The 72,089-nt window shown below is 42.5% G+C and overlaps 1 protein-coding gene across 1 annotated transcript; it reads left to right on the top strand.

Annotated features, from left to right (window-relative positions):
- Positions 1–27,440: 27,440 nt before the first annotated feature.
- On the top strand, positions 27,441–52,816 carry PXDC1 (PX domain containing 1). Its single transcript, XM_069853577.1, has 5 exons — positions 27,441–27,764; positions 40,555–40,646; positions 40,932–41,049; positions 44,434–44,545; positions 51,178–52,816. Exons 1-5 carry the CDS (start codon positions 27,509–27,511, stop codon positions 51,293–51,295), a joined length of 696 nt encoding a protein of 231 aa, XP_069709678.1. The 5' UTR covers positions 27,441–27,508; the 3' UTR covers positions 51,296–52,816.
- The last annotated feature ends 19,273 nt before the right edge of the window (positions 52,817–72,089 follow it).

The raw sequence follows: 72,089 nt of genomic DNA, 5'->3' as shown, positions 1-72,089 counted from the left end.
TTGAGAGTCTTTTACCACAAATCACATGCTTTGGCCATATTTTGATGCTTCTTGGAGTATTTTTCTTTTTGACCTATAACCATTTTCTAAGAAGAATCCTGCTTTCTTCTATGTTGCAGAGCTCTCCTGACCTTACCAAGGGCTTCATGTTCTGTTGGATAATCTGCTCACCTGAGTGGCTGCGTTATTTCTCACACGCCCCTTTTTTCCCTTGATTCAGACACATAAATGAATGCTTTTCCAATAGGGATATCTAAAGATATTTGATGGATACACAAAGATAAAGCACATTTCCTTTCCAAATAGTTGTAGCTCTGAAGTAAATACTTAGTATTATTACTAGTTGCCCCACTGTTTCAAAAGACCACTTTGCCTTTGTGTTTTGAAACAAATTGGATCTTGTAGATCCAGATTATTAGCAACAGTATATCTATCTGAAGTGCTGCCTGTACCCTCTAGCAGGTCTGTGGTTTGCTCCCTCTGCTACAGAAGAGTAAGGGATTAAATCCCTTAGAAAAGAAATAAAATGTAGATTGCTAAATTTAAGAGTGCTGGTACTGAATGGGGGCCTAGGGTCAAATTTTACAGGTTATTGGGTGTCCTTCCACATGGCCTGTGTGATGTGGATGGCTGAAGTTCACCTCAGGCTGTGACTGAACTGAAATCCCCTTGCACGTCATCGAGACTTCGGTCCACTGACCTAAGTTGCTTCCAAAAATTACATTTAGACCTTTTAGTGCCATGTAAATACCACCTATTTACCTCCAAAAATTGAAGCTATGATGCTTTCCTTTTCTTTTGTGCCCAGCTCTCCCTCCTGTAATTGGATCTATTAGAAGTTACTAAAGTTCTCCGTGTAAAGCTACCTCTAAGTTTGTATTAGGCTCACAAATAAGAGCAGGAGTACGTAATGCCTCACGATGAGTCTTCTTTTTTGCCAAAGGGAAAGATGTATTTACTACAGGCTGGGAAGGTAGCTGAACCCCTCCAGGAGGTAATGTCACTCAGCACTACTCACCAAGTTGGCTCTGCTGCCTCTCCTGAGCCATTCCTGTGGTTACCTGCGCAGGCTTCCTCACCGTGTGCTTGCTTTGATGCTGAGAGACAGTGATAATTGCAGCATTGTGAAATACTAGGAAGATTGACTTGGCTAAAGGAGATAAATCCAGGAGAGGAAATGCTGGGAAGATGAATGATTTTACAGATCAAAGGCTTCTCTTGCTCATGTGATAGCAATAAAACTTCTTAACTCTGAGCACTGCAATCTTAAGTAAAAGGGAACCCTGTCAGTCTTTAATGAATGATGCATTCGGACCTCATTTTTTTACCTTTGCTTTGCAGCCAGTTCACAGGATGGAGACTGGCAGTAACCTTCTTCCATGTGAGTCAAAGCAAGACCTTATGTGGTGGCTAAACCCATGAGATCATGGAAGGGTGCAGGAGCAGCTCTGTGTTATTATTCTGTCAAGCTGGCGGGTGCTAAGAAGATCACACGATACAATTACCTCAGCCTCCAGGTAAGAAGCAGACACTTTGACTCCCTGCTGTTGACTGCATAGCAGCAATAGTCACTGGAGGTGGTCTTTTCTATTTTCTTTTGGGTTTTTTTTCCTAAGAATTATGATGTGATTGCTGCATCCCGATGGACCTTGTAAACTAATTACTTGACACTGAGTTGCTGAAGTCAATTGAAAACAGTGGGCAGAGAAAAATATTTTAAGACCAAAAGACGTTTTTCTTAGTTTGACAGCTGTTTCCCAAAGCAGAGCAGCATGGTCAGTGTGTCTTCGATTCACTTGCAAGCCTCAAGTGAGGCCTGGGATTCTTTAAAACCTATACAAACTCCAGGTGAGAACAACAGCCAGTACTAAAACATCACAGAAGAGGTTTGAAGTGAATAGGTTAAAAACAGGTGACTGTGCATCATGTGGGTTTTTCAGCAGCTGTTAGCAGAGATTTAGTTGACTTCTGGGCAATATGTAGAGAAATTAAAACCAAGTACACCTCAAAATTCTTTCTGCAGTGTTTTTCAAAACCTTCATGAGCTGAAGAAGTTCAGCCTAGATAGTTCAGGGGTCTGTGCTGCCAGTTTTTATTATGGTTGTCCCTTGTGCCTCTTTCAATTACAGTATTGCTGCTGCTACTCTAGCATTATGTTTACCAACACTATAAGATGCTCCATAGACACTGCACTAAATGATATAATGAGAGCCAGCAAAGCCCTTTCCTCATAGGTCAGCGGTTTTGAACAAACAAATTAACTGAATAAGTAAAAAATCAGCACATTTACAGGTTCAACCAAGGTAACAGTCCCAAATATAGCATTTACACTCCCTTGCTATAGTGCAAACAAGCAATTCACAGGTCTTCTGAGAATATGCAGGGTACAGTTAATTGTGTTTTGTGAATAACAATTCATATTATGGTAGGAAAATCATAAAAGAAGAAACCTGCAGCAAAGGCTTGGCTGCACTGAAATCAGTGGCAAAACTCACATGATTGTGTGAGATGGTGCTTCACATCTGGTGTTTTTCTTCTTGGCAATTAACCTCTGTGACTTTTTCTGTCTCAAATCTTGCTGGTGGCTGCACTTCTATTGCCTCCAAACTGGAAAGTGCTGTTCGAGGACTGACACATTTATTGCAGCCAACTCCTCCCTTTTTTTATGGAGTGTCTTATTTTTCTTGCCTGCTGCTCTTCTCTTTTCCTTTGGAGAGAAATTCAAGTTTCACATTGTGCTTTTCCGTTGTTGCATATACGCATGTATTTTCCAGATGCCAGTCCCCAGGTGCAGATGGTGGTTCCAGGCAAGATGTGAAACTCTATGAAGGTAGTTCATCTCCTCTTGAAGTTGAAGTCTGACCTGAGAGGAGCCTTGACACAGCCCTGGAAGTCCTTGCGTCGTGGCTGTTGCCACCTTGGGAGAGTTTTCTGGAGGTTTTTGTCAAAACTGATCTAGAACCATATTCAGATTTAATCTTTGATTTCCAGCTCTACAGCTCTGTGGCCTTTATGAGATTAGATGGACTATGACGGCTTGCTCTAAAAGCCTGTTAATCTAAACATTCTCAAACAAGCGCATTATTTCGAAAAGGCTTGTCATTTTATATCCAATCACTGATGCTGGTACTTCCTTTGCGCACAACTGTCTCATCTTGTTATGCATGTATACGTACATCTAAGAGGTCACCTACTAAGAACTGGCATAACTTGATTTTTCATTTGAACTACAAGGTTATGTTGTTTGTTGCTCCTGTAGGCTGTAATTTGTGGCACTTTGGAGGATTTTTGCATTGTGATACTGCAACTACGAATGTTTTGTGTTTCTTACCATCCTCCCTTTCAGACTGTATGTCCCGCAGATTCCTGGCTGGGCTGTTAGTTCTGCTGTACAGCAGCCTCCTTGCTGCTCTCACTGCAGGGTTCTCACTGCTGCTTTCCTCCCTTCCTTGGTCCAACCTACCAGGGGTTTCTGATGTGTCCCATACTGCCCTGTGCCAACTGACCTTTCAGATTGTCACTGTTTAAAAGCATGGACAGACTGAGAGAGTTTGGGTTGTTCAGCCTGGAGAAGAAACGGCTCCAAGGAGACCTTGTAACTACCTTCCAGTACCTTAAGTGGGCCTACAAGAAAGCTGGGGAGGGACTTTATAGAAAGGCATGTAGTGATAGGATAAAGGGGAATGGCTATAAATCGGAGAGAGGAAATTCTTCACAATGAGGGTGGTGAGGCACTGGCACAAGTTGCCCAGGGAAGTTGTGGATGCCTCATCCCTGGAGGTGTTCAAGACCAGGTTGGACGGTGGCTTGAGCAGCCTGGTCTGGGGAAGTGTCCCTGCCCATGGCATTGTGGTTGGAATTAGATGATCTTTAAGGTCCCTCTCAACAAAAACTATTCTGTGATTCCATGATTCTATGCCAGGAGACAAGCAGTGTTAAGGTAAGGGAGAGAGCAGCAGCAGAATTGAGGATTAATGCCTGCTGTCATGTGATCTGCACAACTGCAGATGTGGCCCAGGCTGCTAACAAGGTAACAGCCATTCTTTATCTCACCCTTTTGTTGGGAGGGGACTTTAAACCCGTTCCAGCTCAGATCATTGGGTTTCTGCCCATAGATGTCTCCAGCTTTCCTTAGAACGTTAGGACTGATGATTCAGCAGTGATGGAAGTTATGCAGAGTGCCCAAGAACATGAGCTTGAACATGAGAATATTGTTTCTGTGTGTACTTCTGCATCAATAGCTCTTAGACAGTCTCCATCACTTAAGGTATACAGAGCCTTCATAGAGACCCTTTTAGTTTTAAAGCAGCAATAAGAACTTAATACACGTGAATAGTAGGTCTCAAAAGGATGTGCTGAATGTATTAGAATGCTGTTAGTAAAATTTTCAGAGAAGGCATTTCTATGGTCTTCCTCTTGTATCCTGCGACTAAACTGCCCCATTTCTGTTTGCAATGAAAGTATAAGTGAATGTTCAGGTACCAAAAATGCCGTTTCATTGGCTTGTGTTAATGTCCCATGTCTTCTGTTCTATGAGTGTTCTTTCCTACATTCCAAGCTCTAGGGTACTCTTGCACTACTATGTTCACCAAGACCAGATTTGGAGTTGATGGGGATTGCAGTTCTGCAGCTTGCAGAACTCTCCCAAAGCAGTAGGCAGTACAAAGAGATCTTTTCTATTTCTTTTCCTTATTTCACTTCCCAAACATATACACCAGCAAGCCCAGTGCACATATTGTCCAGTAGTTCCTATTTAAAAGTAGTTTAATCTTATAACTGCAAATGGCCTTTACATGACAGTATAGTGGAAATGTCCTCTACCATTAGACTTGGACTTTCAGAAAAGCTGACCTGAAAATAAGCTTTTTCTGGATCAAGTGTTCAGAGCTGAAAGCTAAGTCTGCCACTGCTGCAAGCTCCAGAGCACCAACTGTCTTTGGTGGCAGCAAGTTCAAGCTGAAATTGTAAAAGCTTGTTCTTAAAAACTCCAAACTTTCCACATTATTTTATTTTTATGCTGTTTTACATTGTATGGTATGTGATGGCTGGTTAGGAATTGTCTGAGTTGTGAGTATGAATTTGTCAAAAAGCATCAATTCATCTTTTGCCAGACAAGAAGGAAGTGACATAGCAGCTATCAAAAAAACCTCCCAAACCTGTCCTTGTGGAGTGTCCTTAGAAGAACCCGTTTCCAATGTTAGAAGTCTGTTTGTATACGTGTGAAGAATTTCCATTTCCTCTCCCCCTCACAGAGGCATTCATTATGTCTCCGCATGCCTAGGTTGGTTCTGTGCTGGATTCTTGGTGCACTCAAATACCTCTGTTGTCCCCAGTAACCAAGATTCAACTTGAGTATAGTTTTATTGATGTACAGGAACCAACTCCCATCATCCAACACGAGATGTTAGTGCAGTGCCAGGGATACATGTTGTTTCTCTGCTTTTGCATCAATGAAGTGAAGGCTGAGCCTGACTTTGAAAGTGTTCCAGGCTCCATCCTGATGTCGGTGACTATCACACTCATTGAGGCTGGAATTACCTCCTTGCTGCTGAAGGCAGAAGTTACCTACTAGTCTTGGCTGACCACATACCAACCCTTGAAATTTCAACACTTTGGTTAATTTTATTAATGCAAGAAGCAATGGGCAAAGCTGAATCTGTCTTTCATTATAGAGCAGCTAACAAAGCAGGGTTGTACTGTGCCTGGGAATACCCTATATGACTCCTGTAAACAAGAGCAACTTCTGATAAGGTCTTCTCCCAAACGAGCTCTTAAAATGCTTATGCTCATTTTCTGCAAACATGAATAAAATCATGAAGGGAAATCAATAGAGTAGTAAAATTCTCCTAAATGTCCTAGACTTCTGTCAGACAAGATGGAAGAGTCAGTGTATATATGTGTATAGAAATAACATAATTTCTTTTGCTTTTCTTTTTCTTTTAAAAAAAATAATCCTGGTGGAAAGAAGAGAAGCTGGTATTACTTTCTACTACTTTATTTCCTTTTCCTGGAAAACATTTTGGATATGAAATTAAGGAGGAAAAACTTTTGATGGATTTTAAAACAACCAACCTAATGTAGAAACTTGCTCTTCTGCTCCTTTCATAACAATTCTCAAAACGAAAATGTAGGCAAATCAAAGTGGGAAGAGTTTCAATGAAAACTCATTTTAAAGTATTTTTCATGAGGTCTACAAAGGGAGGGGAGAGCTGTTTCTATGTGAGGAAAATACTACTTTTATCCTTTCAGTTTTTGAAGTGGAAGGTCTTTGTAGCATTTACCACACAGGAGGGAGTTACTGCCCAGAACCGAGCACATCTCAGAAAATAATTTTGAGCTGATATATAGAAGTAGTGTCTAGACAGAGAGCATTTGAAGTGCTTAAGGGGAATCTCAGAGTAGGAACCAGTTATGACAAACAGAGCTTTTGAAGCGACAAATAGAAGCAAACATGTATAAACTTAAGATCTAATAAAGTAAATGTAAGATTTTCTGCTGTCTGAAAAGAAACTAGAATACTGAACTGGCTAAATTTGAGTGTTGTTTGTTTCTGCTGCTCCCCTTTTTCCAAACAGAAACCAGAGCAATTGCTTGTGGGGCCATGCTATGCAACCAGAAAGGTGAAGCTGCTGTTTTGTTGTTGTTGTTTTTACAAACGCAAGACTTTCTTCTTTTACCTAGTTCAGTCTGCAGTCTGGATTGATCTCACAAGGATTTTCACCAGGATGACCTAGAGGTTAATGAACTGCTGTGTTTTGGGCAAGAAAGGAACAAAACATATGAAACAGCTCTGCTTTGCCAGTATCTGAAAGAAGCTGTATGTGTGAGGTCCTGAAGATGGCATTTTCTGGGGCATTTTGCCTTAGCAAAGCTAAATGCATGCTTCATGGTGTTGTGGCCGTGAGACACCAAGAGAAATGTTGTCTGTATCTGGAGGAAACAAACTAACAAGTGATTGCTGACCTCCATGCTTCTGAAATGTTAGAAGTGGAAATCTGTTATTGGGACGAGAGTTTTAATTATGGAAGAGAATTAGCAAAGGCAAAGTCCTATAGCCCAACTGATCATTTGCACCCCCGCAAAACTTCTTGAAATTTAGAACACACATGAATTCTTGATGTCTGTCAAGGCATTCAGGCTTGGTCTCTGCTAAAGCACTGAAGAGCCTATGGCACCGACACGAGCTAAGCAAAGTTACTGGAACACTAGAGTTTTTTAGACAAGAGAAAATCACTTTACAGATAATGCTGATTAGAAGAGACTCGTTAAAAGTTTCAGGAGAAAATTCTGTTGCTGGGGAGAACTGAAGTTGGATCTCCTCGATCCTAGTTCAGTGTTTTATTCTGAAGTAAATTTTAGAGTGTCTGTCTGTGTTATGCTTGATCTACTTAGTGAGCAGGAACATTTGTCACTGCCAAAATATGTTATTACATATGCTTTCCGTAGATAGCCTATGATATTTCATCAGATGTGCTGTAATTCCTTGAATGATGGGTTTTACAAGTGTAAATCATGATTATAGTTGGTATGTGTAATTGTTAACCGTTATTTATCTATTTCAGTTTCCTTCTGTCTGAGTCAATAACATAATGATTCTTTTGTGAAATCACAATCAGTTACTGTGGAAGTGAGTCAGATGTCATCTTCCACTCCAGCATTTATGAGTAAGTTAAGAAGGACAAACACTTGGGGCAAAGAAAAGCTCCCCTATTGCTGTGATTTGAAGATGCAGTTCCCAGCCGTATTTGCAGGGGTCACACCACAGTGGAGGTCCAAGGAGACATCAAGAGGATTTTGGGGCTCCAGAGCACCTTCAGCTTTGCTACTCTCCTCTCATTTTCTCTTGTTTCTGTAATTGTAAAATTCTGATGATCCTGTCATGTTTTAGCCCTCAGTTTATTTCGGCCCCAATTAGGAAAGTCTTTTCTTTAGGCAGGATTTAAAAGCACGTCAGTAAAAATCCAATGATGTCAGAAAAACAAGGAAAGAGCATGCGTGAGAGGGGATTTTGTTTATCTTTAAATAGTCATACCAAATCATAACTTTATTTTCTTTCATCCTTTAGGCCCTGATGTGTTTATTATTAGTTTTTCCTAGAATGTCTAAACCTACAGTAAGAGAAATAATAAATCATCATGGTCTTAATGAAAAGTACAACATGGAGCATTTGATAGATACTGTTATTCCTTAACTTCTTTTGGACCACATTTTTCTGCTGCTATGTCCTGCTAAAGACTTTAATTTTGAACTACGGTAAAGTGTTGAAGTTCTTGAGTTCTGACACTTTGTCAGATACCAGCTTTAAGACTGTGTGGATGTATTCTACGTAGTGGAAGATCTTGCACCCAAGTTTTTTGGTGTCTTTTCTTCTGAGGTGACTATAGAGGCAAAGGGAGAGGTCAGCATTAGTCTGGAAGCATTATGTTATCCAGTGCAACATGCTGGAATAATATTATATTGTGCTTGTCTGAAATAGTTTGCTTTCTCTTTTGGGGGAATAATAGATGTGAAGGAAAGATCTTACTTCATTAATTAGTCCAAATGACCCTGAAAGAGTTAAAATAGTGCAAAACCACTTGAATGACTACTTTGTTGCCACCAGTGACCATAAGATGTATGTGTCATTTAAAGCACGCTAACAGTTTAACAGAACCTGTTTCCTTCTGTATTGTCCCACCTTGGCTTTCAGGGGAATGACTCCATCAGGTATCACAGGATGAGGAATGACCATAAACATGACAGAAGAGGAAAATATGATATTATAGGCTTTAGCATTTCTGGTACATTTAATTCTCTTTGGGTACAGCAAGGACATTTGAAGTTTAATCCTTGAAAGCAGATTAAAATGAAGGTAAATTATGGGACTTGAGAACTACCCAAGGAGAAAGCCTTTGAAAACAAATCTAAAATTGAAGCATTAGTAATATCCTGCTGAGGTTTACTCAAGGCACAATTGAACATAACACAATATTGCCTGTTGCAACAGAGTACATCAAATGTATGCTAAGCACAAGATAAAATACTAATGGGTGTCTTGGGCTGGAGCTGTAGGCCTATACCAGAACTGGTGAGAGATAAGGAATGGCCTGAGAGATTTCTAAAAATCTTTACCAAAACTGTATCACTTCTAGGCAGATCTTGATAACAATCTGTGGCAGATGATCAGATCCAGGCAGAATTACAGGGTTATGGGCATGACATAAAACATAATTTGCAAGCCAGGTATGAATGCAGTAGTGTTAAAATATGCTTCCTTTGGATCAAATGGTAAATACTTAGTATGTCTGACCTGTATCACTGATCTTTAGTGTATCACTGTGCATGGCTAAACATACACATGGTGCTGCATGGGATTATAGAATCATAGAATGATTCATAGACATGACAATATGTTGTAATGAAGCATATGTTCATGAAAGTTTTCACTTCAAGAACAGTGAGGGTGAAATTGCTCCTAAATACAATTGGGAACTATCATGATTCAGGACGGTTGGCAAGAGTTTGCCAGCAAATACACCATAGACATTCTTCTGCTTTCCACCATGACAGAAGAAAACATTGCCCTTTTTTTTTCCCCCACTTCCTTTGTCTTCTTTTGCGTGCAATACATTTTCTGCAGACAAACAAAACTGAGCAATGGGATTTCCCTTTTGAAATGTTATTCTTTATTTTACTTTCTGTCACGGATTGTTAGTAGGAACTCCAAAAATTCACACTGGAAATGTTACAAGAAAGGGAAGTATTAAATCATCTGAGTGTTTATAGTTCCTTCTTACATTTACTAGGATGTATATGCAATGTAAAAGTACTATTTTTAATCTTTGTTTTATACAATCATTCATGATCACTTGCATTCTTCCCCATTATAAACACTAGCCTGTCTATGGAACCTCTTTCCCTGTCTTGAGGGGTATGTTGGAGACAGACAGCATGCTCCTGAAAAGAATGAAAAAATGCAGTCCATACTCATGATAAAATTCTTCATTAGCCCCTTTTATAACTTTGATTAAAGTGAATGGCATCATACTTGGAAGGAAAAGGTTTAATTTGCAAGGAAAATGTGAACTTCATGTAATTACAGGCTGCAAAATATTATCTAGAATTGAAAATTGTTCTTCTTGAACATACAAGAATTTATTTTCTGTTTGTTGAAAATTCCTGTATTATTTACTTAAGTAAAGCCTCGAGTGTTTCTTTTTGTGTGGATGAGGCAGACAAAAAGACAAATTTTGCACTCAGGGTTTTTCCCTATGACGTGTGGGACTCGTGTGTCATTGCACACCAACATTAAAACAAGAACTACACCAGCACAAGGCTGGATTCAAGCCCATGGAGTGAGATCCTAAGTGTGAAAGCTTATGTCTACCATGCCTTTGTCAACTTCATCAAAGAATTTTATCCCAAGGCTTTACCAACTCCTTCATGGTCATGAGCATTACAGCTTTAAGACTCAAGAAAGCACGTGCTTTTTATTAACCTTTATTTTGAATGATGGAGTATAATTACAGACCCTATGCTCCAGATTCATATTTTCCTGTTTTGCAAAAGTGCTAAGACTTCAAAGCAAAGAAGATTCATGGGCAGGGCTTTCTACCACAGAACTTCCAAAGAAAATACACTTTTTGAAAAGACATTAGACGGTCTAAATATTTTATTCTGCATATTGTTATTAAAGCTCTAGCCCTCCTACAAATTCCCCAAGGCATTTTTCTTGTGGTGTGGAGGGGGTTCCTTCTGGAGTGTTTTTTAAAATATAGACAAAAGTGAAGGAGTATTTAAACTTGTCTTACCCAAGCAGGAATAGGAGTTAATTTGAAAAGACTGTAGCATTTCAAAGCAGGGAATGAAGTAAGTTTTCAGCACAGAACTTACTCTTCACCCTACAAGTTGCTGCAAAGACTGTCTTTCCAGATCAAAAACCTGTAATACACCCAGGTTCTACTTAAAAACTCTTCTTCATGTGGAACCTGATCATGCACATCTTTCTCATGTTGGTCATCACCAACTTGAGAAATTAATCTCTTACTTAATTATGAAGAATCAAGCCCAGCTTATGGTTTTCAATGTTAAAAGAGCTAATGCAGTAGTAAGCTATAAGCTGTTTCTGACTCCTTTTTTTTCTGTGAGAAGGCAGTACTCTGTCTGTCCCTTTGATAGGACATGCAGTAAAGACTCTGGACATTTCATTCATATCCCTGTACTGCTGAGAGGACTTCAGGAAGGACAGCCTTCCATGTCCAGGTCCCACAGACCCTTTTAGCCAACTTACATGGCACATAAATTCAGGAGTGGAAAGTGTAATGCAGCTTCCTACCTGTGCCAATAAAGAGTGATATGCACTAACTGCTTTCTTTTGATACCTTTTAATTATTCTTAAGTAACACCTAGTATGATTTTGTTTTTCTTCTACTGTCATTTGTACTGAGATTCAGCGAGTCACGCATTTCTCAGTCCCCATTGTATAGATCAAGAGGAATTTCTTTCTTGGGGAGTTGTTCAGACTTGGGCCAATGTAAACAAGATAAGAATCTCCCTGGATGACACTAGTGGATTTAGTCTGGTTTTATGTTTGTAAAGTAAGGGAGCAGGGATTTTCTTGGAAAAAACATGCAGAAGATCTATTTCAAAAGCTTCAACAGCAGTTAAGCTTTTATAAAACACTCCCTTCTTTGCTTTGCTGTGAATACCTGCCAGAAGAAAGGAAAGGATTTCTTTCTTCTGAATCCCAAATGTATTAATCTCTGAAGTGACTGGTCAGGACAAAGTTTAAGAGTAAGGTAATGATATCTGCAGTAGATTTTAGTATAATGGCTCAAAATTACATGTTGTTGAGGAAGAGAGGAGGGTGTTTGGTTTTGGTTTTACACATTGCATCTGAAAAATCCTGCTTCCTGAAACTTTGCAGTTCTGCTGTGACAAGGGTGTTTTGGTTTTTTTTTTATTTACCTCTTTGTATAGATATCTTTCAACTTTATTGCTTTGTAATTTTTTATAAAACCATTTATGTTACAAGGGACCTCAGGAGATCTGTAGTCCAGCCTCCCGCCCAAAACAGGATTAGCAATGATATTAGACCAGGTTGCTCAAGGCTTTATCCAGTCAAGTCCTGAAAACCTGCAAGGGCCAAGGTGACACAACCTCTCTCAGCAACCTGTGTCTCTGCCTGAGTATCCCAACAGGGAGTTTTGCCCTTTTTATCCCTGTTTCATTTTGTGGCCATTTGTGGTCTTGATCTTTCAGCATCTCCTCAGAGACCTGTGTGACAACCCCTGGCTCTTCTTCCCTGGACCTGTCCTATGTGACTGTCCTCGTTCTTCCCCTGGGGCCAGAACTGGATGCCATATTCTAGGTGCAGTCTCATGAATGCCAAGTAAAAGGAAATAACCACTGCCCTTGATCTGCTGCCTGTGATGCTACTGGTACAGCCTGGGATGCTGCTGGCCTCCCTGGCTGCTGGGCAGGTAGTGGCTGGTGCCCAGCTCGCTGCTCATTACCACCCCTGGGTCCTTCTCAGCAGTGCTGCTTCCTGGCCAGACAGGCTCCTGCCAGCACTGAAGCCAGAGGTTGTTCCTCAGTGTTACTCCCTGTCACAGAAGCAAGCCCTTGGGCTTTCTGAAGACCATTTCCTTAAGGAGTTAAGAGCTCAGTGATCCTTTCTGAGCAAGAGACCTGTAGCCTAATAACTGAGATGAATTCCTTCCAGCAGTCTTTGCTCTCCTTGGGAACAGAAAAGTGATGGTGGTGCTTCTGTTTAAACACGTGCAACCCAGTAATGATCTCTGTGGGACACTGAGATGCACAACAGAGCTTTCTATTGCACAGTGTGTTTCTTTAATCCTATTAGGAAAAGCAAAGCTAAGAGTTACTTCTAGTTCTAAAATGATTATTAGTTGTTAAAGGCCACCATTACTTTCCAGAAATACCATGGTGCTATTAATAAGGCAAAAAGTACTGCAGAAAAATGCATTTCTAATTGCTTACATAGAGATGAATTCTTAATTCTGTAACTGGCATCTACACTTTATTTTGAAGGAGCGGGGGGGCTTCCAGGAAATGAATGAAGAAGAATGAAAGCCTGAATTCTGACCTCAGTTATGCCAGCTAGTATGCATAGAAGTTTGGTTCCAAATGTGTTTCAGGAAGGACTTTTAAGATTTAGCTTGTTAAATCTGTACAAAATGAATTACTGCAACAATGGAAGAAAGCAAGCCTTGTAGTGATGGGACAATAAGGGGTTTATTCCTGTTTTTTTCACAGGATTTCCTTGGTGATCTTGACATTTTTAGGCTGTGAGATTTGGTCAGGCTTGAGCGCCTGTGGGTAGGCACCAGACATTCATATGCAGAGATGCTTCTACTAAATAGTCTGATTTTTGAGAGAGTTTGATCATCAAATTTCCTAGTTTTCAACAGGACAGAGGATGTTGTGCTCCACTTGGCACAACATTTATCTGATGTGCTGCCATCCAACCCGATCTCCCCTGGTAAGCTTATGATGCTTATCAGCATCTATGTTTTGTGCTATCTTGCAGAAAGAAGAACTGATTCAATATGCAATTCAGCCTTAGAGCCAGGCAAACAGGATTTGAGCCTCCAGTCCTGGTCACTGTTTTCAGAATTGTTTTTTCAAGTTTCCAACTCAGTGGGAACAGCTGATATCTTGGATGATCCCAATGCTGAGTGGGAGACTCAAGTAAGTGTCAGCAATGCGAAAAAAATAGGAGAGATGACACTTCACCTTATTCTCAAATCTACTATTTTTAATGTCCTCTGCTATCAAAGAAAATCTGAGAAGGATTTGAAGAGGAAGACCATTATAGAGGAGATCTTATCACATATGTTGAAGCAACCTGGAAAACATTATGTATTTTTAACAGTTTTATGCTGACAAGTGTGGGAAATAAGCTGGAGACAACGGCAACTTCATAGACATAGTCTGTTATGTATTCTGACATTTATTTCTTTCAGTCATGTGCTGGGGTCTTTTGTCTGGTAGTGGTCACTACGTGAAAGAGTAGTTACTCAGGCTCTGTCTTCCGTGCTGGGCAACTTTGTCATTTCTCCAGGAAGCTAAGAAGGGTTGCTTTTTCTGGGAAAATTAGGAAAACGCATTTGAGTACCAAATATGGCTTTGGAAAACCACTATGGGGTAAATAGCTTCCGGGATTACACCAAAAGAATTTGCTGATAGTTTTGAATGTTGTGATATAGCATTGAGAAGGATATGAAGAATAATGACTCCAAGGCCACCCTGTTTCACCATCCCAGGTGTTATGGTATCATCAGTCCTTGAAACTGAAATCAAGATAAAAAATGATGGTGTTGGGAAAAATGAGCTCTTCTGTTCTAAATCCCACTGTGTCATGGTTTTGGGTGGTACTGTGGTAAATTTCTTTGTGCACCTTTTTATTCTATCCATCTGGTTTTCTTTTTAAAAGGAGAAAATTCTTGCTGTGTATCATCAGAAAAGCTAAATGATAAAATAATTGGTGATTTTCAATCACTTAGAATTACTAATACTTTTCTGCTATAACTGTTATGTGCAGCTATTATATACTGGCACTTGGCAATAGAAGACAGCAATGCAAACATGTATTTTAATAAGTCTCTGCTGCAGCACCACTGATGGTAGCCAGCTATTGTTCTCCGAAGTCCTGCCTCAGACAGCGAGGGAGAAGTTTCCTGGGACTTAGGTCCAGACCTTTTTGACAGGAAGCTGGGGAACAATTAGGCAGTTGAATCTACACACACACACAGAGACACAGTTTTTTAAAATTAAAACAGTGGAGAAGAGGAAGTTGAAAGAGTTTCCTTTGTTTCACTCAGCTGCCGTGCAAGGGACTGGCTATATATAAAATAGTTATGTTTAACTACTTTGGACACAGTTGGGGTTTTTTTTCTGGCATGTGGTGGAATGAAGCCACTCTAAAGAGAGAAGTTGCTCAACTTCTTGTTGAAAAGAAGGTGAGGTTTGTGAGTTGAGGCAAGACAAGACCAAAAGCTTGCCACTGTCCCTCCTGCCAGAGGGATGGGCTTGCATCTGTCCATCACCTATTGGAAACTATGCAACTGGCAGGTTCCCCAAGCATATGGCTAATATTGATGCTGGTTTGTCTTTGTGTTTCTTGTTTCCTTTCAGCACAGGAGGATACAGGGCCCTAGCATTGAATTTCTGTGCAGCTAAAAATACAAGAAAGCTGCTTATCTTTTGAAGCTTTAGACTAACAGTTTTCTTATTCCCTGTAGGTCTTTCCAAGGTCTCTCATGTCTTTTTTTTCATATGTGTAGATGCATCTGTCTTCCCCAGATCCTTCCGTGTGACTCCTTTTATGAAGGAAATGAAAACTGATATTCTGGTCCCATTGAAGCATTTCACTATAAAGCTCTGATTCTATGCTTAGTTCTGCATGGGGTTAATTGACATCTGTGTTTAATTGTGCTAACACATAGCTGAACATGGGAGCGATCAGAGCTCCCTAGTGATTTGTACCAATGAAGCTGTGTTTGTGTAGTTACGTCTCTCCAGAGTGTTCAGAGGCTTAAAAACTTCCAGTTCTTATGAGGAATATGTTTAGGTTTGAAGGAGAAGGTGCCCCTTTTGCCTTTAGTCCTCACAAAGACTCTTCCCACTTTATTCCCATCCAGTTCTGCAAGCTGAATTATTAGAAATTTCTTGCGGCAACTAACAAATCTTGCTTTGCCATTGGGACTCTGTGACAACAAAGCTGGTGAGGGGGCTGGAGAACAGGCCTTATGAGGAGCGGCTGAGAGAGCTGGGGTTGTTTAGCCTGGAGAAGAGGAGGCTGAGGGGTGACCTCATTGCTCTCTACAACTACCTGAAAGGACATTGTAGAGAGGAGGGTGCTGGCCTCTTCTCCCAAGTGACAGGGGACAGGACAAGAGGGAATGGCCTCAAGCTCCGACAGGGGAGGTTTAGGCTAGACGTTAGGAAGAAATTCTTTACAGAAAGGGTCATTGGGCACTGGAACAGGCTGCCCAGGGAGGTGGTTGAGTCACCTTCCCTGGAGGTGTTTAAGGCACGGGTGGACGAGGTGCTGAGGGATATGGTTTAGTGTTTGGTAGGAACGGTTGGACTCGGTGATCCGGTGGGTCTCTTCCAACCTGGTTATTCTGTGATTCTGTGATTCTGTGACCAAAGAGTGTCCTTTTATTATTAACAGTGCTTTTAATTCCAGAGCTTTTTGTTCAGGAGGTTCATTGCACAAGCAGCATTAATTTTTTTTGATACAAATACAATGAGAAAACAATTGTGAAAAAACCCCAGATCCTCACAAAACCATTACAATTCATTAATTTATTTATTTCTTTTTAAGCAGATCGTGCACTGAGAATCTACACTATCAAACAAGTTTCCAAAGCTAAATACAATTTAAAGAAAATTGCACATAATAGTAGAATGTAGACCTCCCTTTTGGATAAGAAATATCTAGCTAACTGTACCTATTTCTCTTAAATCTTAACATTTTTAGTAGGCCTAAGTGGAGTATTTACCATGAGGTAATATAAGAACTAACATGGGAGCACTAGTTTAGCAGCTACAGGAAACCATTCTAGGCAGTTTTTGTCACCTCAGCTTCAGTAAGTCTAATGGGAAATAAGACAACTGAGAAACCTAAGTTGTAGAAGAGGAAAAACAAGCCTTAGTGCTTTGCAGGCAAAAACAGAAGAGAAGCGTCTTGATCAACAAAGTAGCCAGTAGATGCAATTTTTACCATGCTTAAACTAAGATAAGATTGTATTATCTTATCTCTTTGCTTTATATAATTAAATCATTTAACGTTAAGGATGATACTGGTAGGGTCTAGCATGACAGAATAGTCTGGCACCAAGATGGTTTTCCTGCAGCTATGAAACCCTGGTCATGCAGAGTTCCCATCTACAGAGGTTGTTGAAACCTGTTTGACAGTTAGTCCCTGAGTTGAAGTTGAATAAGGTTTCACCCCTCTTTGGTAAATTCTCTACCAGATTTCTTTGGAAACCTTTTGTCTTTAGAAGTTTATGGCTTCATTCTTTTGTTAATTTTTGGTTCTGCTTAGACAACATGCATTTTCCATAAGAAGTCTGCATTGCATCTTTCTTTGCTTATTCATTTTATTGCATCATTATTTTTTTTAAGTAGAATTCTTTTGACTTACCATTGAATCATCATTAAAACCTAGTCCTAGCAGAGAACTCCATGAATTCTCTTAATTTCCAGCTATTTTCTGGGGTCAGTGATTGTATGCAGAACTGCAAGTTTCAAATACAATTGGTTTCTATTTCTATTAGTTTCACTGAATAGATGGTCTTGGACTAAAGGCTTCATTGGGCTCGTACAGTGATGACTAGGGGTAAAACTCTGCTGTGAACACCTAAAGAAAACATGCATTGCATTTAAAGTAATCTTGCAGTAGGATATTGCAGTGATTTCTGCTGCATAGTCTCTGTTTGCAGCAGAAATTGAGGACTTGTACTTTTGACATTGACTGCAAAGACCCTCCTTCTCTCACAAGATGAGGTGCATCATGTTACAGTACTCCTTGGCTCTGTCCCATGGGACATGACAAAATTGTGTGCTGAAACCATGAGGCTTCTGTAGATTTTTTTAGCTGGTCTAAGTTGGGCTTGACTGTGCTTGAAACTTAAGCTGGTGTCCAGTGGGGTTAGCACCAGAATACAATGAGCTTTATATCTCAGTTGTATGGAAACAAGAACCAAACAGCTCCAGCTGGCTTTGCATGCCATTTTCTCCCAAATTAAAACTCCTAAAATATCATTAATGTTGAAACTTGATGATTTTTTGTCCTTGCAGCATCTATGCAATCAAGCCCAAAGGCTATTTAACTTGCATAGGGGTTAGTTTTTTCCACCAATCTGGGCTAAAACTACTCTGTGTCTTTTGCTTCATTCTTCACTTTCCTCTGAGGCTTCACAGTGTGTTCAGCTGGAAGTCAACTCTTGGTTGAAGCAGCTGATGTTATTTATTAAGCAAAAAATCCTTGCTGTCCTACGCAAACACAAAAAAAATTGTAGGTGCTTTGTAAATCTTCTTATGTTGAGAGTGATGAAAGTTGCCCAACAAACCTTTCACTTTATACATACAGAGAAGGTGCTATATCGCCTTCCATGACCTTTTCCAGTGTGAACCGAACCATATGTATGTTTTAAGGTACTCTGGTCTTTATAATATGACAAATAATAAAAAGGGCTTTAGGGAAAATACTTATTATATGTCTGTCTGGAAGGAAAAAAATACATAAGACCAACACAGTAATTGACTTAGAACACTATAAAGGGAAATATCTTTTCTCATAGAGAAAAGAGCCTCGATTCACACATGAGCTGCACCAAGTAGAACTGATGAATATAGCACAATAGTCCTAACAGATTCACTACAAGCCCCGTCCTGAATAAGAAGAAAAAGAAACAAAAGAGGAAGGAGGCAGGGAAATGGTTTCCTTCTTGCTCCCAGGAAGAGTTAGAAAAATAGAGCACTGAGCAATACAGGGGGAAAAAAGGAAAAATAGTCACATATTATTCATGCTTCACTCGTGTTTGGTACATTCACACGGGCATATTAGGCATGAAAAGAACTCTGAAATGTAAATAGAGACATTCATTGTGTGGTTTTACTTTATTTTTTGAGGGAGAGGGGAACAGAGCAAATGGACTCCCCACTCTGCTATTTCTCAGAAGGAATCCCTTCTGAAGCCATTCTGATGAAAGCATAATTAACCTTGTTTTTGTTAGCGGGTCTTTCCTTTGTAGCACACATAACAAAAAATGGGGGAGAGCCTAGGCCACCTTGGTGATTGAGGAGACATCATAAAAATTGGAGATGAGGTTGTTGTGCACGAACTGAACTACTAGAAGTATGATGGGGTTGAATTTAATTCCTGTAATTACACTAATGATGCAGAATATAGCCAGACTGAAGTAACTCTGGTAATTGCTTAGCATATTGCTCTAGTTTCTGCAATGGTAGTCATTGTTTACATCTCTAATTATGCCATGTAGACACATCAAATCACTCATGCTTGCTTTGACTTCAAGTATTTGAAGAAGCAAACACTGATGAGCTGTATCTTATGGATGCTGCTATGTGAATGAATACAATTCAGTAACACTTGTTCATCAGGTTCAGAGCCCGGTCCTGCATGTCTTTCATACTCAGCATTCCTGTTGCTTTGATTTCCTTATATATTTCTTTCATTGAGCACTTCTCCTTGCCTTGAGCAGATGTTGAAGGGCTCCATATTCACATAGCTAAACGCTTAGCATGCCCTTAATTTTAAGAGCACAAATAGTCTAATGCAGGTGAGCTGGACGGCTCATATGTCTTGAGGGAGAGTTACCGCTGGTTAGGATACAGCCAGAGATTTCAGCATCTAAAACAAGGTCAATTGCTTATCCTGGGGTAGTATAACAAGAGCAAAGAAAGAATTTGTTCCAATTACTAACAACAGTAGCAAAAAAAAATGTCCAACTTGAAGTTATTATCTTTTGCCTACTACTTTTAAACTGAGTGGTTTCCTTCACAATAATAAGAAAAAAAATAGAAGAACATTAGAGCTGCTTCATCCTTAAAAAAAAAAAAAAAATTGCTAAGATTCCTTAGCATGTGCAAACGGTTCTGTTGTGCATTTACAGCTCTAGTGGACATACAGAGTGTGATTTTCTTCCCCTGCAAAACAGTATGTTCTCTAAGGACTGAATACCAGCCTATGTGCCAAGTGCTAGAAATATTTCAACCTCTAGGACAACCTCTTTCTGCAGTCTTAGGCAAGCTGCTTTCTCTGCTCTGTGGCTCTGTCTCCCCTTCTGCAGACTCAGAATAATAACGCTTGTCTTTTTGAACACTTTAGGGCTTTCTGTTTCAATGTGCAATACAAATTCGCAGCGTTAGGCCATACAAAGGATCATTACAAACAATACTAAAGGCCAGTACTGTGGACCTTTGATTGCCCGACTGACTAATTGCACTAGGCTAGGAGTCTGAAAACACAGATAAATTTTGTCTTGCATATTTTTATGCCAGAGTTTTCTTTCATAACCTGCAGCTATATTTAATTTATTTTGCTCTGCTGAAAACATAGTGAAGACATACTTTCTATATTGTCTCCAGGAAAAAGGCTCATAAAAGGTAAATTGTTCCACTAGGAATATTCTCCTATTAGATGAACCTAGTTTACCCTTTGGCAGGAGTATACCTAGCTTTCAACTGCAGTTACAGCTCCTTGAGCATTTATAATACACTTTTTAATGGAAAGAATTTCGGGCTTTTCTATTAAATCAAATTCAATGTCAACTCTGAGGCAAAGAAGCGGTCTTTAAAGCAGCTTTTTACCCAGAAAACATGTTACAGATTCCAAAAATAGGTTGTGCATACATTAATGGCTGTGTTATGAGGTAGCCAAAGATGGAAGGATGTTGAGCACTTTTTTAACTCCCATTGGCTCCAGGAGGGCTCAGTACTTCACAGAATCAGCCTGAGGGAGGGAGGAAGAGAACAAAGTGAGAATACATAGTCCCAGCAGTGCTCTGGCTGTGCATGCAAACCTTTTTCAGTCAAATTGCCCCACAGGAGCATGGAAAGATGTTTCAGTCAGTAGCTCATTTCGTCAAGGGCTCCCTCTCACCAGAGGTGTCAAAGAGGGATGATCTTGTCAAATGAACTAAACACTACAACAGGAGGAGCTGCTTTGCCTTTGTATTGCACATTTAATAAAAGAAAAAGTATTAACAGAAGGGTATATATCATGGGAGAACAGAAAAAGACTGCCCATTCCACATTGTTTGCAGGTATTACAGAGGTGTGGGCTGCTTTTTAAACTTCATTATCTTAATTTCACTATGTAAGCAGATGAAACTTCAATCCCTCTTGCTTTCCAAATTATTTTTGGTACTGTTGAGTACCAAATCACCTAGGTACCAAATAGGTGAGCATTTTATTTATTCCAGCACCACACTGGCAACAGAGAAGAATGAGTTAACTGAGCATCTTTGCAAAGGCTCTGGTCTCCTATGTTTACAAATCTGCTAACTAGGGCTGGAAACATGACTCTGTCCTTCACCATAGAGTCCAAGCTGTCTATGTTTTCACAGCAGGAATTATTTTTAAATGTCACCAGGCACGAAGACTTTGGTGACTCCGGTCTTGGGAGCTGTGACTGCTTTTTGACTTGTTAAGAAGTGGCTTGATGAAATCTATGAGTTTTGAATAGTTAGAAGGAGCAATTGACATATTATTGGAGCAAGCCTCTTACCCCAAGGCAGGCACTGTACCCCTCTCAGGCTCTTTCCAGGATGATGCACCAAGGCTATTCAGACTCCTTCCTTAGATCAGCATTTTCCAGCACTTGAGTTTCAGTGGCAGTATCAGCTGAGGGAAATACTTCCCTCTCTGCCACTGGCTCTTTTTTCCTGTTCCATACCTGAATACTGTTTTAACCCAGATCACCTGGCAGGGGTAATCACTGCAGTGTAGGAAAATGTAACCCTTCAACAGGGCTGCCAAAGACAGGCTGCCTCTGTCCTTGAGCTCCAACTTAGCTCTTCCACAACAATCATTGCCTTTATGTGTTCCTGCCCCACAGAGACTGCAACACCTCTTACCTGTTTTGGGTGGAGTTGCATGTTGGCTGGTTAGTGGCTGCTGGTATTTCAAAAATCTATTTCCTTTAAAGAGGTTAATGATCTAAACTGAAGTAGTGAAACCCGACAGCTTCACTGGGTGTGCTTACAAAAGATCCTGTCTATTTTTTCCATAAAGTGAAAATTACTTTCTTTATCCCTTGTTTGCAGTAGTGGATACTCCTTATTGCTTACTATAAAGCCTATTGCCAAAATGAGGACTTTAACTGCAAACATACTACAAAAGCCCGTTCTTACCCTGCAAAGTATGTAGTTCATGGATGTGTAGGCAGAAAGAGGGGGAATCGTTACACCCCTTTGCTAAGGGGATTGAGGGCATGATTGCAAAAGGGAGGTCTAAAATTGATGGGTGGTTACGAACCAGAGGACATTTGATAAGTACCCCAAGCACTGAGCACCTTATGCTAAATGAAATAAAGGCCCCTTAGCATAAGGCCTCACAGCTTTTGCACCAGAATTAAAGCTAACTTTGCAGAAGAAGCAGCTGCTGTAACTAACACACTGTCTTCAAGGTGTTTCTTTGCAACAATAGAGAGTTGTTCTACCTTATACTCCTCTCATTTCTCACAGGAAGCTTTCCTCAGTAGTCCTTGTCTTGTTACTTTGTAGTCTATCAATTTGCAGACTGAAATGCTCACATAGCTATTTCTCATGGGAAAATAGAATAATGTATTGTAACTAATGATTACTTGTTGCTAATGAAGAATCGTCAAATCAGTTTGTAAAACAATGGCTTGCTTCAGCAAGTAAGGTATAAAATGTGTTGTGAACTTCGATTAAATGGCTTCACTTGGATCATATTGATCATTGCGTGTTGTCCCATGTTTTCTTCCGTCATAAAATGGCTTTCAAACACTAACAGGGAGACATCTTGATGAAATTCTTCCCAATGCAGATGCAGTCTGGGAAATGATAGTTGTTGAGGACTGTAATGGGTGAGGCCAAAAGAAGGTGCTGCAGTGGACTGCAGGGTGTAAGAGATGTGGATAAAATGTAGATAGTATGGAAATAGCTTTCAGATTTTTTCATACCCTTGTATATGACAGAAGTATCCCTATCATTTCCAGTGAAGAAATGTGAAAAAAACAGGGCTAACAGATGTCACATCCCAGCACAGGACTTGAAACACAGGCTTTCTTGGCTTCATTTGTGTTTCTAGCCATGGTTCACCTTGCAGCTATAAGAAGCTAGAGTTACCTGTCCTTGGGCTTCTAAGTCTCATGATTTGGTCCTGGCCTCTTGTCACTTTCAGACAATTTTGCTATATCACTTTCATTGTGTTTGCATTGCATGAAGTCTTGAGATTGAGTTTTTGGGCAGGGCCCGAGTCCTTTCAGTAAGCTGATTAAAAGGATGTGATAGGTACTCTGCATGTCTTTTAAATGACTGAAATTGTTTGCCAGTTTGCAAAAGTAAAATGGAAGATTGGAAAATTGTTAGGTAGAAATCAATCTAATAAGTGGCCAAGAAAATACATACATTTTATGGCTCCAATCAATGAGATAGTAAGATCCCAACAATGCAAGGGGAGAAAACATATACTCAGCCTGCATTTTCATTCTGTTAAGGTGCAATTGCCACTTCTTGCTTTTGTCTCAAAGTTTAAATATGGAAAATAGCAATGCTACATGTCACACAAGAAGGAAGAAAATGTGTTTCAGTAAAAGCCTTTATTTAAAGAAAGGCAAATACACATTTCCCATTTTCTGCTGAAGAGCAGCTGCTGCACACTGCCTATGCTGCATACATATGAAAACCTTGTCCAATGCAAATGCCTGCCCTTTATATACTTCTAAAACTGGATGAAAGATACAATTTGTAGAGCAGTAATAAAAGACGCTGATAATAAAACATAACTTCATCTGGAAGATGTCTGTCCTTTGGGACTATCCATTGTTCTTGCATATCCATTTTACAGTCTATATTACAGGTAATCTCATGAGCCCTGCCATCCTCCTCAGCACACCACTAATGTACAACAAACATTTATTTCCTATGCATGAGTATTTTCTGGTAAAACTTTTCTGGAGCCACACAGTAAGAGATGATTACTACTAACCAAACGTTCACAAACAGCAATTGTGCCCACATGTAATGGTTGGTCGGCATTACAGTGCTGTAATAGGGGCACTCAGGAGCATACTTGGGAGGTGCGAGGACCTATGTACCCTATATGTCCTGTCACCTGAGCTGAGAGTGAGATTAAGTTGCAGGGGGCTGCTGACAGAACCACAAGTAACAGGGTGCTCATACCACACGTGCTTAGTGGCAGGATTTAAAGCTGTGCTACAGTTTTACTTTTTCACTCCAAAAAGGGAATGTTGTGCTCCTGTACTTCCTCTATTAAGATTCGTCTTTCTGGAATGAACGTATCCTAGAAGCGCTGCATGTGCGGTGCTAGGCATAGGAGTACCTCTGCCTTTCAGACTCCTGAAATTCAGGATCTGGCATCAGTATGTCAGCTTCAAGCCCTTTAGATGTAAAATTTTTGGCAAAGACTCATTTTCTATGAGCAAGCAGTGACAGGCATGTGGGATTTTATGTGATTTTCCTATTTTAATGAAGTTGGAAGCCTGGCACCAGTCAGACTGAAAGAGAAAAACAGAACCAAGCATTTAATGCTCAAGCCTACAGGACAGCGCATGCCATCTTTAATCCAGCAGAATTTGCAAACTCCCCACTGAGACCTTGAAGATTCCAGCTGAAGCCAGAGCTCCGAGAAGGTGCTGAGAGCCTCAGAGGTCTGCTAATTTACACACAGTTTGTGGGCAGGCCTACAACACCAAAAATTGTTCCATTGCAAAGGCAGAAGATACCAATCAGAATGAGAAGAGGTCAAGTGCTTTACTTGCCTAAATAGAAGCAAATCAAGGCTGACATCTTTAAAAAACGGGGGCTACTCTCACTGTTCTCTTTCTAGAAGTTTCGCTTCCTTAGGATATGTGGTTATGTTGGGTTACCAGAGCAACTGTCAGAACAGAAGGTGTTTTGTTTTCTTGTTTTGTTTTTACATGGCAGAACTGGGAAGACCACCACGTGCTGGAACAAGAGGAGGGATTACAAAAGCCTACCTCAAACAAAAAGAGTTGCGTGGAGATCATCCTACAGCGCAAAGGCTCACAACAATTCCTTTCCTGTGAAGTCACACTGAATACTCCAAACATGGGATACTCAGGAGATGTCTAGCCTGACAGTAATGTGAAAATCCTTCTTGCAGTGATGCTTCGGTCAATGCAGGGAAACATGACTCTCCTTGGAAAGTGTGTTGTTGTTTGCTGTGCTTGGTTTGTATTGTTCCTATGGGCCTAGTGCTGTTCTCAGTGAAGTTGGTTTGGTAGGTATCAGTGCTGAGCACCTCAGGATCTGCTCTGACATCTTGAGTATCACCCATCCTGTTTTGAAAAATGCAGATTACTCTGAAGAAATGTCTGCAGGTGCTGTAGAGCAAGGCTGCAGTAATGGGGCTCAGTTGTTTGCATTCTTTCCACATGACTGTGCTTCAGAGTGAACTAAACCCAGGTTTGTTACATAGAAGACAAATCAAGAAAAGATACAATTAATGGATAGGGAGATTAGGACATGATTGAATTCGTTGGTTTAGAGTTGGTTTACCACAAAGGCATGTGGCACCTGAGTGATTTAGCCAGCTATTAGCAGCATGTTATCTATTGAAAAGATTAAGTTATTTAATTATGCACTTTACAGGAAACAATTAAGTACCTTTCACCTCTGTGCCCTCCTCTTCCCGTGGTTTTATGTGCTGTCCCAAGCTGATCCAGCTGCACTGTTCTCCAAATACCACTTTTTGGTTGATATCTGTAACACCATTCTTGTCTCTGGGCTCTGCTGATTTTTCTGAGCAGTTAACAGCACCCTAATTGTTACCGAGTGAATTCCTGGTGGCCTGAGCCACAGATGTTGGCAAAAACTGGCTTAAATGTGATTATACATAGTGCAAGTGCAGTGACCTCTGACCTCCCCAAATTATACAAACAGGAAGGGTATCTCCCACTCCGGGCTGTGGCATGACCCCAAGAAGATGCCCAATGCCTTCTTCCGCCTCACCGAACCTCTCTGCAGCAGAAAGCCTGGTGCCAGAGGCTACTGCTTTCAAGCAGAGGCCTGGCAGATGCATCCCATGTCACCACGTTGTCATTTGCTTCGCCTTCAGTATGGATATCTTGATCATGTTTTTGGGTGTTTTCAGACATCCAGGTATCTCCACACACTTCCTTGCTTTACAGTGCATCTCTGTTTTCATCAAGCGACTGCTTCTGCCTACAGCTCCCGTCAGCTCCCTCGACGCCCTGCTCTCTGTGTGTTAAGACAGTGCTTGGGATCCCCATGAGCAGGAGGGATGATATTCACAAGCACAGGACTCCCCATCTCCCCATCTCCCTCCCATATGCAATGCTGCTGCAGGCTTTCTCAGGGATGGCATCCCACCAGACTATCAGGAAAAGGACGAAGGAGTCCTGAGCACCAGCAGCATATTCCTGCTGGTGACACCAAGCTGAGTGGTACAGTTGCCACAGTGGGAGGATGGGATGTCACTCAGAGGGACCTGGACAGGCTGGAGAAGTGGGCCTCTGAGAAATTCATGAGGTTCAACAAGGCCAAGTGCAAGGTCCTACACCTGGGTTGGGGTGATCCCTGGTTTCAATACAGCACAGGGGATGATGTGATTGAGAGCTGCCCTGTAGAGAAGGACTTGGAGGTGCTGATTGATGAGAAGCTCAACATAAGCTGGCAATGCGAATTGCAGCCCAGAAAGCCAATAACCGTATCCTGTGCTGCATCAAAAGAAGTGTGGCCAGCAGGTCGAGGGAGGTGAATCAACCCCTCTGTTCCTCTTATGAGACTTCATCTTGTTGTGTCCAGTTCTGGAATCCTCAACATAGGAAGGATATGGAGCTACAAAGATGATCAGAGGGTTGGGGGTCCTCCTTTATGAGGACAGGCTGAGAGATCCGGGGTTGTTCAGCCTGGAGAAGGGAAGGCTCTGAGAAGACCTTATAGTGATATTCCAATACCTGTAGGGGCAACAAGAAGACTGTTTACAAAGGCTTGTAGTGATAGGACTAGGGGCAATGGGTATAAACTGGAGAGGGGCAGATTTAGACTAGACATAAGGAGGAATTTCTTCACCATGAGAGTGATGAGGCACTGGCACGGGTTGCTCAGAGAAGCTGTGGATCCCCATCCCTCGAGGTGTTCAGGGCCAGGTTGGATGGGACCTTGAGCAGCTTGGGCTGGTGGGAGGTGTCCCTGCCCATGGCAGGAGGGTTGGAACTAGGTGATCTTTAGGATGCCTTCCAACCCAAACCATTCTATGATTGTACGATTCCCTTTCTCTTGCTTTTCCTCTCCGTAAAGGACCTCCCTCCCCCCCGGAGACGCGGGCACGGCTGCCGGGGGTCTCCGTCTGGGCTTCCCAGGGCACAGCGGGACATTTTTCTGCCGTGTGACAGCCTCGCGAGCAGCCGCTGGCAGCGGCGTAAGCCAGTCCCTTCGTCCCTCAGCGGGTCGGGATGCAAGTTTAACCAAAAAAAAAAAAAAAATACTTCTGGGGTCACTCTAAGGGGAAAAAATTTCCTCGTCGCGTCTGTGGCGTCGACGAAATCGTCCCGAGGAGGAAGGGGAGGGTGCTCGGCCCCGCCTGCCCCCAGCGCCGGGAGGCGGCTCAGCCCCGGCCGGGAGGGCAGGGCAGGGCTGGGGGTGGCCGTGCGGCGGGTGGCACCCCCTCCTCTCTTCTTCCTCCTCCTCCTCCTCCTCCCGTTCCTCCTCCCCTCTCTCCCGCTGGCCGCGGCGCGGGGCGGCGCGCTTCGCCCTGCGGCGGGGGATGCGGCGGCGGGATGGCTTCGGCCGTGTTTGAGGGCACCTCGCTGGTGAACATGTACGTGCGGGGCTGCTGGGTGAACGGGATCCGGCGGCTCATCATCAGCCGCAGGGGCGACGAGGAGGAGTTCTACGAGATCCGCACCGAGTGGTCGGACCGCAACGTCCTCTACCTGCACCGCAGCTACTCCGACCTCGGACGCCTCTTCAAGCGCCTCCTCGACTCCTTCCCCGAGGACCGGCCCGAGCTGTCCCGCTCCCCTTTGCTCCAAGGTTCGAGCAGCGCCCGAGGGCTCGGCCGAAGCTTCCCGGGCAGCGGGGCCCGGGGGAAGCGGAGCCGGAGCCGCCGCGGGAGCGGGCGGGACGGGGCGGGAGCGAAGCCGCGGGGGCGCTTGGCGGTCGGAAACTCCTCCCGGTGGTTTCTGTCGTTTATTTTGCGAACGCTCGGGTGGGACGGAGGCCGACCCGGCGCCCAGGCTGTCCCCGCTGCGCTCGGGGGGCTCTGCGGGGGCCGCCCCTCCTCGCTGCCTCCGGCCTCCTTCCCGAAGGAGGGATGCGCGGGGGGGTTCTTGGCAGGAAAAGCTGAAAAAGCTCCGCACGTTGGTATGTTGTTTGCCACAAGCAGACCGGGGGAAGAAAAAAAAAAAAGACTCTGCGGCGCTTGCCAGGAGATAGAGCAACTCCGGGAGCTGGCATGATTCCTCGCATAACTTCTGCAAAACAGGGGAACTGCGGCAGCGGTTCTGTGTTTTTGTGTCTGAAGTGGCTTATCCCAGCTCCGGGGATGGTGCCCGTGCTCGGGCCTCTCTGTGCTGGAGCAGAAAGTGCTTGTGAGCTGTTTTGGAGGTTGCTTTTAATTTGTTTAACCTCTGGGGTGTTTTTTTAGACATAGCTATGTGGTTTGCTCTAACAAGTTTCAAGCGTGTAGGGTGGTGCGGAGCATCCGTTCAGCTGAAAATAGATGCGTACGTAGCACTTCTAGTCTCGTAGATGGTTACTCATAGATGATTTGATTGAACAGAGATGGGGAGAACCCGATATTCCTCGTCTGTTTTCTTCTGTGAGAGGATGGGGAAGCCCCTGCTCTCGCTTTGCCTCTCGCCTTGCTAGTGTCGACCCCCCCTCTCCCAGCAGAGGCTCTGTGTTTTGGCATTCCCGGCGCTGGTTCCCCACCCTGCCTACGGCCACGACGTTGATTTCCGAGCCCTGCCCGTGGGACGGCGGGCTCTGTTCCCGGAGAGGAGGCTCCCGCAGCCTCTCGCAGGCACCGAGTGCCCTCTGCAGACGGCCGGGACGGGAGCAGCCTCGCCATCCAGCCCGGGCTCGGAGATGCTTGGGTGCCGGAGTGGGGCTGTTTCCCCACACTGGAGTGCGGGCTGGAAATGGGGGAGTCCTCTGGCTGTTCCTGCAGATTCCCACCCCCAACCTGTCTCTCAGCCCTGCTGTATGCCCGGCACTGTGTAATTTCCAGTCTCGCACAATGAGGTTGCTGACCACGGATCTAAAATATTGTGAAAATATATTATCCATTGCGGACGCCCTACCTAAAGTACTCTGAGTGTGATTTTTAGTAGTGCTGGGTGGCAATAAATTCTAACTAACGTGGCCTTTAAATGTATATGACCCATCCCTGGAGGTGTTGAAGGCCAGGCTGGATGCACCCTTGCCTGATCTAGTGGGATGTGCCCATCGCAGGGGAGTTGGAACTGGGTGATCTTTGAGGTCCCTTCCAACCCAAACCATTCTATGATTCTATGATATGGCAGCTGGGCCACAGCTTTTGAGGATGCAGGTAGGTCTGGAACAGATCTGCCTGTAGCCTGCAGAGCACGGTAGCCTCCAGGGTCACTGTGACTAAAATTTGACTTCCCAGGGCACCAGTAGTCCTTGTACTTGTTGGCTTTATGGGGTCAGAAGAGTAGTCTGGCAGCTGAGCTGGTGTGTGTGCTGCATCTGGCTTCAGATGGACTCGCTCCCTTCTGGCCCTAGCCTCCTGCCCCTCTTCGTGTGCTCCTTCCTTATTGCTTAGGAACAAGAGACCCTGCGCGTCCTAAATCTGTTCTCATTCCTGAGCGTCTTTCTCAAGTGAGTGTTTCCTCTCTTGCTGCAAGATCTGTCGTACCTTTTGCAAAATATTAAACTGTTTTCACATCTCTCTGAGACATCACTTGTGGAGTTGGAGCCAGTCCCTTGCACTGTCTTTATATCGAGTTCCTAGTAACATACACCGTTAGTGCACCAACAGCCAGGAAGCCAGAAAAGAGTAAGCATCTTCAGCCTGTGCTTTGAACAGGCTCTGTTCTCATGAGCCATGCTCTGTTCTTGCCTACAACCTGAAGACAGCAACTTTCACTTATCCTTTTCTCAGGAATAGGCATACTGGTTTCAGTAGAATCAGGAATGATCAGAGCATCAGTCCAGGATTTGAAAAATAGAAACCCAACATAAACAGGTCTTGATCTGTTCAGCTGCGTGGAGGGGTGGGGGTTAGCTTTGCAACAGAGATGGAATAAGAATCAGGATTAGTTTCCAAGTAATCACAGCATGCTTCACAATTTCAGTAAAATCTTGTTAAAAATCACACTGCTCCTGCTCTAAAGAAAACCATTTTTCAGAGTGTGCTTCTCTGCATACAAAACGCATCCGTCACGTGAGCATTTTAAAGCGACTGGCCACAGCCTTGTGTAACTTCACAAAGTTAAAACATTAAAATCTCATTCAACTAGGCAACACTGACGCAAAGCTTTGGCTGTACATAGCAATTGCACGGGGCATGTCCAGTCTTTAGAAAATTAGTGGGGTAAGCGTGGTTTCTTCACGTCCTGTTCAAAAGTAGATATCCTGCTGCCTATAGTAAAGCTCAATATACCTAACCCACCAAAAACACCTGACAAAAGCACACTCTTATGCGCGTTAGCATTCAGTCATATATGTTTGTGTGTATTTTTATATACACACAAACATATTTGCATATGTATGTGAGTTTGTATATGTGTGTACGTGTTTATCTTAGGCTTTCTGAAAGAAGGTGAATATTAGCTGTGCCTTTTGTCTGGAGGAAGTGGTAAAATGTTGCAAACCAAATTTGCATTGCATTGAAGGATTCCAAAGTTCCTACATATTTGCCTAAGGAGCATTAAAAGGACTAGCATTATCCTACAGCTCAGTCACACTGTGGTACATTGCATTTAAGGGATATATTTGAGAAGTGAAAGCTTGAGCTGTTTAATGCTACTAACATTTTTAAAGATATTTTTTAAAGCGTCAGCAATATTAGAAAGAGTTGGTTGTTACCATCATAGCTCGTTTCAGCAGACAGCTAATACTGAGGGGGAGCATGCTCCTTTTCTCATTCAGCCTAAGCAAACCCATCTTCTCCTTTCCTTTCTCCATGTCCCCATCCTCTTGAACTGACTTTCACAATGCTCTCCCTCTCCATATTTCTCAGAGCTGCAGATTGCCTTGAGATTACCGAGGAGAGGACAGGAGGTATATTTTTCTTCACTGGCTGTTCATCTTACCATTTCTTTGATATAAGAAGAGAGAAGGTCCAGGCAGGAGTGTGGCATCCATTGAATTTGGTCTTATCTTTGATAACTAATAACAACATGAGGCAAAGTGCACTCTGCATCTGGAGTTTACCATGATGTTAAGGGTCAAGGACATTCAACAACACAAACCATCTTAATAGCAAGCTGGTAAACAAGGTTAGCTATGTGCATACCTGTGAGTGACTGTGATTCACTGTGATGTTACTAGTAACTTGCTAGTATTTTGTTTGTGTCTGAAATGTGCCCATCCCTTGCCTCAGGCAAGTGCACAAAAGAGGATCACAGAAAAACATAGGCTAGTTCACTCTTTGTGGAGGTAGAATATGGCCTAATGTTACTAAACTGCCTGCTTCTATATGTAAAATAAGCAACTATTGTATGTAAATCAGTCTTAATGAGAAGGACAGCATTATGGACTTAGAACCAACTTAAAATTGCTTATTTAGAAATAGTTGCAACAGACCTGATAGTCACTGGAAGTAAAGTTTAAATAAACCTGGAAAAGTACCCTCCACCCCACCGTTGTCTCTAAGTATATTACTTCTAAGGGGTTCTCATCTAAGATTTATCCTATTTATTTAGCTTCAGTGCAGTCAGAAACCTGCCTCTGACTTCCATGTGGGCAGGATCAGCCCTGTAAGTGCTGGACCAGGAAGCCAGAAGGGTGCATTAACAGCCTTTCAAAGCTGGGATATATTTTGCCCTTAGAGTGGAAGGGTGGTTTCTGGCAGTCCTCATCTGCCACTGTTTCATTGTCTTTGTCATCAAAACTGAGGCTTAGATGCTTTTCCAATGTTGCTGTGCATATGGCACCTACATGTAGCACCTGGTCCTGCTCTGATACTCTAAGCCATTAAGTCAGAAGCTCTTAGAAATCTTACAGATAATTTTTTTCACTAGATGGGCTCTCTCTTCCCAAAGTGTTAATATTCCTTCCCTTTCTTTCTTTCCATGCCTCCTCTGACTCATTTTGCCCTGTCGTGGCCTTTTTTCTCCCTTGCTTTCCTTTCTGTTTTTCTCTCTGCTTCTCCAGGTTGCTTTCCCTGAGACAATTTCTGTTTCCTTTCTTTGCCTCCAGGTTTCCCTCACCACCTTGCTGCTGTCCATGGTTATCTGTGGCTCTCCAGAACTTTTCTGTCATTTTTTACCACCCCTCAACCTCTGTGCGTTTCTAGAAGCTGGTGGAGAATTCCTATAGGAACTTTATGTCTGTAGCTTCCCTTGTAGCATAGAGTTAGCCACACTTCCCCTGCAGCAGACCTTGAGCAGTCCCTCCCAGACAACTAATGCTGAGCTGTAGCTCTGAGGCTCGTGCCTGCCCTCCAGCATGGTTGCCTCATGCGAGAAGCAGATGATTGGCTGTTTTCTCAGTCCGAGTGGCTATGCACCAGGATGGACGTGGGATGCTCCTCCAGGGATGCTGTTGGAAGGACTTAGACAAAGCAGAAGGCAGTTCCTAAAGAGCTAGCCCAAGAACATTATGTTTGCTTGCAAATGTCGCGTTCATAACTTATGTTTTTATATATACTGCATTATAATGTTGTTGTTGTTTACAAGACCATCTGGGAGTGTGATTTATGAGAAGAAGGAGCTCTATGGAAGCAGCATAGTGGTTTCCACAGACAGCAGCTGTGTTTGGGTGCTGTGACAATACAGATAAATACACTGCATCTATTGTGCTCTTTTCATGTTGACATTGTCAACAGTTCATTAGTGGAGCTTGCTTAGAGCTTCTGTCTGGCAGACAAAGGATGAAGCTCTTGGTTATCAGGCTCTAGCAGCACTGTGTAATTGAAATCAAATTTGGGGCTTATGGGTTTGTTTTTTATTAGCTGAATTTCATGGTTCATCACTAATGATGGAGATAAATGAAGCTGGCCGTGTCATTATAAAGCTAGGCGCAAGTTGCCTTTTTGTATTGTGTTGAAGCAAGGTGTCTGAGAGGCTTTTGGTAGAAAGGAATGGAAATTAGGTTTTTTTCGTGACAGGTCTCACCTGATAAGAAACCAGTGCTAAAAGTGGCTGTAGGAGCTTGCATTTTTTATCAGGCTTTGACTGCTTTGTTTGCTTTTATCTCATGCTTCTTTGACATCTTTTTGTTTCTTGTGACTCATCAGGCATCAAGACAGAGAGCTCTGTGGGGAAAACCTGTCCGCTGAGTTCTGTCACCAGGATGTGTTGTGTCCTCTCCAGAGATCCTAAGAGATCCTGTAATTATTAATACATGTGTGGAAAACACATCCACTGGAAGGTCTGGACTTTAGAGCTTTTAACTTGCCTCCTGTGCTTTGCACATGTATTTGGATGTGCGAGAGTCCTCGGGTGGTCATGGCCACAACCCTTTATCTGGGGGCTTTCAGTTGGACATTTGTCTGCTCTATCCCTATTTTTACATCTGCTGTATATGAACTGCAAAAGAAGAAACGGCCTGTGCTGGAGCTAGATGTGTGCAGTGCAGGCAGGGTTTTGAAAGCTCTCTATCTTTCTCCATCTAAAAGATATCTCTCAGTATCTTCAAGGTGCTTGTTGCTACCTAGCAGGACTTCTAAAAGTATGGAGTGACTCACATGCAGTTTGTGCACTCATACCTCTTAAAAAAACCTGTCCCTATTTTATCCCTCAACATCAAGTTTAAGAAAGGCAGCACAATATGCAACACATTTAAAAAATCTACACCCACTCCAAGCCGTCATTCCAACTCCACAGTATCCCTTTAGCTGCTCCCTGAGTAATGCCACCAAGATGGATTGTGTCAGCGATACTGCATAAACAGTTAGCCCTTTGTAAAGGCTTTAGAGACTGTGGTGATTTTTGTTGTATGAGACGGATGAATTTTCCCATGAGAAGAAGGAGAAAGTGCGTCTGCCCCAAGATAGGAGGTTTGTAGAATTAAGCAAGAGGCATCAAAGAGGGGTTGCCAGAGCTGCCAAACTAAGTCAGACCAGTGCTGTAGCTAGCTCTGGGATCCTGTCGCTAGTGCTGAGAACCAGAGGCTACAGAAGACAGCATAAATAACCAGAAGAAAACAGAAAAGTGACAGTTGTTGTCTCTAGTAATTGGATATCTGATATCCCTGATTGCCTATAATTATCTCCCCCTCTCTGGATCTTATCATGTCTTTGGACTTAAGGGATTCCTGTGTTGTTATTTCTGCAGAGTTATTAAAGAAAAGTTATGTGAAACAAGCTTTCCCATCTGCTTTTTTTTTTTTAATTTCCTGCCTTTACATACCCCTGAGTATTCCTTTGTCCTTCTAACAACCTTTTATCCTCTTCTCCTCCACCAGAGGGGAGGCAGATGCAAGTGGGAGCTGTTTTGGCCTCTTCAGAGTCCGATCTGAGATAGATGGCTAATGCTGTAGTTCCCAGACAGCGACTTTTAGGGATGTCTGTGGGGAGGAAGGATGCTACCAGGGCAGCAGCTGGGAACAGAGGGGTGATATGGCCATGAAAGACGCCAGCTGAAGCTGTATTGAGAAGAGCAGAGGGAGGAAATGGGATACAATGCAAAGGAGAAAAATAACTGAAGTCATTGGGCTGAGCTGCCACCTTTCAGCTCTGATCCATGTCCCAGCTGCGTAGCTTCAATTCCTCCATGATACTGTGGAATATCTATCTGTGGGGACATTCAGAAGTTGATGGGACATGGCCCGCTGCAGCCTGATCTGACTTTGGACTTGGCTCTTCTTTGGATGAACCAGATTGAACTCTTCCATTGGGCATTATTCTGTGATTTTTCTATACCTCCTCTTGTGCCTGGGACCAGTTATTGCTCCATCTACATCTTGAATTGTATGTGTGCACACATAGATTAGAACATATCTGAGGGAGAACAGGAATGAGGGTTCAGGATAAAAAAAGATGGAGCGCTGCAGTGTTAATTAATACTGTAACTGGTGTAAAGGAGCATATCTGCTGATGAACACATACAGTCTGGTCATGGGAGAGAGCAGAGTAGCAGTCTTCTGTGCAAGACAGCTTATGTGTCCTCCCTGAAGATTTGAAATATGTAACTGCTCCTCATGGGCTTGTGCAAAGAGATAAGGATGGGATCAAGATATGAATCTATAGGCCTTAAATATTTCTTGCAGTGTAGGTTAGTAGAATGCAGTAAGATTTGTCTGTGGATTTATTTGCTACTCCTTTTTCCACTTTGATATCTACTCTGCAGTCTTCCTGTAGGGGATGGAGAGAGGATTAGGTGAGGAAGGCTCAATACAATATTTTAATCTTCATGTACATACTAAAATGCACAGCATTTAGGAATATAACCATTCTGTTTTGCACACGTCTTCAGAAAGTACACCTTGGATTCTGCTCTTGCTTGGCCTCGAAGTAGGAGATTTCTTGGACAGTCTTTCTTCCTTTTCTGACTACAAGCCTGAAGTAGAGTCCTTCAAATTGGAGAAATAGGGTTTGCCCATAGCTGAGATCATGTATACATAGCAACTCGTACATAGCAACACATCTCCAGAAAACAGACTTCTCAGTGTCATCATTGAGAGATGGTATATGAGACATGCTTGACTTATGCATGGACTTACTCTTTTTTGGAAGGCACTAGAAGGTTGTTGAGACAATGTGCTTATCATGCACTCTGACTATCAGGACTGCACAGGGATTTCATTATGAGCTATGGAGCACATGCTATGATTCCCGTCTTGCATCATTTGGTAGAAGCACACAGCATTATCTGTGATTGTAAGAATAACATTAGCCGCAGATTTGGTGGTTCTCATGGCAGCAATAGGACGAGCATACCAGGACTCGTGTGTTGACATCAGGAACTGGCTCCCCATTCCTTCTCCTTTTCTGCTGATCTCGTTTCCTGCTCCTTTACAGCTCAAGGCCCCTCACCCACGCTGTGAGCCAGCGTGCCAGGTACACAGCTGCTCTCTTGCTCTCTTTCAGCCTTCTACAGCTGCTCCAGCACCAGAGTCCCAGAGCAAGAAGGATACTGCAGGCCTCTGGTGCTGTTTGTGCTGTGTTTTTCCAGAGGCGTGTTGTTATGCCTGAAGTTGCTATGTATGCATGGTTTCAAACTGTGGGCAAGTCCTTTTATCCAGTCTTAAGGACTCCACTTGGGGCTCATGGTCAGCAAAGGGGCAGAGAAGATATCAAAGGAATTGTCTTCTCTTTTACTAAAATGAGGTCACTGGCTACAGGGTTGTGCACACAATAGAACCCTGATAGAAGCAAATATCCCAGGTACAGTTGAGTGCCACCCTGGGTTAGGTGGTGTGCCTGCGTTGTCCCTCCTGACAGTGTGTGAGCTCCTTTGTGTGCCAAGTGAAGAAATCTTAGAGGTTTGTGGTATTTGGCAACAGGGTTTGTGGTAAAAAAAGCAGCCAGTAGGGCTCCAGTTTACCTCAAGCCTTATAAACATAGGTGTTTATAGCATTTAAATCACTTGAAATGATAGTTAATTATCCAAGCACAGTACGGGTAATAAGTCAGAAAGCAAAGTTTTCCTGGGAGGAATTTGCATGTGTTTTCCATTAGCAGTCAGACAGCAGCCAGAGCAGAGAAAAAAACATGAGAACAGCCTTTCACCATGACCTCACAAAGAGATTTCCCAGCGCTGAGCTCAGCTCTGTTACATGACTGAACAAGTAGAAGAAATTGCAACTGGTTCCAGGCTACTTTTTTGCTTTATTGGTGTCTTATTTTTATTTTATAGCAAACTGTCTGAAAAAGTGTACTTGGGTTCTAAAAGTCCCAGATGGAAAAATAGGCATGTATTTATGGTTCATAGGCAGACACACAACAGCCTCAGGATTTGGTATAGGTGCTATATAGATGCTATATATGTGACCAGTGAGTCCCATGCGCTCCAGATGCATCCAGCTTGTGATGTTTTGGTGTCAGCGTTAATGTATATTGGAGGTGCTGCGCTCTGACTGTGGAGTCAGCCGGCATGTGCCTTGTGTCTGTTTGTCTAGACGTTTCCAGCATCTGGAGATCCTACACCACTCTTTGGCCATTTTTCCATTTCTGTCTGCCTCATCGAAGCTTCCAAACAGGAAAAAGATTACAGGCAGGGGAGAAACCCCCACAAAGAGAAGAATAGAGATGGAAAGTTCTGATGCAGTTCTGTGACTCTTCTTTATACGAGTCCTGATTCCTGCTCAAACTCAGTTGAGCTACTTAAATGAACACATAGTGCCTGGGTGAGAAAGGAGTTTGAATCAGGCATCCCAACCTGCAGTCTTGTGCTGCTTCTGTGAAGGCTGGGGTTTCCTGAGGTGAAGCCTTTGACAAGAGTGGTTCGAGGTATTTCCCGCTGCTCACATAATTGTGGTGGCAGAACACAGGCAGCCCTCTGTTGCGGTGTGGGAGAGGAAATGAGTTGCAGGGGAGGGTGAGAGCACCTTAAAGCAGTGTTGCCACTGGAGACTTCACCTCATGAAACCACAGCATTTCTCATGCACGTATGTGCTGTGGTTGATGACAGCAACGGCTTAGTGGGCACTGAGAGAAAGCAAAAAGAAGGACCAGGGACTTTGCTTGTCCTGGCTGCTTGGGCAGGCAGTGCCTTGCTCCAGGAAACAGGGCAGTGGGGCTGTGAGCAATCCTTTGGGTTATAGCATCACAGGCTATGACTAATTAAAAACCATGAGGGCATCTGTTAACTCTTAAATTAAAACAGACTTGTAGAATTAACATAAGTGAGGGCCTTACAAACTTTGTGGCTATTGCAGAAGAAATTACAGAGTTCAATATATATATATAGCCAGTCAAGTGGTTTCTGTGTATGTGGACTGTAGATGTATGGAAAGGAAGGCTTTGGCCCAGCCAAACTGAATTCCCTGTGCAGGGAATTCATGTAAGGTCAGCAGCTTTAGACCTCAAAGCTGTACTTCTGTAGCCATTAAGCATATACATAGGCAGCTGTCCAGGCAGATGTATCACTTACTCACACTTCTTCCTACGCTGTCTGCCTTTTGGTTTTGATATGACTGAAAGCTTCAGTAAGGAGTAGTTTTTATTGTGTCAGATGTTACAAGTTGTCTGTGCCAGTTTCCAAGTTAGAGTGTGGGTTTGCATGGCTGGTGCCTTTCCAAGAGCTGGAAGGGGAAATAATACTGGAGCTGGAAATTCCTGGTGACTGCAAGAAGCTGTAAAACCTCCCACTGGGTGATCTGTGATAGTGTGACAGGCTTACGGCCTTGTCTGACTTCTATGCTGAAGCATAAAAAGGCTGTATGGATCTGCAGATGCTTTCCCTGGTTAGTAATGAGAGAAAATCCTAACTGCTTGGCTAGTTTCCCTTACAGGATGAATGCTCAGTGTTGTTGGTGAGGCGTTTTTTTTCTTTTTCTGTTTTCATTCCCCCCCCCATCCCCCACTCCCCATGGTTGGAATATCTTAATTTGTTTCAAAGTATCCCTTTTCCTGGGAAAATACTAGTATCAACACTAAATGCTTATTTGGGAAAGGGTCCAAGGTTGAGGACAGATTTGAGAGAGCAGTTGAATGCTGAATTCCAGGTGGGTCAGCAATGAGGTGTTTGCTTGTGAGGTGGGAGCTGCAGTTGGACAGTCTATGCTCTGTCTGTGTCAGTATTTATACAGACTGAACCAATACCAACAGGAGAAGTGGAAGCACCCTGTGGTAGCCAGCGCTCGGGTGGCTATCTTCATTCTCTCTGATGTGGGCTGTTTCAGGGCAACAGCATATTTCTAACATCACAGATGACTGCCTGAGCCATGGGACCGTTGGCAGCTTCTTTTTAGGGAAGATGAAAAGACTTTTTGAAAGGTTTGAGCTTTGTTCAGATGTGGGATAAGAACATGTTTGCGGAGGGGTGAAGCCTATCCACCCCTGCCTGCTCACACCCGCTAGTTAAGAAGATTAGGGGTTCTGGTCTGCAATTCAGGCCTGTACCATCAAGCACAACTCAGCTAATATGCAGTCTGAGGACCCATGTAGATGAATTAATTTGCATTTACAGCCTTTCAGAGAACTTCCATGCAAAACAACCTGATGGTAGTATACACTGGTCAAAGCAGGATACATGGCTGCTGTTCTTATGTCCCTGCTAGTATGCTCTGCTCCGCTGTCAGAAGAGGGAGAGGTGTGTACCAGGGTGAGGAGGTAGCAGTGCTGACAAAACCAGGCAAAATGAGGGACTGTCGAGCAATAGAAAGGCTTGTGCAACCAGGCTGCTTTTGTGGGACAACTATCAACTAAACCTGGTTGCTCTGGAGACAATCTCTGTTCTATTTAGAGCTGTAATCTGAGGAGTCACACTTTAGTCTGGAAAGTTTGTACGGAATCATATCTCATCAGTAACGAGCAACAAGGACTGATGCAGACTGAATATTTTGTGGATGGTATCCTCACACTATGCATGTTTGATGGCTCTTTCTGTATGTTTGACTTTGAATAGGGAGATGGAGATGCACCAAGAGTTTACCATTTGCTATTTTAGTATAGTGAAGTGTTTTCTCATAGACTGCATTGCAGATTTTTAGGGTTTTTTTTTTATTTAGATGGGTTTTATTTATTTGGTCTTTTTCTCCTCTAGCTTTTTGTATTTTTTTTAATTTTTAACAGTGAAGTTTGTTAAATTTAATAGTCTCTAAGGTATTTAATTTTCATACATGTGTTCTGTTCCTTGGAAAAGCTGCCCAAATGTACATCTGAAATGATGATTGGGTTAGAAAAAGTACGTTACAAAGGTCAGAAATAAAAGGCCTACTAGAAAGATGCAAGATTTTGGGGTTTACTTCTCATATTCCCTCTGTATTCATGTAACTTGTGCTACAATTTTCCTGAATCTGTTAGAGGAAAGGGAAGTTGCAGATGTCCTGCAGGTTATACACATGAAATATGGTATTACAGTTGAAGGTCTCCATACTGAACAATTCAGAATAAGAATATTGTAAGGCATCATTCTGGACATTGAACAGCAAAATTTCCATTTTAATCCCTTCTGCAGCACTGTGGTAATTCAGTGAGTAATAAAAGAAAATTCAAAAAGTTGTTTTGCACTTGAAGAACATGATACTGAGAAATCTTCCTTGGGCCACTCACTGGGGCTTTCATTCAGAGAAATACACGTCTGCCCTCAAAGCCTTTTGTTTAGCTTGTGTTTTACATTTTCCTCTTATCTATGGGTTGTGGTTTTTTTGTTTTCTTGGGATTTCATTTGCTTTTTATTGACGGATAAAAGGATGAATCATGGTTCTTGGAAGTAGAAAATGCGCTGTATGATTATCACTGCTGGGAATGCTATGTAGTGAAACTGTGGGTGAGGGAGTAGGTGGTTCTACTTCTGCTTGTCTTGCAGCTCCTAAATATGATCATAAACAGCTGAATTTGTGTCAGACTTTAAACTTTGCTTGTAACTACACCCACCTCAGTTTGAGGTACACCCTTTATCATAATTTCTGGGAGGCATGATATCTGAGGTCGTTCTACAGCTTGAGCAGCTGTTTCTGGTTGTGGAAAGTGTGCACATAAAGTGTGCTTTTGCCTGTATTCATGATCTGTTTACTTTCTTTCTAGGACTCATCACAATAAAAGAAGCCCATGATATAGAAGCCAGACTTAATGAAGTAGAAAAGCTTCTAAAGACTATTATAAACATGCCCTGGAAGGTGAGTAAGACACGTTCCACATTTAGCCCAGCTTGACTCCTCCTTGATGGTGACACTCACTCTCATGCAAACTAGAAAGTGCTGGGCTTTGCCAAGCTCTTAAAGAAGCTGCACTTTATTGAGTGTATTGGAGAAGTGCTGAGTGCCAGAACTATGCAATGGTGTCTCCAGGCTGTTGCTTGTAAAAAGTTTTTCTGTCGTACTATGAAGGAGTGGAAAGGGAGGAGAGGGATAAAGCAAACTACTGGTAAAAACAGATATCTGTTTCTTTTTTCTCTTTTTAAGTATTCAAGATCTGAAGTTGTCCTCACATTCTTTGAGAGATCTCCATTGGACCAAGTTCTAAAAAATGACAATGTCCATAAGATTCAGCCAAGCTTTCAAAGTCCAGTTAAAATATCAGGTAAGAGTTGTTAGCGTCCTACAAACGACACAAGAATTACAAAATTAAAATGACTTTGTTTGTTGTTTCCCTTATTCTTTCTCCACCAGCAATTCAAAAGATAATTCTCCGTAGTCTGCATTATAATATCGAACATACGATTAGCCTTGACATAATTCAGACAGCAAAGTGGCAGGTGAAATTGAAGGCTGATCAATGTGAAGAAGTGGATGTGAGGAAAATGCAGTCCTCACTATTGTCACATATGAAGGAGATTTTGAGGCTATTGATGCAGTTATGTGAAGATGTATGGTCAATGCCAAGCAATGAGCAAAACCAGCAGTGGGAGTATTTGCTATTGTTAGGAAAGGAGGGGAGAGCAGAAGAAAGGAGCACCACCCCACCTTGACTACAGTGTGCACAATTCTGGTCTTTCCATCTCAGAAAGGATATAATAGAATTTAAAGGCATACAAATAGAGGACAAGGATTCAGATTGTTGAACAGCTTCTCTAAGAAAATGGTTAAATAAAGGACACTTCAACTTTGATAAGAGGTGACAGAGTGGGTTTATGATGGAAGTCTATAAAGCTGTGAATAGAAGGTTGATTACCCTGTGCTTCTCATGATACAAGAACTATAGATTATCCAATAACACTGACAGGCAACAGACTTTAAACAAACAAACAAAAAGGTTATAGTATTGTTTTGTTTCCATATGGAACACAGTTGAGGAGTGGAATTCGTTGTCACAGGATACAATGGAACTGAAAGCATAAATTACTTCAAAAAGGAACTAGACAAGCAAGTTGAGGAAAAATACATTGAGATCTGTCACAGGTGGAGACAGAGGCAGTTTCTAAACCACAGATTGTTAGCGGGTAAAATGGAGAGCAGTATTATTCTATCCTTGCCTATTCTATCAGCCTTTCCCGCCTACGTCTGCTACTGACCATTTTAAAAAAGTTTATTGACTTTTGCTGTACCTGATTTTGTATTTGTATACTGAAATGTTTTGTGTGAGCCTAATGGCAACTGCTGGTTTTGTGTTGGCAGAAGAGTCTATTTCCAAGGTGCATGAAGTGTTTAGTGTGAAACTAGTGAGGTACTAATAGTCCATTGCTTAATGGCCTGTCAGCATGTAAACATGCTAAAGATATAAACAGTGTGTCTTCAGGACTGATCTTATACACAGGGTAGATTTTTTTGTAATTGTTCTTGAGCTCTGGTTCTAAACCAGCTGTTGAATAATTATTCTTTTAATTAAATTGTAAATGATTTACAAGCTTATCAGTAACTCTTCAGAAATGTACTGTGTAATACAGAGCCTCACTGAGAGGCATGGTCTTACCAGCCCATCTGGGCTGGTGACTTCTCATAGCCCCCATCCTGAGCGTAGGCTGCAGGGCAGCACAGGGACTATAAAGAAGAGCCCCTAGGGTCATACTTTAAAGGGCAGTCACACAGGTCTGGCTTCCTGGGAGCGAGAGATGGGAGCCAGCATGTCTCACACCACATCTGTGACTAGGGAGGTTTAGATGATTTCTTGAGTCAGTGTGGAAACCTGAGGTAAATTTCTTGCAAAATGGGTCCTAGCAGCTGGCCATTGTGAAATGAAGGATCCTCAAACTGTGTGCCATGAAATTGTTCCAAAGGGTGGCTGCAGTTAGTGATACCTTGTTCTTTTTCAAACAGCCAAATATAAAAGAATAAATATCTTTGGAATTGTACTGATTAGAAACTGCAGTGCTGCTCTGGCTTGGGGCTTTTTGGTGTTTGAAAGGCATCTGTGTAATTTTTGTGAGGATGTGTACCCACTCAGGGGACATATACTTTCTGTGTGCATGACTGAATATGTCACAGGATGGGTACAACAAAGAAATGATCAAGATGAACATAAATTCAGAATGAAGGTGCATGGCTGATGGACAGGCTAGCAGTAAAGGGAGCCCTCCTTCAGCCTCCATATAAAGGACCCTCTGTGTAAAGGAGCATATTAGCTGAATAATAACATGTTTTTGTTTAGTTCTCAATTAATTTTAGTAGAGACAAATCATACCCAATTAATGGAGGACGATTTTCCCACCTCTGCAGCTATCCAAAAGCATCTTGTGGTGATTGGTTTTATAATTTAAATGATTCCTACAAAGAATTTAAGAATATAGGTGGAAATTTGATGGCAATTGCATTTTACCTGGCCTGAATGTTGCACACTGGAAATTATTTTGGTGTCTGGTGGCATCGTCAGTAGATGGCAGTAAATGTTAACGTCTAAAGCAGTTCACACGGCAATGAAATTCTGTAACTCTCAGGTCATGTCAAGGACATAAGGAAAACACTATGGCATTCATTTTAGTCACGGTGCAGATTTCTACATGGCTTGCAGACTTAGAAAAGCTGGCAAAAATGTTTTGTCATCTTTGAAAAAAACAAGCTGTCCCTCACATGATCATGTTCAGGGTGACAGGGGATGAGGAAGAGAGAAAGAGCTGCCCTCCTAGGTGAAGGCTGAATTTGAATTTATGGTGTAAATCTTATTCTGCAGTACAATGTTGGTTCAAGATGAGTCATGACAGAAGTGTGATTCTGCTGGGATTCAGTGTTTTTTGACCATCTCAAAACATACACTGCTGAAGTGAGTCTCAGTAAAATACAGACTGAAAGTCAAATATTACTTTCTCAAGAAAAATATGGAAATGAGTTTTGACCTTACCTTAATGTAAGGGCATGTAAATATACACTTTAAAAAAATTACGTCCCTTCTTTCTCCCATCTCCTCTCATCCTTGTTACTTGATCTGTATTTGTAGTTGAAAATGGTTTGTTTGAGGATTCCCTGTACACACGATTTGTCCCTACCATATTTTCTGCCGCATACTAACTTCCTTTGGTTTGTGCTGATAATGTAAGGGTGTAACACAGGGAGGCATCCCGCTTAAGTCAATGTTGATTTATATAAGAGAGGTATGTTCATTTTCTGGTGGCCCTGACTTCATCTGAGATGGTGAGGCTGGAAGAAATCCTCGTGACTTGCCTAGTTTGCCTTTCCATGTAGCACAGACACGGATTAACTTCTCATTCACATCAATACTATTCTTTAATTACAAATTATCCTCATGGTAGTAAGTCAGTGGAACAAGATGTAAAATGTAGCTATTTTGGGTTGGAGGATTCTTACACAATAAGAAACAGGCAGAGTTGAAGGCAGTATAGGAGATGGTATTTTGCAGATGTAAGAAGCAGTTTGCAGATGTAAGAAGCTATGAAGCCAACTCTTCATTCCTGCTTTCATGTACAGATTTTCAGTGTCACACAGAAGTCTCAGTTCATAACCATGTCAATTGCATACAATAAGCAGTTGTTTTCCAGATTCTTTTTTCATCTTGTTGTTTTTCTTCTCCCAACAGAAATCATGCGATCAAATGGATTTTGTTTAGCCAACACTGAAACAATAGTCATTGACCACAGTATACCCAACGGAAAAGAGAAGCATCTGGACGTAGATTCAGCAGAACACTTGTAAGCGCTGTCAGCTTCAGATAAACTGTAGCTTCCTCCCCACCCACCCACCCACCTCCCCCGCCCAGCAAAAAATTATCCTCTGAGCAATACTGGTACATTTTTTATTCAGACTGGTTAAAGATGACTGGGTCTGATTGCTAAGGCTTCACATCTCTTTCCATTAAAATGGATAAAATGGCTTTTGGTGAGAATGGTTGATCCCAGGGACCATGTGCGAAAAAATACTCTGGTTGTCACAGGGGTCATGCCAGGTGAAAATAGAGGAGGGGCCAGAAAAGAAGCTTTAAAATCCTTCAAAATCCTAAGTAGTTTCTTTTTGGTTTCTGTAAAATTGGATTTACAGGATTGGTATTTTCTATTCTTAAATCAGGGTTCATTCCTTGTGGACTTATATATCCTCAGATGAGAACTTTTCCCTTTCAGCAACAGTAAACTTTGTATGACTTTTGTGTTTTGGCTGTCAGTATACTTGAAGCAGACATTTTGCAAAGCAAACCTGTATATTTTGGAGAGGAGCACTTGGAGCTTCAGGAGGCAGCAATCGTTCCCCGAGATCCTACTGCACTGATTAACTTCTAGTCTGCAGCGCTACCTACCGAGCGATACATCAGCTGAAAAGTCTCAAGCTTCTTGCAGAAGAAACTATAGAATTTATGCAAGTTGGAGTTGCTCAGTCTGTTGTTCTGAAGTAATTGCTTTCTGCTTCCTTCATTTTCTGTCTAATTTTATTTGGCTCTACACCATACTGTTGCGAAATGTAGTGAACCTAGTGTGCTTACCATCCATGTGGTGCAAATAGTCCTTTTATGTGTAGTTCTTGGAGTATTCTGCAATCTTTTTGAAAGGAAATATGGTAGATCAGTGCATTCAAACCTATGCTTTTGGTTTGGTGAGAGGTGCCTTCTTCTCCAGGACTGTTTGCGCTTCTGCCATTTCAGCCAGCAGCAAAGGCTGCGTCGTTGGACATGCAGGCTTTTTGGCACATTCACTCCAGTATTAGATGGACCTTTTCAGGATGGTGCTACCGTTACCACAGGCATCTTGCGATCCATGGGAGAGATTTTCATGGGTGGCAGTGCAAAAGCAGCACAGAGGTGGTGTGTTAGATACAGGATATTTCCAGGAAAATGAAATCCTAGTCTTGACAAGAAAAGATAATGCTTCCCCAGTGCTTTTTAGTCTTAGGTGGGAAGAGATCTGTTTAGGTACTGCTTGTACATAAGGTGATGAAAGGATCTGAACTGTTATCTCACGCCATGTTTGCACTTAGGGTTGCTCCTGTGAGTTAGTGGGCTTCTGTGTGCTGTGTTTTCTCTCTTCTTCCTTGCAAATGCAATTACTAACTGTAATGCATTACCAGGAGTTCAAATGATGAGGACAGTTGTCTTACAGCACAAAGGGTAGGCCTTTGTTAGGCGCAGGGTGTCTATTGTGGTACTTTTGGTAAAAGTAGTAAGAGCAGCAGTTAGAGCATTAGGAGCCTACACATCCAGAGTCATTTGCAGAGACAGTGTTAAATTATTTTGGGAAAAAGACCTGTTGGCACAAAAGCATTTTGACTGTTGGGTGTCCTATATGGCTGCTAGCTGTAGTAAACAGTCCTCGATTATTTAGCTTGGTTTGGTATGAGTGCTCCAGAGCAGTGCTTTGCAGGCTTCCGTGCTCACAGTTCCTTTCTGGAAGCAAGGAAAGCTCTTTGTATAAACACAGCACATGAAAGCCACTGCTTTATACCTCACATACTGCTTGTTGTGCTCTATCAGTGAGGCTGAATAACCACAAAATCTGTGGGGCCTTCCTGTTGTAATAACCTAGTTTTATATAATTGACAAAAGAAGGAGAACAGAATCTGCATAGCCTTCTTGGCCCCTCTTCTACTTTCTTCATTCTGTCTACCCCACTGGTTTTTCATAATCTCGTGGACCATAAATGGATCACTCGTGGACCGTAAGACAGCACATGTGATCCATGAAATGTTTGCAAGATACCAAGTGAAATCCCTTCTGCTCATGTTCCCACACATGCAGGCAAGCAAACAGCCTGGAGGGAGTAGAAGAATGAAGGTAATAAACATTTGAAGTTCAGTTTCATTTCTGTTTCTTTGTAAGTAAAGAGCACAGCAATGGAACTGCAGGAGAAAATCCATGAATTTCTGCTCAAAAACCATTGTTGTCCTCAGAGTTAAAAAAGAGGTGAGAAGGACCAGGCAGTAGTGTGGAAAAGACAGAGCTGTGTCCATGCATTGCAGGATGTGTAGACCATGCTATCCAAAAACGTGTGATGCTTCTAAGGAAAGTTTTGGGGAGAGATGGGAGTGGGAGATTTGTCTGTTTACCCTTCAGATCCTCTGAAATACCTGATTCTTGGGGCTCTCTAGGGTGAGGTTATCTGTTTATCTGCTATTCAAAAAGCTGAAGTATGCCAGCCTAAAAAGATGTTTAAAACATGTCGTATAGTCAGACATAGGTTAGGATTTCTTTTTCCCTCTTGTGCAAGTTTCCAGTTTCTATTTAATTTTTTTTTGTTCTATCAGAATAAATGCAAGTTCTTTCAAAATATTAAAGATGGAATGTATGAAAGAGAAACTTGACAGTTTTTCAAGTCCTTTGCTTGAACAGAGATGAGATTAAATCCTTGGCCTGCAGTGATTGCCTTTAACAGCTATTCTATCAGGGAAGAGGTAAAATGCTTTCTTATTTCAGAAATTCAAGCCTCTTTGGAACAGGAACATGTGTAACCGAGGAAAGTGTAAGTTTTAACAAGCTGGTGCCTTCTGATTGTGTGTAGGTGTGAGACAGTGAGTAATCCTTGCAAAAGTTCATGTTGTAACACAGAAGTTAGGAAGTAGGAAGGAAAATATCAAAACAAGTGAAAGGGAATTCGGGAATATCTTTTTGTTTGGATGTTCTCTTGTCAAAACCTAAATCTCATGCCATGGGGAGGACAGCAAGGGTCTAGAGGAAGAACACTGTAGTCATTTTTTCTATTGTGTTAGAAATCTGGCCTCATAGAGAAGCCAGCCCCAGAGAAGGTACCTGTAAAGTGACAGGGCAAAAGGCTAAGTAAAGCTGGGAAACAAAGGCAGTTTCCTTTCCATTCTTGTGTGGGAACTGAGGCATTTTATGTTGCTGCAACATGCTCTGAGAACAAAAGGGAAGGATGTGGACCTCAGCTGCATGATTCACTCTTCCAGAGTTCACTTGCTGCTTCCTTCCTCACTAGCAGCTTTGAAAGTCAGGGATGACAAGATGATTTGTTTTCATGCACCATGGTTCTCACTGGCCTATGATTTATACATATGCATATGGGTGTGGTGAGGAGGAGGTGGATGGGATGGGATGGGCTCTGGGTATTATTTATGGAGATTTTCTGATACCATAGTGAAAGTGGTCTTCTAGACACATAAAAATCTCATTGTAGAGGTATCCAGAATTCCCTGACAAAAAAGGCTATGGCCCAAGAAATCGTTCATTCGTTTGTAGGAAGGGAGCCCTGGGGCATGAAAACAAATTAATAATGGTTTTGATCCATTTCATCTTAAATGCAATGTGGTAACCAGGTGTCACGAGGTGTGAAGTTCAGGTGTTATTATGACGAATGCTGTAAAGAGTCAGTGTCATATTAGTGAGGAGTCATAAAAGTCCCTTTTACCGAAGACTGCTATCTAAAGGAATGAGAACTTGCCCTCCTAGTCTGCTGTGCAGCTGTATTTTAACACAATTTTAAAAGGCAATAGCCATCCTGTTTTACTGAAAGCAAACTCTTCAGTGCATTCATTTCCATAGGTTATAAAGAGACAGGTTTTCTGCTTATCCAAGGACACGGAGAGTAATAGTTTCCATTTATATCTTAGCTCTTTCTAGGAAGTGTTGAATCTTGGTTTATGAAAGTAGATGCCGTTGATGTTGTCTCCAGTAGGTTACGCTAGCATAAAGTTATGTAGGCTGATGTCAGAGAAATTATAGCTTAATGATTCCCAGTTAATATGAGATGATAGGGTTTTCTGTCCTAGGTGAAGTGAAGAGGGTGGTTAGTAGGACAGTAGCATTAAATTTCCAGAGGGCAGACTTTGATCTCTTCAGAAGGCTGGTTGGCAAAGTCTCATGGGAGACAGTACTTAAGGTCAAGGGGGCCCATGAGGGCTGGGAGCTCTTCAAAAAGGAAATCCTAGCAGCTCAGGAGAAAGCCATCCACATGTTCCGGAAAAAAAGCCGTCAGGGGAGAAAGCCAGCTTGGTTGAACAGAGAGATCTTGAGTGATATCAAGAAGAAGAGAAACATTTATGGGCTCTGGAAGAGGGGACAGGCCTCTTGGGTGGACTACAGGAGGGAAGTGAGACTGTGTAGAGAAAAAATCAGAAGGGCTGAGGCTCAACTAGAAATCAGATTGGCAAAGTCTGTGAAAGATAACAAAAAATCCTTCTATAAATATATAAATAATGAAAGGAGGACTAGGGAGACCATACAGTCCCTATTGGACACAGAGGGAACAACAGTGACAGGCGATGAGGAAAAGGCTGAGGTACTTAATGCCTTCTTTGCCTCAGTTTTTAATTGTAAAGAAAGTCGTTCCGTCTGTGTACAAACCCAGGAGCTAGAGGAGTGAAATGAGGCTCCCATGATCCAAGAGGAGGTAGTCAAAGCCTTGCTAGCCCGACTAGACATCCACAAGTCTATGGGGCCAGATGGGATTCATCCAAGGATATTGAAGGAGCTGGCGGATGTGCTGGCCAAACCCCTTTCCAACATCTTCCAACAGTTCTGGAAGACTGGAGAAGTCCCACTGGACTGGAGGCTGGCTGATGTTGTGCCCATCTACAAGAAGGGTCGCAGGGAGGACCCAGGGAACTACAGGCCTGTCAGTCTGACCTCAGTGCCAGGGAAAGTCATGGAGCAGGTGATCTTGAGTGCTATCATGAAGCACATGGAAGAGAACCAGGTGATCAGGCCCAGTCAACATGGGTTCACAAAAGGCAAGTCTTGACAAACTAACCTGATCGCTTTCTATGACAAAGTGACTCGGCTGCTGGATGAGGGAAAGGCTGCGGATGTGGTCTTCCTGGACTTCAGTAAAGCCTTTGACACAGTTTCTCACAGCATTCTGCTTCAGAAACTGTCAGCCTCTGGCCTGGGCAGGCGCACACTCTCCTGGGTGGAAAACTGGTTGGATGGCTGGGCCCAGAGAGTGGTGGGAAATGGTGTGAAATCCAGCTGGAGGCCAGTGACAAGTGGGGTTCCCCAGGGCTCAGTGCTGGGTCCAGCCCTGTTCGATGTCTTTATCAATGACCTGGATGAAGGCATCGAGTGCACCCTTAGCAAGTGTGCGGACGACACTAAGCTGGGTGGAAGTGTCGATCTGCTGGAGGGTAGGGAGGCTCTGCAAAGGGATCTGAACAGGCTGGACCGCTGGGCTGAGTCCAATGGCATGAGGTTTAACAAGGCCAAATGCCGGGTCCTGCACTTGGGGCACAACAACCCTGTGCAGTGCTACAGACTGGGAGAAGTCTGTCTAGAAAGATGCCTGGAGGAGAGGGACCTGGGGGTGTTGGTTGACAACCGACTGAACATGAGCCGGCAGTGTGCCCAGGTGGCCAAGAAGGCCAAGGGCATCTTGGCTTGTATCAGAAGCAGCGTGACCAGCAGGTCCAGGGAGGTTATTCTCCCTCTGTACTCGGCACTGGTGAGACCGCTCCTCGAATCCTGTGTTCAGTTCTGGGCCCCTCACCACAAGAAGGATGTTGAGGCTCTGGAGTGAGTCCAGAGAAGAGCAACAAAGCTGGTGAGGGGGCTGGAGAGCTGGTCTTACAAGGAGCAGCTGAGAGAGCTGGGGTTGTTTAGCCTGGAGAAGAGGAGGCTCAGGGGAGACCTCATTGCTCTCTACAACTACCTGAAAGGAGGTTGTAGAGAGGAGGGTGCTGGCCTCTTCTCCCAAGTGACAGGGGACAGGACAAGAGGGAATGGCCTCAAGCTCCGCCAGGGGAGGTTTAGGCTGGAAATTAGGAAAAAATTCTTCACAGAAAGGGTCATTGGGCACTGGAACAGGCTGCCCAGGGAGGTGGTTGATTCACCTTCCCTGGAGGTGTTTAAGGCACGGGTGAACGAGGTGCTAAGGGGCATGGTTTAGCATTTGATAGGAATGGTTGGACTCGATGATCCAGTGGGTCTCTTCCAACCTGGTTATTCTATGATTCTATGATCCATGGACCTTCCTTGACAACTTCTAGCAGGAATTCAAATTTCAGATTGCCAAAACAAAGAGTGAGTTATTGAAGCTTTGTAAGAAGAGTTTGGACTCTTAGATCTTTGTCTTGCAAACTGAGCTTCACAAAGCTGAAGCTGTAAACCAGCATTAGAAATACTTCTGCAACACAAGTCCACATGCTACATTTACTCAGCAATATAACCTGCTGTACCAGCAGAAGTATTCTTACCTGAAGCCCTTTTTCCCCTCACAAATGTATTTTCTCAAGATTTCCAGGGGTCAGTCTTCAGCTAGCCTAGCCTTCTCCCTCTCCCTCAATACTTTTCTTCCAATTCCTTTGATTTGTTTTTTCTAAACGAACATTAATGACTTAATGCCTTTTGTTGTCTGTTGTTTGTTTGTTTGTTTTCCAATTTATTTCTCCTTAGGTTTGAAAGTGTTAGTGACTTTACCTCTGAGCTAGAAGACAGTGACGATCCAACAGCTTATGTCACCAATTTGACATACTACCACTTGGTCCCATTTGAGACTGATATTCTGGACTGAGGCTGCTCAGTGATGTGGTCAGCCAGCATCCAGCCAATCTCTTCGTCTCTAGGTTCTGCTGTCTCTGGCATCGCATCTCTGGGAACAAGGCTGTGTGGGCAGGACCAACAGATGAGAGGTTGCAGCAAGTACAGCACAAAGCTGGTTTTGCGGTCTGGCCCTCTCTTGTGTGTTATGGAGACGTGTTGTACGGAGGTAATGGCTTCACGGTTAACAACAAACTTGTTTTCTGTGAAAGAAAGGCAGCAGAGGCCTCTTTGCGCTCGAGAATATCTCTACTATGTCTGTGGGAACTGCCACTCTAACACAGCCATTGGAAACTTGTGCTGTAATGTGCTCCTTGGCTTGCAGTGCAAGTTGAGGCTTCCACTTTTAGGATACCACAAGAAACTTCCCCAGGTGGCGTGACCACGCTTGTAGTGCTATGTCAGCAAGAAAGCGAGCAAACCAGCTGAATTTTGTCAGCTCCTTCTTCAGTTGCTTAATGGAGGTCTTGTGGGTCACTTTTGCTCAGCTACCGGATGACTGGTGCCTTACACGAGATGTCAGAAATACCATGGAGTGCCTCCAGTAAACAGAGCACATGAGCTGACCGCTTTCCTTCTTTTAATCACGGGGTTTTGTATAATCACTGATGAGGCAACAGCTCTTTTCTGGGATAGTAAAGAAGACAGCAGCTGGCATTGCAATGGACTGTGCATGATGTTTGGGTACCTGTATGATTTCAGAGATCTGGAAAGCTGATGGGAAAGCTGAGCTGCCCTGCTAAGAACAATCAAGGCTACGGCAGGCACTTGGATAAGAGATTTTTCGTGTGGACCAGCAAATATGAATGGTGCTTACAGCTATTTACATCAGAGAGATAATTCCCTATGCATATTTCTCCCCAGAGGATGGGGAGGAAGACAATAAGATTTATGTTGTGTTTGGACTGAAAAAGGATTATAAGCTACAATGTGTCTACAGTGTTACAAAAAAACACTCTCTCCACTGCCAGCCTGGCTCAAGGAGTCTGTCCAGCTTTCCGAGATCCACCTGCAAGTCTGGGTGCAGGCCTTGTTGTCAGGTAATATCATGGATTTCAGTGGAAGAAGGACAGTGGAAGCAAGAACAAAATGGGATCCTGCAGCCTCTTGACTACTGAGTAGTGCAAAGTTAAAATCTCCCTCGTGTCTCTGTCTTGCAGAGTGCTCTGAAATCCTGGCTCTCACTGAGAGCACTCAATGCTCACCATTGCTACCTTCCATTGGGGTTTTTGCAGTCTGTTTGCAAACATGAATTTGAAGGGATTGAAATGGGAAGGAATACATTTTGGACTTGTTTCTTGGTAAAGGGGCTTACTTGGTCCCAAAGAAGTTGATATAACTCCTTTCTGTAGACTTTTCATTTCTATCTATAGAATAACAGTCAAACAGAATTTGCTAATGTAAATAATAAATTATTGAGAATCCTAATTATTTTACACAGTATGTTTTTAAAATATATTTTAATGAAATAAAATATAACTTGTCTTCAGTATAATTCTGCAGCTTAAGACAGTGTCTTCCTTTGTTTTGTTTGACAGCACATTCCAGACATGCCAAATCCCTTTTTTCTAGTAGTTTTGGGAACATGCTGAGCTTTGTGAATTGTTTCTGTGCTCCATGCATTGCCGGTAGTGTAGATAGATTCTTGTATGTTGCATTTCTAGAGTAGAAAGGAATATGTTCTCTCTCATGCAAAGGCTTTCTGAGCAGCCTCTTGAATTAGAACTGGGGGTGGGGGCTATGTTTGTTTACTTGTTTTACTTTTCTATCAGTGCTTTCACTTAACCGTGATGGGGTAGAAATAACATCTAGCAAAAAGGTACCTTGGATTGGAAACTTGAATATTTGCTTTCAGTTTCTGGCCCTGCTGTCAGCCTGCTGTTTCACTTTGGGTAATTCTACTTCATCTCCACATCCCTGATATTTCATTGAATAATATTTTGAAAAGCAGAGTGTCATTTGCAGTATCATCTCCTGATTCATTTGAATTTTCCTATGAATTTTTAACCACATGAGAACTACTTATATCTTTTAAAGCACTTTAAAATGTGTGGATTAAAAATAGAGAAGTATTGCTAATTTTTAAAATGTACACCCTCATGTGAAAGCCAGCTAAGCTGCATTCAAAGTACAGTCTTCAGGGAAGGGTGGGTCTATTGCAAAGGAACTAATCCACAAAAAAAGTTGCACCCATTTCACTTGGATTTTTTTAAAAGCCAGTTTGATCAAATATTTTCCAGAGATGATGTCATGTGATTTATTTCTCTTAGGTGAATTATGTTTATTTGATACATCAAAAGAAAGAAAATAACCATTTGCATTACTTTGTCCATAGAGTCAATTTTAAAACTGTTCTTTGGTTAAATCACCGCAACTTTCTCACGTGCATCTGGTCTTTACAAGGGGGAGAGGTTCAGAGTATGAATTACACATATGGTCGATTCACATGTGCAGATACCTTACTGTTGATTAAAAAAACCTTCTAGTTTGAACAAATGATTGAATAGGAACACAGAGAATTTTCTTTTCTCTTCAACCAGCTCCAATTATAGACTAGTAACATCCTGCAAGAAGATAGTATAGACTCATTGTCCAAATACCATTCTGTTAAATTTTGTCTTTTGATGTAGCAGAATGCTCAACTTTTCCAACTTTTCATTTTCTATTCTGTTTGGTAGCATGTCATGACAATGTTATAGAAAGCGCATTGCTTACAATAGCATGTGGGTTAATATAGTAATCCTGAATGCTGTAGGTGTGGAAGGGCTGTTGAATCCAGAGGATAGGCCTGTAGTGTAACTGTTTAAACATAGGTAGTTTTAAAAAATGTGCAGTCAGAAAAGAGTGTTTTGCCGTGAAAACAGAATAAAGTCTTGGTGTAAAGTTTATGGTTAAAAATATGTTTGATCAAGTCTGTGGAGGTCACGGCTGCCTGATTGCACCAGAGCTTGCTCCTCTTAAAAAGACAGTCAAAAGCTACTGGAGAAGTACAGTCCATGTGATGATACCCAGCAATTTATCACATTAACCAGAAAGAAACAACTCCATAAGCAGGTCGATCGTGTAGGGCTACCCGTCCCCCAGCCTGCTGGTGCCATGGTGGCAGCCACAGCTGCCTCATGAGTAGCCTTTGCCAGTGCACAAGTGTTTTAGCTGCAGGGAAGAGCACGTAGGACCTGAACCAACCCCAGGCTTGGTGTGTGAGGGAGGACCTCATGCCCAGTCTAAAGAGGTTTGCCTGGAAAGGCTTGCTGCAGCAGCTGCCAGGAAAGCAATTTATAAATCAGGAATCAAACTTACCTTTGCAACTTTCCTTGCAATCCTTTGCTTAAGTGCTTAACCTGTGGCATGCTAACTGGTTTCCCCTTTTGTTATTTGAGTGTGTTGGATTTCCTTCTTCTTTCCTTCATTTCCAGTTTCTCAAGCTGAATATCAGAGTGTCACAGGGGCTTCCCATGGGGCTGGCAGGACAAGGGCTGGCAGCTGTGCCCTGTCACAGCATCCTGCCAGGAGCAGGGCACTGGGGTCACCAGGGCAGCCCTAGGCATCAGGTACCTCTCTGGGGACAGGGACAGGTCAAGGATAGGCTGGGATATGGGCCTGCTGTAGGGAGCTGGAGACGAGCCCTTTTGAGGTGTTGCTGGGTCAGGGACTGACAGCCCTGCAGGGCTGCCACGTGGTCCCAGTGTAAGGGACAAGCCCTAAGCAATCGCGTGGTCAACCCAGAGGTCCTGTCTCAAGGGTTGTCTCAACTACTGGAGCTGGGATGAGAGAGAGTTCCAGAATTTTACAGGGAGAGGTCTCGTGCTGCTTCTCATGACATGGGGGGTATCTCAGCCAATCCTGGAGCTGGAGGAAGAGAGGATTCCCAATGTCCTGGGACTGGAGTCTATGAATAGGGGCACATGCAAGCTTCTGGGGGCTCTCTACGCCAAACAACCCTGAGTTGGCAGGTCCATTGCAGCAAACAGCTAAACACGTACCCATATATTCTGGGGCATTAGATCACACACAGAATCACACAGAATAACCAGGTTGGAAGAGACCCACCGGATCACCGAGTCCAACCGTTCCTACCAAACACTAAACCATATCCCTCAGCACCTCGTCCACCCGTGCCTTAAACACCTATGGTTCAGAATTCAATTATTGCTGTTCTATTGTGTTTAAAAACCCCAACAAATCAACAAAACAGTCTTTCATCATTCAAGAAAAATGTAGCTAAAATTAAAATCCAGATCTCAGATTTCTAAACAAGTCCTCTCCCTTCTGAACTCATTGTATCTGGTAACATTCCCTGTGGCCAGGTCTGCAGAACCCTGTGAAAACCACCTCGAGGGGCGTGACGTGCTGCCATTCATCTCAGTGTTGTTTCTTCAGAAACCTAACAATGAATGTGTAATTTTCAGCATTATTCATTAGCTGCCATCTGATGATTCTAACAGAAATGAGTGGCACAAGGATTTTATCCCCAAACCCCTCTCCACATTGCAAAGCCAATTCCCATGTAAGCCACGTTGTTTAAAAGCTGGGCTTTATTTTCTCTGCAGCTTTGGCTCCTCGCTTTGGCACGCTGCATTTGGATTGTGTGTACCTGTCCTTGCTGTTAGCTGCATGAACAGAACAGAGTTGAAGTACGCTGGTATCTAGTGAAGGAGCAGAAGATGCGGGTGTCTGGGGAGGAATAGCAATGACAAAATCATCTGGGTTTTAGTTTTTGAGTCATGAAATATGCTAGCATTGTAATGTTGCCAAAAATTAAGAAAGTTAGGGAAAAGAAAGGGTATCACATTATCTTATGACTTGTCCTACAGTCTTTTTGTTATTTTTATTATGGCAAGTACTTTTAAAAAGCTCAGCCTTGGCTTCAGAGGCCATTTTTTATAGCAGCAATAATCTGTAGCTCAGCATCAAAATCCTAAAAACATATATGAACATTTTCTAATTGCTTCCTATAATAACATCCATTCTGTTCCAGTCAGCTACCTCTGAACTCCCTTCTCCACACATAAACAACTTATTCAGACATTCGTCAATGTTATTGCTTTCTTATGGAAATAGTCACACCCTTAAGTGCAGTTCCCAAATTTTATAGCATACAGAGCATGCTCTTCATTGTTGTCAGGTGGTTCCTTCTTGCTCTAAAATTGTTCTCCTGATAATTAACATTGTTAGTAAAATACACACTGGGGGATTTAGGCAAGGGAAAAATACCAAGGTAATATTATATATAAGATATCTTGATTTAAAAAACAGAGTATTTACATTCATCCAGAAGTCCACAGCAGCAGTGAAGTGGTGGAAATTGCTTCAATGAATTTACAATTGAATTGTATGAATTCAGGCTTTATCAGGGTTTCCCAATCCCTGTTATCATGTCTGTGTTTCTTACAATTAATGTATGTAACTCCACCACGCTGTGGTGAGAGAAAGAACAGCTTGAACTTGCATATTTCAGAAGGGCAGGTTGGACACCAAGAGGTGGCTGAGACAGGATTTTGCAGTGCTTAGTTTTTGTCCTAGCAAGACATCTATCTGGTAGGTGCCTTGCTTCATTGGACTGGAGTTGCTACAGAGGTTTAGGTTGTCACTCTTCACTTGAAAGACTGCTGCTGGGGTAAGGATTTAGAGAAAAGCTCCTTATCCTCTCAAGATGCCTTGTCAAACTTTGCATGGTAGGAAAATTCGTTTTCTGTCTATTGAGGCTACATACATGCCTGAACTGAGGAGCTGGCTGCTTCTAGATCACCTCTCAGCTGCGTAAGGGCCTGCTGCTACCAGAAAGGACTGGATTAGACCCAGGTTCTCACCCAGACTGTGGTGGGATGCCTTCAACACCCATCTTCTAGTCCTCAAATTCTGCTAAACAATTTTCAGAAACTTCTAGATAGAAACGACAGCTCATATGCCGACAAGAAGAAAACCCAAATGTGAGCACTGAATCTCAATGACAAGCACCCCAGCATCAGCTCTGTGTGTGTTTTTTTCAAATGAACTTAATAAAATAGAGGATTCTTCCCTTAGACCTTTTACAGCATATATTGGAGCTCCATGTAAAACCTTGTATGTCCCTCTGGTACAGCTATTTCTGACACAACCTGGCAAAAATCAGTACTTGGCTAGAGCTGTGGTGTGTGTGTCTTTATGAGGTCTGTGAACCACTGAGACTCCTTCAGCTACCCTGGCATCTCATGGAAGATTCTCAACTCCTTGGAGGTTTTGGTCATTTCTGTAAAGCTCTGTGTCATAACCTTGAAATGCCTTCAGCATTCTCAGAGGTCCAAGCAGCTTTAGTAATTGCCATTTGTAAGTTAGCTTCGCTTAGCAGTGTAGTTTAGTTTGGAAACCACTTACAAGTAACAACTTCTTGTTTAGCTCTATCACTTTGTGCTGGACAGGCTGAAGACAGAAATAATTACATGTACCAGAAGCCAACTGAGTTATGTAAAATGAGAAAAAAAACCATCAGCACCATCACCAGCAAATCAACTGTTGTCTGTTATTTTCCTTTCCAAAATTAAGTTGAACAGGATCCATGACTTCTGAATGAACATATGCTCTTTTCAAAATGGAAAATACCCCAAATTTTGCTGAGTTTGCTTTTGTCTCATGGGAGCTGGCTTCAGTATGTGTGGCTGAGCACAGTTATACAACATATTGCATTCAGCTATCTCAAAGTGACCTTCAGATGTAAAGCAGTGGGTGTATGTGGAAGGAGGGGGGCACGAGGCACAGGGATGACTTGGAGGGAAAGGAGTGGAGAAATAAGGGAACGATTGTAGTGCAAACAGAGGAGATGTCCAGGAATAGTTTCAGTTTTGAAGCTGCAATAAGTCATCTTTGTCAGAGTGAGCATGGGTTTATGTGCTCTTGTACTGGCAGTACCTGTGAGCTGTTCCTCATCCATCGTCCTGCAAGGAAGATTATGAGTCCTGGTTGGTTTTATTGAAAGGAGGAGATACTAGTATCTGATCAGGAGCCCTTATAAAAAATAATACGTTCAACTCTTCAAAATAGATATTTTGCAGTGCCAAAATTTATTGTGATTGCTGCTTTGAAGCACTGTACAGCTAATGTAAATTACAGCTAATGTAAAGGGATTCGCAATTCAGCTTCTGTTTCAATTAGTCCCCCTTGCATTTTAAATTGCATGCTCCATAGCTGCAGGTGAGGGCCATGAGCATAATAAGAGACTTTATTTGCCTTGACCACCATCACCTGAGAACCCACCCACACCCTTGCACCAAGGGCTCTACTTCAGCTCAGCCCAGGGTATTTATTCCTTTCCCAAAGTGGGTTATAGGAGTGGTTTTATTTGGTTCTCCTCCTGAGTTGTTTGGGGATTTCCTGGTTCTAGTATGATGTGCGTGTTGCCTGGTGCTTGCTGGATGACTAATGGGAGCATTTTTATCACCACCCTACTCAACTCGCAGTGAGTTATTCTTGTTTGGGAATGCATTATTTGTACAACATGTGAGATAAAAGCATAGTTACCTTCTTCTGGAGAATATAGATGCTTGATGGCTCAGCTGCTAGGAAGAACTGATGTGACATTGGTATTTATGATGCACTATTGACGTTCTGGGTTTTAGAATAAAATGGCAAAATCTGTTTGCGTGTAACTTCTAGAACTGATCAAGTCACAGGCTTTGATGACTGGGAGCTTTGCTTGTGTTTATCTTCTGATTCCAGCCTGTATTGGTAGAAACTTTATGAATGGGCAGTTAATTTGAAATGGGCATTCTCTCTGCAGAGTAAGAGAGCAAGCAAATATCTAATCCTACATACAAGCTGGCATTATGGTAAATGCAAATTCAAATCTTTATTGGCCATATAGTCTGTGGCCTCGTATAGTAAATGGAGTCTGCATGATCACTGCTGGTACTGATCATGTTGAATGTGCCAGCAATATGCTTTCAGGAAGAAGGATTTTAATCTTTTTATTTAATCACTTCTGATATGTGAATGGGAACATATTATAATACCTAGGGGTTTGGGTGGGGACAGGTTAAGGCGGCTGAGAGGCCCACTCCTGAAGCTGAGGAGGCAATAGGGACATTTAACCAATCTGTACTGAAATGTGCAGACCTGTAGTTTCTAGGCTGCAAGAAGATTCATAATTAACTTTATCTTCTTTGTGCTTAACATCCTGAGAAATGATGGAAACAAGCCAGCAGTGGAGGATGGGTGATTAGATGCATGACTGAGGCAAGAAAAAGCTGGCTGCTAGTGAATGTTAGCAGATGTTAGTGAAACAGAAGCAAGAATGCCGATTGAGGGATATAGTAACAGCTGCTATAGCGACATTTAATGAATTTACTGGGCTTTGGCTTAAGATGTCTAAAGCATTTACATGGAAAACAGAAATTATTTTCCATGAAGCTATAGGGCCAGACAAGTTTTTTGTGAACCACGCAGTAGGGCAGAGAAATATATAGCTCAGGGAGTCAGAAAAGAGCTGCATAGCAGTTACATGGCCATGATAAATGGAAAAGTTTGGATTATTGCTTCAAGTGGCTCTGAGATTGCAGAACTGGGGAGTTCTGGAATGATTAGGGAAGAACTGGGTTTTCACCAGTAGAGTGCTTCAGGTTAATGAGGGAATCTGGATGTGATTAGAACCTAATGTGCAGGTTTATTAAGCATCTAAAGGGTGATTCGTTAACAGTTGCAAAGGAAAATGGGCATATTTTATATGCAGTTAGAAACTTTCACTCAGGAACCTCATCCAGCACTTGTAATTAGCCTGAGGAGGGGAAAATACTCTCTGTGTATGTGGCACTGCTGTCATTCCAGTTGGTGAAGCAGCCTCTGACATAACACAGCTGAAGTAGGACTCCAGGTTGCTGGGCTAAAAATAGCTGCCTACCACTTACAACTGCAGCAGGGGCTATGTCAACAGTCTAGAAACATAGACACTGACAGAACTTATGAATGTTGAATGAGATCTATGTGACACATTTCAAAGAAGTGTTACTCTGAGCTGTAGTGAGCTTTCTGGAGCATAGGAATAATCTTGCCAGATGGGAAAAGCCAGCTTCCCACCTGGCTGTTGCCACACTTCAAAAAGCAGTGAAATTTAATTTCACCTTAGATCAGGACTTGAGATGTCTCTGGTCTTTACCTCCTGTATAGTATTTAGATAGTCAAGTTAAATGAGCTATTTATAAATTATTGTCAGCACAAAGCTTGTAGTAGGATCTGCTATTCGGTTACCCAGTGTAGATGCACTGCCTTTCATGCACCACCTCGCAGATTTAAGGAAAGGCTTGTTTATCTCTCTTTAGATCCAGTGCAACAATTTAAACCTTTTGGTTGTAAGGGTCTAGGAGAAAGCATGTGATATGATTAATAATACAGTGTCCTTATAGAGTTTTCCTTTGACTATAATATGTTGCTTAAGTTTATGTTGTAAATATTAAGCCCTTTCTGGGAGCTTTTTGGGCCAGCACTCCAAGTCCTCCTTCCATTTAATGTGCAGAGTTGAGGAGTGTCTTGTGATCCAATGCAATTATTACTGGCAATAACCTTTCCCACGCTCTAGGTAGATGCTCTATGGCATTCTCTGTTCAGGAGCCCAGCTGGGGTGCTCAGATGCACAACATTGTTGAACATTGAAAATGAGGAAATTACCATGCTTGTTCTCATTTTAGCCTGTTAAGGCCTGTGCTGGAAATGACACTGGAATCTGCTTTAAGATAAATATTTTGGGCAGCTGAGTTAAATGTAGATATGAATGTAGTATGTGAAACTCTTCTAAGAGGTAGCATTTTTAGGGAGTTATGTTTTATTAGGAGCAACTGATGTGGATGGAGGGAGAAAAGGTGAAGATTTTAGGTACAAGATCCCTTCATAAGCCTTATGTCCCTAAAAACTTACCAACTTTACCTATTGGTTTAAAACAGCAAAAAACATCCCACAAATATTGTTTCAGCCTTCAGGTCTGGTTTTGCAAGTATTCCTATACTGTTATGGGAAGGTTCTTTTAAAAAGCAATTTTCGCCCTGAACACAGAATCACAGAATTGTTTAGGTTGGAAAAGACTTTTTTTTTTCTTTTAAATCAAGTCTAACAGTAAGCCTGATATTGCCAAGATGACCACTAGACCATGGCCCTAAGCACTACATCTACATGTCTTCTAAACACCTCCAGGGATGGTGACTCCACCACTTCCCTGGGCAGCCTGTTCCCATGCTTGACAACCCTTTCAGTGAAGTAGTATTTCCTAATATCCAGTCTAAACCTCCCTTGGCATAACTTGAGGTGATTTCCTCATGTCACATTGCTTCTTTCTTGGGAGGAGACCAACACCCACATTGCTACAACCTCCTTTCAAGTAGTTTTAAAGAGGAATAATCCCTTCAACCTCCCTGCCTTCTTTTCTCCAGACTAAACAACCCCAGTTCCCTCAGCTGGTCCATATGACACTTGAGTTCCAGACCCTTCACCAGCTTTGTTGCCCTTCTCTGGATGTGCTCCAGCACCTCAGTGTCTTTCTTGTACTGAGGGGCCCAAAGCTGGACACCAAGGTTCAGCTTCACCAGTTCCAAGTACAGGGGGATGATCACTTCTGTACTCCTGCTGGCCACACTGTTTTTGATACAAGTCAGGATGCTGTTGTTTTGGGGCTTTTTTTGGCCACCTAGGCACGTTGCTGGCTTATATTCGGGCAACTGCCCATCAATACCCCCCAGGTCCTTTTCCAGCCATTCATCCCCAAGCCTGCTGTGTTGCATAGGTTTGCTTTGGCTCAAGTGCAGGACCTGACATTTGTTTTTGTTGAAAGCCATGCGGTTGTTCTTGGCCCACTGATCCAGCTTATACAGATCCTCTGTAGAGCTTTCCTGGCCCCAAGCAGATCAATACTCCTGCTCAACTTGGTGTTGTCTGTGAACTTACTGAGGGAGCACTTGATTCCCTCATCCAGATCATTGATAAACATATTAAACAGAACTGGCCCTAGCGCTGAGCCCTGGGAGAACCACTTGTGACTGGCCACCAACTGGATTTAACTCCATTCACCACAACTCTTCAGGCCTGGCCATCCAGTCAGTTTTTTACCCAGTGAAGAGTATCCCTGTTTAAGCTATGAGCAGCCAGTTATTCCAGGAGAATGCTGTGGGAAACAGTATCAAAGGCTTTACTAAAGTCTAGGTAGGCAACATCCGCATGCTTTCCCTCATCTATTAAGTGGGTCACCTTGTTCTAGAAGATCAAGTTAATCAGGTAGGACCTGCCTTTCCTAAACCCATGTTGACTGGTCCTGATTACTTGGTTGTCCTGTAAGTGCTGTGCGATGGCACTCAAGATATGCTCCATAACCTTCCCCAGCACTGAGGTCAGGCTGACAGACTTGTAGTTCCCTGGATCCTCCTTCCAGCTGTTCTTGTAGATGGGTGTCACACTAGCTAATCTCCAGTCAAGCCAGATCTCCCCAGTTAGCCAGGACGGCTCATAAATTATTCAAACTGGCTTGTTGAGCCCTTCTGGCAGTTCCTTCAGTACCCTTGGATGGATCTCATCCAGCTCCATAGACTTGTTTGTGTCTAGGTGGAATAGCAGGTTACTAACTCTTTCCCCTTGGATTATAGGAGTTCCATTCTGCTCCTGAACAGTTTTGTTGTGATCAGGCATTCTAAGTTTCTGTTACCACTAAGAAATGTGTAGCAAAAAAGAAAGGAGGAGAGAAGGTTAAAGTTTTCTTGAATTTAATCAGGAAAAAAGACATGATATTCTAATGTCATAGGCAGGGTTTATGCCAATAAAATCTGGCATTCTGTCCTCCTGCCAGTCTGAGGTGCTCTCTCTACTTCTGCTGCCCCCGCACCCCCCACTTGCAGAAGTTCATTTACACCTTAAATTGAATTTTATTTCTAACTTTCTTTGCCTTTATATGTACCTCAACACACAGTTATCAAAATTGCATTATTCTTTTTGAAGGCTGTATTGATAATTAGTATTGTAGAACAGATTTTTCTAAAGCACGGCGAGTGGAAGTCTAAGAGTCATTTCTTTTTAGCTTAACATAGTAAAATTGTTGCCAAAATACAGATTTTTAAAAAGGAAAGCCTGCTAGCTGAGGCTGCAAGTCAGCTACATTGACATAAGCCATTTAGTGCATTATACTTGCTAGTAAATTTTTGGTTTTTCAGAAGAAAAGCTGATTTCTGCAAGTTTAAGTGTATTTTTACAAGGCTTGGGAATGATGTCTGATGCCCAGTGTCATTTGCTAGTGCATTTAAGTGTTGAACACAGAGGAGGACCAAATACTTAATCTGTAATCTATCTTGTACCCCCCTCTTCTTATCTTAAGTTATTGCCATCTTCCAAGTTTTCCCAGCTGTTTCCAAGTTTGTTGCTGTTTACAATTTTTACAGGGAGGGAGGAAGGGTTGTTCTTTTGCTCTCAGGAGGAAAACTTAATCCTTCTTTAGAACAAGAGAAAATAACTGTTAGTAGTTTAGCAACCAGATAAAGGTCACACACAGGACATATGTGGAGTATGTGGATGCCAAGCCTCCTCTGCTAACACCAGGGTAAACTGAAGGCCACTCTTTCACCTCCTTTCAGCATCTCTCTCCAAAAACATTCCTCTGGTTTTGGCTTTAAGTTTGAAATGTATTCTGATCATCTAATGTGATTCCAAATCTGAGGATACACTAGGTAAAGGAACTGGTCCTCTTTCCAGCCTGTCTGCCAGCTGAAGCTTCTCAGCTTCTCTACAGGAGATGGGGAGCCAGGAGCGAATGTGAAGCAAAGCAGGTAGGATGGTGCCATCATGATGGTTCCCAGTTTCACTGTGCCCAGACAGAAGAGCGCAGGATGGGTCAGGTGACAGTGAACTGCTGTAGCCAGGAGTCCAGCTTGCTAGATGAGTCCATAGTGACAAGCTGGGAAGTTAAATCATTGGGTCAGGACTTGGGTTGGTGAGAGGCAAGGGTGGACACAGGGCCACCTGCCAGCATGCCTTTGGCAGGGACCAAGGGCAAGCGCTTGAGCATAAATGCTGTCAGCAAGGCTTCTCTCAGCATGTTCCCAGCAGTCAGATCCAAGGTCACACAGCTGCACTGTATCAGAGCTGGTCTTGAGCAGTGGCTATCAAGGCCCTGGGAGGAAAAGGAAAGACTGCAAGGCCTGACGCTAACACCAGAAATTTGGTGAGGTTATCAGTTGTATGGACAAGCCTACTACAGAAAAGATAATTATTTGTCTCTGCTTGCTGTAGGAGTAGCTAGGGAGATTCCCTAAGCCATTCTTTTTAGCAGTCACTCAGTAAATGTTCAGCTTAAAACTTGGAGTAATTATGGAATGGTTGAAGTACAAATAAGGAAAATTAAAGTTAACTGATTGCCAACACCAGTGCTAATCACATGAGCATTCTCATGGGGCTCAAGGGTAGATTGAAGAATGACCTTCTGAATTTGAGAGGTGGATAGTATGATAGCAGATGAAATTCAGCACAGGTAAATTTAACTCCCTGGTAAAAGTAATCCTGGCCTCATGTACTATTCTGAGCTATGAATTCTCTATTTTCACTTAAAAGTAAGACTGCGCATTTATAGCAGTTCCATGAAATCACTAGCTTAGCACTCAGGAACAGTGGAGGAAAAAGGTGAAATATTATTATTTTCTGGGAAGACGATGGAGATAAAAAAAAGCCACTGAATTACTCCAAGGTTCACCCCCTCCTTCTGGTCCTCTCATCTCAAGATGTATTACACCAGGAGAAAGTCTGAAGAAAGTCAATGCATGTGAGCAAAGTTATGAGATGATCTGTCCAAGAAACAGTTAATTAGGCTAAGATTTGCATTATCCTTTCCCAAAGATCAATGGATGATATGATAGATACCCACAAAATAATGAGTGACACGAGAGAGGTAGATACAGATTGATTGTTATTTCTTGTGTTATGAGAACAGAGAGTCATCAAGTGACACTAGTAGCAGACAAGCTCAATGCAGACAGGAGACCGTTGTTGAGCTGAAGTGAGAGGCCTGTTGTGCTGTCTGTCAATGGATGGCTTGGAAAAGAGCCTGGAAAAATGTTCAGACTAGAACTTCTTTGAGGATTACTATCTAGACAAACTACAACAAGCTCAGGTAGTCCTCTGAGGCTGAAGAGAGTTGGAGACGGTGGAATTATTAGGGTGAAAATGCCTCCTGAGTGTTACTTTTTATTCCTCGTTTACAAGCACTGTTGCAGGCAGAAAGCTGAAGTACGTGGGCCAAGGTCTGCTCAGATATGACACTTCTTTTGCAATGATTTTATATGGAGGCATACCTTTGTTTTTTTATTTTTGAAGACAAAAATCTAAGTTACTTTTCTTAATTCAAAGTGCATCTGTCCTAGGGATAATGCAAGGCTGTCATATACCAGCAAGAAAATTCATTATTGAGTCCTTTGATCTACCAAATGTTCAGAAAAGCTTTGACACTGCATGCCTGCAAGTTCTCACAGAGTGCGACTATGATGCTGAAGAACAGCCTTACACGAAGTCCTCTGTTTTATTGTCCAGTGAGGAAGCTAAGCAGCCTGACACATCAAAAAAACTGTGGCCTTCTACCCTGCTTATTCCCCAAGACATTGGAAATGCTTCTGTGAAGATAAGATATTGTCTTGCACTTTGTGTGTGACCTTCTTAAAACATTTGTTCCTTTCCATCCTTCTGCTTTTGTGTTTTGTGGAAATTTGCTGTGAGCAGTTTCCATGGTTACGAGGATACGACTGCTCTTGGAGCAAGAAATCTGCAGATAGCAAATACACAAAGCAGTGCAGCTGGGACAGTGGAAAAATGCTTGATATTCATAATGGCCATTCCACCCTAGGAAAAAGCCAATATGAAATTGGAAAAAATGATGTTATTCTTAACCTCCTTGTCTTACTGTGAAATGTAGCACTCTCCTTTACCATTAGATCTTTTTAGGTTGCTGAAAGCACTCTGATTTCTGTGGTCTCTTGAGTGTTAAAGGGCAGGAAACAGGTTATGTTGCAAAATATGCTTCTAAACCAAGTTGTGCAATTTTGTTGTGTAAGAAAATAGAAGTGCTTTTCCCCTCTTGTTCAGGATTGTTCCTTCATTTTATTTAGAGGAATGAACAAAATGGAAGTGTAAAATCCAGAGTTTTGGGAGGGATGCAGTGTTTTTCTCCTTGCCTTTACACTGCTTGGTAGCATTGGCAAGTACTTGAGTCTCTCTGACCAGCTCTGTGCAGCACTTGCTTTGTTGAAGATGTGTTGGCCACATCTTCAGGAGTACAGGGCACATTTTAAATGTGTTCATCACTATGCGCAAAAGCTTTCTTAGGAAGAAGTTGTTTCACACAGCAAGTGGGTGCTGTAAGCCTGAAGCAAGCCTTGGTCCTGTAATTGTCACTGAAGAAATCATTGCCTCTGCTACAGAATTTGAGCCTTCACTACAAAAGCAGAGGGTGAACTGGCAGGCATTTCTGTAAAGGCCAGCACAGAGCCTCTGCACACATATGTAGCCTGGAGTGAGGAAGCAGAGCATAACGGAGCCACCCTTCCCAGACAGATGAAAATGTTTTGTAGTGTTAGTTAATTGCCAGTCAGGTAACATTGATTAATGCTCTCCAGCAAGTTTGGACTGTAAGGAGAAGAAGAAAGCAAAATCAATAAAGGTAGAAATTAAGCTTGGTGACTTCTTGTTCTTCTTCAGTGTTTAACTGTAGTTTTTACCAGTTTGCATCAACAAAATTTCCAAGATGAGTGCAGCCGTATCTTGTGGATGCTGATAAAGGCACTCAGGGGGACTAACTGATCTTCCAGGGAAGATTATCAGAGGATTTTTGCTAATTTTTGTTTTCATTAATTGTTATAAATCCTTCATTTAAATACAGTTAGCCTTTTGGCTAAGTACACCCCAAACCCCAAGTCGCAGATGTAGAAGTTGCAAACAAAAATACAGTACTCAAGAAATATAAGTTTTTGATGGAAAATCCTAACGGCTTAAGGGACCTTACTAAGCAGTAAAATATTGCAAATGGCAATAAACATTCACATCCCAAAGCAAAACATCTCCAGACTTCCATATTCCAATAGAATTATTAAAATTAATGCCTTGCTTTTTATGTATGCTGGCAGCTTAACACCATAGGATATAAATACTTAATAGAGTGCTCTTGTAGTGCCACCAGTGCTGAAGAATTAAGAAACTACTTGTTGCGATGGATGGATTTCGGCTGAGCATGTGGCCAGGCACAGCTTGCTGCTGATGCTTGACCACCACAACTGCCAAGCCATGAGGCTCTCCTGACAAAAGAGCTGCCCCTTGATTAGGAGAATTTTTGACAGATATTTATTGGTGTTCTTGATCAACTTCTAGTGATGGCTATGGTGGTCACTTTTTACACTGCTGACAGTCATAAGGCACAACTCTGTAGTCAAACCTGTTTTAGAGAGAATTAGGACTGCTCTGAGATATGCACTAGTAATTGTATGTGTGCCTCTGTCAACCAGCATTTGCCTGGCTCAGAGGGGTTTTATCCCTTTTGGTTGATCAAAATAAACTCTTACAGCTTTGCCATCATCTCTGAGAAACAGGCAACAGCCCTGGAAAAATGTGGGTCTGTGCTTGCTTAACAGAAGTCAAGGTGGACCTCTAGGAATCAGTGACTGGGGAGAAAAAAAACAGGTCAGCTAGTAGTCCAGGGACACTTCTGCAAAGGACAGTTTAGGTCCAAGGAGTATTTCTGGTTGGTTCCTCTTCACTATCCTACTCTGTGAGCAACCTGTGCCAGCTGCATGTTAAATTAGATGGCTAATGTCTGCCACATATTCATTAAACATCACGCATTTATGGTATACAACCTTGTGCCAAATCTAGTGCTAATTAGGATCTGTAATGAGTGTTATTCTCCTGTAATTAATAGGAGCAGGGTAAAATTTTCAGTGGTACCTAAGTGACTGAGGAACTCACATCTGCTTTTCCAAGAAAACTGTTTCATTGGACTGAAGTGGCATGCAAACAGCAGTAGCAGTGTCTACTTCTGTAAACCAGGACACAGGTCTGGCTGCACCAGGGCTGTTCACTGGCTTAAGTGAGCTATTCTGCTATAGTGAGTTTTGTTATCACTGGGGTAATGTGATGGGTTTCCTTCTGCTGGCTCCTTTCTTCTTACTTGCTCGCTCCCCTGAAACACAGATGATGTTATTCTGGAGAAGTATTGAGTCACTATTCTGGAATCAAATACCTCTCCTTTCAAGAGTGTCCACCCAAATGAACCTACAGTACTTGAATTTCTTACTCAAAAGGAGCAATCCAAATTCCCTGTGGCACAAGACTGTATTGTTATAAGGTCTTCTGGTTGGCTAATGCCCAACTACAGAACATAGTAAGGATAGCTGCATTTTTTTTTCTCTCTATTCCTTCATAGATCATTCATTCTGACCATTAGTCCTCTGTGCCACTACTTTTGGAATATAAGGATCCTTATAATTCATTTGAAAGATGGCCAGTGAAGCGCTGAAAGATAAGGATAATGTTGCAGAAGGTTGTAATAGATGTCTGCAGCTGTGTGGCAAGCCCATTGCATCAAACTCTTCAAGACTGTCAAGCTGTGATCTGTTTGCACTCAAAATTAAGTGGAAAGAGGAAAAAAAGCTCACTATTCTAATTTTACAGAAAATATTTTTAAGATGCATCCAGTATTGAGTAGAAGGAAATCCATGAGAAATTGGTAGTAGAGCACATATAGCTGAGATTCAGAGCAGAAGACTGCATTAGAAAATGGGAGTCCTCCTTGTTCAACCAATCACAACCTTCATGTTTGGAGCACAAGTCCTGTGTATCAGTCTGTCATAATGGAGAAAGCTGAAGAGAAACAGATGGGGGGAGGGAGGGAAGTGGAATCAGGATTTCCTTTGTTGCTGATCAAATCCAGCTCTTTTCTCCATCACTGAGAAGTCTATTTGGTGATTGAACAAGTAAGGAGAAATTACCTGGGCACCTGCCATGATGCTATCTATCATAAAGGAACTGTGTCTTTTCCAGCTGACCTAGTGTAAAAGACCTATTTTTTTTTTTTCTGTGCTAGAGGAAAAAAACTTTAAAAATCCTTTTAAAATTCCTTTTTATGGATTTTTTTTGAACATTCACATTCGCATAAATGTGTGCAAGCTAAAAATCATCCAAATCAAGTGTCGACGTTCTATAAAAACACAATTTCCTTTTCCCTGATTCAAAAACTTCTAAAATTTCACTTCCAAAAACAAATATGAAATATTTAGGCATATAGAATAGTCTGTAGAGCTTAAAAATAAAAAGTTGATCGAAAGAGACCATGAATGCATGACTGCTCTGATTGCGTAAGTGTGACCACCTTTCTCTCCTGAAGCTTGACTACAAGACTTTGCAGGGTCAATTCAGCCTCTTTCCAGCTGTAGCAGACAGAAAATTCTGTACAGTTTACAGTGTAGGGGCTGCTGGATGAAAGCCAAGGTCTTGATCCAGCTCTTAGTCAAACAAGTGGAAAGATGCCCATTAACATGAGGGGTTTTATGTGGCCCCTGACGAATTATTCTAATGGAGTCTTTTGCAGTAGCTAGATTTGCTCTGACTTCTTTGTCTGTAAAGTAACTTTGTCTTCTAATGTGTGCAGTTCATAGGCTGTCAGCAGTGCCCTTTTAGGGGGATAGGGAAAAGAGGTATTTTTAAAATAACTTCAAATATTTATGGAGTGAGTTCTGTGTGCATAAGTCCATAAGTGCAGTCTTCAAGGGAGTGGAGGCAGCCCTTCTAAGGGCATAGGTTAGACAAGGAGCAGCTATTAAATAATTAGAGAACTTCCTCTGTTAAAGCCTTAAGGTCCAGTGTTGCAACATATGGCCAAGGACGCAGCTCAACAGTGACAGATATGAAGACTTGACTTTCCCAGGCAAAAATTTGCCTGTACAGGATCTCCCTGTCAAATGCACAACCTCCACATCGTTGCTCAAGCTGGGGAGAATGCATGTGTTCTGGAGGATAGGGAATCCCGCTAGGTGTGACGTAGACCACTTAACCTGGAGCCAATGAAACAAAGACAAGCTCTAAGTCAGATCTGGAAGGCAAAATCCCGTTACTTAGGAGAAGCTGGTTTCTGTGGGAGGAGGGATTCTAACTCCTGCTGGACCATTGCAAGTGGATGTCCTGTTGCCTCACCCAGCTGCACGTTGCTTCCAGATTCCTGTAGCTGCTGCAGGTCAGCCTGCCTGCTCTGCAAGTCACTGCTCTGGTCAGCAGCAGCTTGTCCTTGTGCAAGACAGTTTGGTGTCTGCTGAACTCTCGCAGTTCCCGTGTGAGAGTTCAACTGCTCCCACACAGTGAGGAGGAGCCCAGCATGTATATAGTCCTCACTTCAAAGTGCTCTGCTGGGCTTACCTTATGTAATGAACTTCTGGTCATCTGATAATACATACTGAGGGGTGGATATACATTGCATAGGCTGTGGGCTGCTGCTGAGAAGTGAAGATAAATGCTCTTTTGCAAAACCTTCAAGGTGCTGAAGCAGTGCCGAGGACATCTTGTGCTGAGCTAATTGTAGGAAGAATCACAAAAGTATTTTGTTCCATTGAGTTCAGATTTATCATTTAAGTTAAATGATGGTGAGGGTCTAACAGGCTTCAGAAGCAGCAAGCAAACCTACAGAGGTAAAGCAGGGGACAAATGTATCAAAAATCAGCTCAGTAGAGCTAGTGCCATCTGCTTTTTCTTGGGTATTGTGGACAAGCGATAGCAGTCGAGTTACTGTGTTGAGAAAATAATGAGCTTTTGTTGCTGTAATCCAGAAATCCTTTTGGTAATAAGGATGACTGATTCTCAGATTAAGGCAGGCATACCATCAGATCCAGTGTTTCTGTTTAGAAATAAATCCCAGGAAAAAAATGGATGTGTTTTATTTTGAATGCTAAGGATATGTCTCTGTTCAAAGGAAGCACAGGCACAGTTTTGATTTGATCTGCCAGCATTAGCTGAGTATATGTTCTCTAGAAAGTAGGCCATGGCAAGAAAGGCAGTTTAAATTTAAAGAAAAAAAAAAAAAGATGAGCAGTAGTGACTAGAGAGATTAGGTTTTGCTGTTCAGTAGATGAATGGCACTAATTGACAAGCAGCCCTCTCTCAGTTGGGCATAAATATTAATACATTCCACATTCCTTTTATTAAAACCTACTAAATAACAATATTGCAACCTGTCTTTCTTTGGTTGGAGGGGTTTGAGCCTGCTGTGGCTGCCTGGTAGGAACAAAAGCATATCCGCTCTTGTGTAAATGGTCACTCATTGGTCACTTTTGAGAGGGAGGAATTCCAAACCTGATCAATAAGTCAACTTCCAAAATTTGATAGGTCGCATTTCAGGACAGTAGCTCACTAAATAAAAATAAAATAAATGCTACCATTGTTTCATCTCTGTAGTCCATAGCAGTATTCCCCATCCTAGCCTATCCCCAGGCTCTGTTTCTTTGCCCACACTGTAAGAATAGCCAGGGCTCTTCCTTGAGTCCTTCCCTTTCCTGCTGTAGTGCTAGTGACAATCTTGGGCCCCCATCTGCACTAAAGCTCTTCGTCCACGCTAGCCTGAGGGACCTGGACAAGCTTGCAAAGTGGGGCCCATGTGAACCTCATGAAGTTCAACAATGCCAAGTACCAGGTCCTGCAGCTGGGTTGGGGCAATCCCTAGTACCAATACAGGCTAAGAGATGATGTGGTTGAGAGCAACCCTGTCGAGAAGGTCTTGAGGTGACTGGTGGATGAAAAGCTGGACATGAGCCAGC

The sequence above is a fragment of the Phaenicophaeus curvirostris genome, chromosome 3, assembly GCF_032191515.1.
Source record: "Phaenicophaeus curvirostris isolate KB17595 chromosome 3, BPBGC_Pcur_1.0, whole genome shotgun sequence".
In the NCBI taxonomy this organism is placed as follows: domain Eukaryota; kingdom Metazoa; phylum Chordata; class Aves; order Cuculiformes; family Cuculidae; genus Phaenicophaeus; species Phaenicophaeus curvirostris.
This window is presented reverse-complemented; position numbering and strand designations above follow the sequence as displayed.

Coding starts and splice junctions, on each gene's coding strand:
- PXDC1 (XM_069853577.1), top strand. CDS start 27,509: ATGGCTTCGGCCGTGTTTGAGGGCACCTCGCTGGTGAACATGTACGTG. Junction 27,765..40,554: donor CCGCTCCCCTTTGCTCCAAG/GTTCGAGCAGCG, acceptor CTTTCTTTCTAG/GACTCATCACAATAAAAGAA. Junction 40,647..40,931: donor TTATAAACATGCCCTGGAAG/GTGAGTAAGACA, acceptor TCTCTTTTTAAG/TATTCAAGATCTGAAGTTGT.